At 36.1% G+C, this 72,089-nt stretch overlaps 1 protein-coding gene and 2 long non-coding RNA genes across 8 annotated transcripts; 2 read left to right on the top strand and 1 right to left on the bottom strand.

The window, feature by feature from the left end:
* Positions 1-35,545: 35,545 nt before the first annotated feature.
* On the bottom strand, positions 35,546-51,793 carry LOC145100910 (agamous-like MADS-box protein AGL27). Of its 2 annotated transcripts, none has more exons than XM_079038054.1 (7): positions 51,452-51,793; positions 37,301-37,370; positions 37,124-37,170; positions 36,957-37,056; positions 36,747-36,788; positions 36,291-36,332; positions 35,546-35,892 (listed from the first exon to the last, which is right to left on the bottom strand). In XM_079038054.1, the coding sequence occupies exons 1-7, from the start codon at positions 51,646-51,648 to the stop codon at positions 35,767-35,769; spliced, it is 624 nt and encodes a 207-aa protein (XP_078894180.1). In that variant the 5' UTR covers positions 51,649-51,793; the 3' UTR covers positions 35,546-35,766. The 2 variants fall into 2 exon arrangements, with proteins under 2 accessions (XP_078894180.1, XP_078894179.1); XM_079038053.1 differs by having other exon boundaries at positions 37,124-37,185; positions 51,452-51,791.
* On the top strand, positions 35,758-40,291 carry LOC145100911 (uncharacterized). Of its 3 annotated transcripts, none has more exons than XR_013705358.1 (4): positions 35,758-35,894; positions 37,351-37,457; positions 37,658-37,791; positions 40,163-40,291. It is a non-coding gene; the product is annotated as an uncharacterized LOC145100911 (long non-coding RNA). The 3 variants fall into 3 exon arrangements; XR_013705359.1 differs by lacking the exon at positions 40,163-40,291 and adding an exon at positions 36,944-37,072 and having other exon boundaries at positions 35,761-35,894; positions 37,658-38,017; XR_013705357.1 differs by lacking the exon at positions 40,163-40,291 and having other exon boundaries at positions 37,658-38,017.
* Positions 51,794-52,141: 348 nt separating the features above from the next.
* Positions 52,142-53,299, top strand: LOC145099910 (uncharacterized). 3 transcript variants are annotated; one of them, XR_013704687.1, is made up of 3 exons: positions 52,217-52,594; positions 52,690-52,837; positions 53,077-53,299. It is a non-coding gene; the product is annotated as an uncharacterized LOC145099910 (long non-coding RNA). The 3 variants fall into 3 exon arrangements; XR_013704686.1 differs by having other exon boundaries at positions 52,142-52,837; XR_013704688.1 differs by having other exon boundaries at positions 52,142-52,837; positions 53,036-53,299.
* The last annotated feature ends 18,790 nt before the right edge of the window (positions 53,300-72,089 follow it).

The following is a 72,089-nucleotide window of genomic DNA, read 5'->3' as shown; positions in this document are numbered from 1 at the left end:
ATATATGTATCTTATCATATATTTTGTTGTTTATTTCAGGACATAACTATGAAACGAAAAACGACGGGTGCTTTGAAGAATTATCGTAAAAATTATTTTTATTACATTTTTTATGTATTTTTTACAATTTCCGCATACTTTTGATAATATTTGTTGTATGATTTTGTGTTTTCCTTTAATAATGTTTCTACGTTTGTAAAGCTTTTGTTGACGAATAGATAAGAATATAAGTTCAACAAATAATCCTAGAAAACATTCTACAAGGTTTGAAACTGGAGAGATACAAAGCTACAAAAAATGATCAAGATATTCGAGAACTAAAAGAAGCATATATCTTGGACGACTCTTTAAATGGGCTACAGATTGATGATCAAAGTGAAACGATTTATGTGGAAAAAAACACCAATCATCAAGTAAAAGAATTTTTTGATGTAAAGTTTAACAAGAATTGAGAAACTTGAAGAGGAGCTAAAAGAAGTTGCTGCTCTTGAAGTTTCTCTTTACTCTATAGTACAAGAAAATTGCAGCTTGCTCTATAAGGTGCACACTCCTGCTCATAGTCTTTCTCTTTCTAGACTATATATATATATATATATATATATATATATATATATATATATATATATATATATATACACACAAGCAAAGATTGATGTGGGTGTTGAAGACTGAAATGTAATAGTTGGAGCTTAAAACATGTTTATTTTCCGGTTGACAATAATACCCTTGAAAATTCATATAGGTAACCCATATAATTTGTGTATGTATATCCTAAAAGGAAGATGTCCAGAACATAGTTGAATGAAGGGTATGTATTTTGTAACCGTAATGTGGTTTTTTTATTTAATCGATTTTGACCAACATCTCCTTAAGACCTTTGATTTTGTAGAATGATTTGAAGATTTTGGGTAGTTTTAAATGTCATGTCACCAGGGGCTCCATTCATACGGTGAAGCATCCTCTTTTGCGTAACTTACTGCATATCGATCTCTCTAATCTTTTGTTTATGTTTTCGTTCTATCAGTAAAACCGACGACCTTGATCCATGCACTGTGTAATGAACATTAATAATAAATAAGTTATTGTCTTCTGTTTTGTACGTGTTTGAAGTCCTATGTGCCTTTGATATCTTACATGCACCACTTCCATTAACAACTAAGTTTCTGATTGTTACTAAGTTTTTGATTGTTTCTTAGAACAAAGGAACTGGTCAACAACTCCATATTTATATTCATAAAACGACTTTATATACATATCAAACAATGACATTCACAAAATTTTATAACCTTTGATGAAGAACAAATCAATGTGTGCCCGATAACATCTAACCCCCGTAATGTAATGTGGGGACCTTTCCTAGTTTTTATTAAAAATACATTTTTTAGAATGCAACATAATTTCCGACCATGAGACAGTTTCTTAACCACCAATTTTATAGTTCTTTTAATTGTAAAATGTCTGACTTACCGCTTGATCATTTTCCTCTGAAGCTTTATGTTTTTATAGTTACACACATTGTTATATTCTTTATAGACTCACATCCTCTTGTTTTGACATCAATCTACCTAATGGGTTTACTTACACAATCGATATATCATGCACGCATATCAAACATTTAAGATGCTTATGATTTCTATAAATACTCAAAAAGGAAATTTTGTACATAAATATACAGGGTCGACCCTAAGCACGTGTTGGGTGTGCGACTGCACCGGGCCATATCGTTTAGGAGCCCAGATTTTTAAAAACTTATACTGTATTATATATTTATATTTATATAATAAACGTTCTGAATAAATTAAAAGATAATGAGTTGGCCTAATGGGAAAACATTGGACCGTGAAGGTAGAAGTCCGGAGTTACAAACATGGTTGGGTGTTGTTTTGTTTATTTATTTATTTATTTTTTTTTGTAGCTGTCTTCTCCCTTCTAAGTCAAAGGTGGTGTGAGTGTGAATATAGGCCAATTCCTAATTTAAACAGCCCCTTTCATTTTTCATTGTTATAACAATTATTATAGTTTTATTGAATTTTGGTTATAAATAAAAAAAAGTGGGCCCATTTTTTAGTTTTTGCACAAGGCCTCTAAAATTAACGGATCGAGACCCATTAAATATTTCAAGTAAATGTGTTGATTTAGGTGACCCTTGTAATAAAAACGATTTTTTTTGCATGGTCTTAAACCATGATGATTCTTGATAGATATATGTAAATTCCTTAAAATATGAACTTCCACTACACCGGTCTCCTCGTTCTACCATCATATAGTGATTATAGTCTTCTGGTTCTACCCTCATATATCCAACTAAGTTTTGTATTGTGGAATCCTTCTCGATATAATTGTCATTCAAACCAGAAAATCATATTTGTGATATCTCTCGATTTTTTCAGAATTATCTAGAAATTGCCACATACTTTTTGTTACTATTTGACCAACTTTATGTTGTCATTCATGTCTCTCTCCCTCCTCAACGTAAATATTCTGAGAATATTACGTTTTTTTTTTTTTTGCCATGTTTGTTATTATTTTTTTAAGGAAATAATACCTGAGAATTTTAACCTGGAAATTGATTTCATTCGTAAAGAACTTTTACCTGATAATTAGGAAACCTATAAAAAAAATTATATGGGTCTGCCTCTGTCCGTTCTTACTTGAACTCCATAACTACATTTTAAGGGTTACCAAATCTTGTGATTGAATCTGATAAAGACATCATGATAGGAAAGAGGTCAATCGATAAGTAAAAAACAAAAGGGAAACTTAACTAATACACCATTTTTCTTACATGAACATATATTTACTACATAGATGTCACAACAATAAATTTTGTTTATGTAAACTTGTAAAAAAAGCTCTTTAATAAATCAAAAAAGAATTTTAAAAACTATTATAAATACAAATGATTTTTTCTAGAAAACTTTTATAAATATGAATTACTGTTTTGAAAAAGAACAAGTACGACGTGTCAATAATAAATAGCGAAAAAATGTAAAGGCTATCCTGGAAATTTCCAAAATATTTAATGGAAAAGAACAAGGCCTTAGTTTTTTAAAGGTCTGTTAATATTCCTTTTCCATAATCTAAGAACATCTCACCATTATGTTACAACTGCTTAAAATCGAAAAAGGTTGAAAGAATATAGGAAAAAGATCAATGATTCCAAATTGGCAAAATGTATGGAATATCACTTTCAGGATCCCCTAAAGTAAAGAGCATAGAATAATGTGAGTCATATATGATCCAATACAACAAGGTATTATATCAATAATTGGACGATACGCATTGTTACTTTCGTATCATATTTCATTTTATAATTGAAAGTTGCTTTTGTGGTTGGATACAAAATGCCCCTCCCTAGGTTCCACGGAGATCATTTTTTAGAAAAAAAGGTTGAATTGCTTCGGTAAACAATGTTCTTGATGATCCATATAAAGTAAAGACTTAAAAGTGAATAATTTGGTATTTAAGTAAAAACGAATATGCCCTTCTTTCATTTATTGGGCATCGATCTTTTTTCTTATAGGCCCCAATTACGGGCTAACCGCCCATCCACTCATTATTAGGTTCCATTGATTCGTTTCTAGCATTAATTATGAAACAAAGCTCGATTTTGTTCGATTAATTGTTTAGCGTTTGTTTAGATAAGATCGCTTATTCTAATCTCAGCATATATGTTATGTAATAAATAGTTTTATATGCTTAAATATGATATCAAAGATTGTCCAGCTATAATGTATAATTAAGTGTAGTTTATTTTTAAAGGGGTAAATTATACAAATGGTCTATATGTGTTTGATCCCAGATCCCTAATAGTGTTTTTTTTTTAACTTGTTCATTTCCTATATTTTGGTTTTATTGTGTCTATGGTCTCTACCACATTTAAAAAGACTATTTATCATTTATGTTATTTTTCTAAAGTTTTTATTATTTTGATTTATGTTATTAACGACTATTATTAAAAAATGATAACTAGATGTGGGTCCCTCCTCTCCACCCATCCTCCAACCATCTTCCCTCTCACCTTTTTTTTCAATCATCCTTCGGTTAACAAACACTCCATCTTCTCCGCCAACAACGTCGACAAACAACAACCACATCATTCATCTGAAGCAAATCGGACTGAAAACTATAATAAACCATATTTGAAGCAAATATGAAGGAAAATCAAATCATGACCAAATCAAGTCGAAAAATTAAACCGCCACCAGATCTGAAGGAAATCTTTGATGAAACCAAAGAGTCTGATGGGGTGCTCTTCTACTTCAGCTTCACTAGTAAACCAGATCTTTAAAATTTTATTGCTTTTCACCAAAGATGGCAACAGTGGCTAGAGCTTTATGTTGGAGAACACATTGTTTCTAATGGACGGGCATAATGCAAGCGGTCTAGGGAGGCATGAATGGTGAGATAGAAGAAGACTGATAGAAGTTGTGGTGAACTCCGACAAAAATAGATGTGTGGTGGCACATGTCGGCGACATCACCGGCTTCGGCGGTGGAGAATAAGGACGAAGCAAGTAGACCGGTTCCAATGAAATGAATTAGTGATGTATACATTTGACTTAATGAGACAAAAGAATTAGGATGGGATCATAACTGCTTATTATATAAAAATAATTATTTAAATTGATTTAAAATATAAAAAAATTTAATAAGGATAAATGTAACATCTCAAAAATACCAAGTAAAACTTTAATTTTTAAACAACCCAAAACATTAATTCATTTGTTCAAAAGACAATCAAAGTGTAATGTATTCTCAAACATCATAGCAAATCATAAAAAATTAGTGTGGAATAAAACTCTAAGGGATGTTGCGCGATCAGATCGGGTCCTTCCCTTTGGAACCAGAGGTAGCTAAGGATGTAAACGAACTGAACGTTCAACGAACTTTTCATGAACCGGTAGGCGGGAAGTTCATTTATGTTTGTTTATTTAATAAACGAACGAAGATGAACACAAATTATGGTTCATTTAGTTAAACGAACGAACATGAACAATGGTCCCGTTCGTTCAATTATGTTCGTGAACGTTCGTTTATGTTGCTCGTTTACGTTCGTTTATGTTCGTTCATATAAGCTCATTTTATGTTCACATATGCTTAATTGTGTTTGATTACAATAGTATATTATATGTTCATATATCTTCAATTATGCCTTTTTTTTATCTTTGCTCATTTATGTTCGTTTAGCATGTTCAGGAACACGAACAATGTAATTTGTTAAACGAACAAACATGAACAAGAAAACTTATTCGTTTATCCGTTGGTGTTCGTTTATTTGTTCGGCTAACTTAAACGAACGAACATGAACAAACCCCATTCGTGTTCATTTGGTTCGTTTACATCCCTAGAGGTAGCTGGAACATTTAAACATAAAACCATAAGTCCAAAGCTTAGTGAGTTTCCAAAAATACCACATAACTATACGGCCCCTGCCAACAAACATAACGGGCCCCGTCCAATTAGCATAATGGTCCCCACCTGATTCACATAACGGGCATGGCCCAACATATGAAATGGTCTCATCCAACATACACACAAGATTTACAAAGATAGCTAGCATCCTACAAAGTATTACAGTCGGTCTGACAATCACCTCAGCTACAGTAACAAGAAGGCTAGTACTACTAACATCCTAAACCATATCACAAAGTCTAATTTTAGTCAATGACTCAACCCAAATGTTAACCCAAAGTCAAACCAAGCTAAGAGTCAACAAAGTCAACAATAGGTCAAAAAGCGTGTCGTGTGCTTAAAAAGTGTGCATCTCTTTGCCAGAGGACAAAATAGTCGGGCTTAAGGATTAAAACAGGCGCATCCGAGAAAAGTCATAAAGCGCCTCACACTTTGGCTTAATCCAAAGGGTAACATGACTTAATCAGTTAAGTCGATTCCCCATCTTCTAGATCTTAACTCTCATGAGGTCTAAATGAACAATGCTTCCAGCTTTAACCATTAAGATCAACCAAAACTTACTAAATCTAGATTACTAAGTCCAAAATAACATAAATACTTCATAAAACATGCATGGCTACAAGGAAATGATCAAGATAGCAACTTTACAACTAGAAATTGTCCAAATGACAATCCTTAGTGCTTAGATGGATCTAGAGTCATCTCGACTCTAACCTCACCACCAAAATGGGACCAAAAACATAAAATGGACCATAAGCTAGATTTATCAAACTTAAAGTCGTGATTGAAACTTTGTACTCACAATGTTCCAGAAATAAGGTAGCTTTGCTAGATCTACACTTGAGTTCTTCCCTCCAAATACTTTGCAAATAACTTGATCTTTAAGCTTCACACCAAAACATGAAGAGTAAGCTTCTAAAAGAGATTTCAAGCTCCAAAAGGAGAAAGAATGCACGCGCAAGAGAGAGAGAGAGAGAGAGACAGTTAGGGTTTCTCTATCGTTTGTTTCAGAGTGATAGAGGCTCTAAATGATCCAAACCTAGACCATAAGTGTGCTTAGGTTCTCAACAAACCCTAAAATCTCGTAATTAGATTGGGCCGGAAGCACCTAACACCAAATAAGAAGCACCCTACGCTTTTGGATTAAAGTCACAATTTTTAGTTTCTCACTAATTTGAACAAATTAAAGCTAAAGTACTTACGTACCATGAAATTGATGTTACAATCAAATAATCTTTTTAAGAGTTGTAAGGACCAAATATGCAATAAAACCAAACTATAGGGATCAACCGAGTTTAAAAGACTAATAGGGGCCAAACACATAAATTACCCAAACCACAAGGACCATTCGTGAAATTTACCCTTTTAATAACTTTTATCTAAGATAAGATGTTTGTATGAAGATTTTTATTAGAAAATTAGGGTGTACCGATTTCTTGGATACACTAAGAGTCATGATGCACTTTTAGAATGAAATAATTCCATGATACAATTGAAATTCCGACCAGATAAAACTTAATATTCTTGAACATAGAGAATATGAATGTTATGATTCTTGTACTAGATTCAAGTTGGTAGGATGTCAAGTCTACCAATCAAATTGCACCCTTTCCTTTCAAATAAAATTTAATATAATGGTAAAAAGGGGTATCGATTCTCGAAGAAATGGTTGTATTCAATCACCAATGTAGTCCAATAGAACTAGTGTAATAAAACTAACTAACTTCAATTGAACTAAAAAGGGGGTTTTTGTGATTGTTTGAAAACTAAAATACTTGCAATTAAGCAAGATAGTGAGATTCTCAAATATTGGAGAAAATTGGTCAACCGAGGCAAATCAACACAATGAAAATTTGTGTGTTTATTGTTAGGATTCAATATACAACATATCATTCATCCCAAATAGGTTATAGCAATCATGAAGCTTTTGGATTAGGTGACTAAGCCCAAAACTATAATCGGTATAAACTTTAATTGATAGTAGCACAGTCCTTATGGGTTGCCCTCAAACCTAGCAATTAGACATGATGATTTTTGGAGAGAGAGGTTGATTTATTATTTGATTAATAAATTGAAATAAATAATTTATTAATATATTATGAGAATGATATATTAATTAGAAATAATAATATTAATTAATAATTAATCATAAATTAATTGGAATTAACTTTGGGATTAATATAATTAATTATAAGTGCAGGGGTTAAAGTGTTATTGTTTAATAGTTAAACAAGAGGCACTCTAGAATCTTCCTAGAGGTTTGGAAGGTTTTTAGGAGGCCTTTAGGGTGGGAATTATCCTTAGAGGATAATTAAGAAGGTAGATAATTACCAATTCAAGATAATATTATTATATTGGTTTTGGGCTTATCTAGGGTTTCCAAGTTACGCTATATAAGGAACCTAACCCCTAGCAATTTCACTCACTCATACCTTTAGAGAACTAGGCCAAAATTATTCCATCCTCTCTCCATAATCTCCTTCTTGCTTGTGTTGGTTTGAACCATTAGAGGCACGATGCTTGTGGTGTTTGCTTCCAAAAGATCAACAAGAGGATTTCTAGTTGTTTGCTATAACAACTAAAAGGCATGTAACCCTAAACCTTCTTCTTTAGTAATTTTGAAAATTACCTAGGGTTCCTGGGGTTCTTATTTTGATGTTCATAGTTATAGGTTCAATAGTGAAAACATACATCTTGTTTTAGGTTGCATGCACACTTAAGAGTTTTAATCCAGTCTCAAACTAGGATGCAAGAATTTTTGAAAAATGTTTTTGAAAGAAATAATTTGTAATAAAAATGGATGGGCTAAGGACATGGGCTCGGTCTCTTGTCATGTTATTGTTTGATTAATGTCTTGGGATTGGGAACGTGGGTCTAGGCTTAATTTTGCCTTTTTCAGGAGGATATGGTGTGTACAGTCAGTCAGAGCCCGAACAGAAGACTTAATTTTGCCTTTTTCAGGAGGATATGGTGTGTACAGTCAGTCAGAGCCCGAACAGGAGAGTGGCTCCAAAATACACATATTGGTTATGTTTGCTAAGTTTTGATTTTGTTAATATGTGAATTGTTAGAAAAGCATGCTAGTGGATAAGGTTCTTTTAGAAACTGTCGGATAGAAATGTGTGAATTATATGACGCCTTATGATATAAGTAGTTGCTTGTTTGATGTATAATATTAGTTGTATATGGTCGAATTGGATTGTTGGGTTTTGGGCATTCTAACACTCCTAAGGTGTACATGCAACCCTGAATACCTTGGATATATGTTTTCTCTATTATACATGCAAACTTGAAGTTTCCAAGGTATTACCCTAACTAGCATACAAAAGCTTAATACTTGGGTAATAAAACAAGTTTGGATGACATACCTTTTCTTGTAGTTGGAAGCCTTGGAGCTTTAATAGCTTAGTGCCCCAACTATTTCGCCTCAAATGGTTCACACAACATCACCAACAATTGGAATAACTTGAGAGAAGAACATATTTCTTCACAAATCGGCTTGCTCTCATGCATATGCCTTAAGTGCCGATTTTAGGAACCATGGGGTTTCTTATATAGTGTGGACATTAGGGTTACACCATGTAACTCATGACTTTCCACATTCCTCATGATCCATGGGTTTTATCCTCCATGGAGTATCCATGGGTCACCACATGGGTTTAGCCCAACATGAAGAATTATGGATCATAAGCCCACTATATAAGAATGAATGATTTACCAAATCAATCCCCATTTATTTAATTTGTCTCTTTTGATCACACAATTAATTCCAAATTAATTCTTGATCAATACTAATTAAATAATATGATTTCATATTAATATATTAGAACTTATAATATATTAATAAATCATAAACTATCCTCTTCTCACAAAAGTCTATCCAAATTGTTCTGATGTCATGCAACCCAAATGGACCATGCTACTCTCGATTCAAGTACATACCAATAATATTTATGGGCTTAGACACCTAATCCAACAGTCTCCCACTTGGATAACTCTAATAACTATTATTGCAAGAATGACTTCAACCCGACTAGCAATCGTAGCTCTTAAAAGTCGCTGTCGAACTTTGATCTAGTCAATGACGTATCCGATAGATAAGGGATCATATATTCCTCCATTCTAGATATCATATGGACTGAGACATGGATTATAATCATTCTCTCTGTCCATCTGTTGTTACCCGATTTCCAATTTATGACGACCGACTAATTGAACAAATCAAATCAGTCCAGGCCTGTTGTCATCACTAAATCATCGAGGGGCCCACAGATATCGCGTTTATCCACATGGGGTAAAAGGAACGGATAAAATTCGACCTAAATTCTCGCTTGTACTTACTCATCAATTACACACAACGATATGTTTTATTACAACCAAGTTACTCGTGTGTTTACATATGTCAATGTGCAACCGACTCGCAACTACAACTCACACGTCTCCATTTAAAGGAGTTACAAAATTTAACTTTTATGGGAGACACCCGAACCACAAACATCCGGATACCCCTGTCTCCCATTGTCACCCCTTCCTGAGAATTCGGACCGATTCTCCTCCCTGATTCCTGAGTTTCAACCAATAGTTGTCAAATGTCCTGATTCCATTCCTCTTCCGCCGCGGATACCCCTGGACCTGGATCAGACCTCTAAATTTTCCTTTAGCATTCCTAATATTGTAGTTCAAATTCCGATCCATAATCCTCCTCATAATTGTGTTGCTGCAGAAATTATTCCTGAGACAATTGGACGTGACTCGGATAAATCAGTTTTTGTCTGGGCATCTTTAGATAGTGACGTTGAAGAAGAGATCATAGTAGAATATTGTAACGTCCCAAAATTCAAGACTAAAAATTTCTTTTAATAAAGTACCACTTAAAGTAAAATCATCATTTCAAAACATAAACAGAGTATTAGTTTTCAAAACACATGTTCATTATCAGAGTAAAACATTCCCAGGCTAACTAATCTATGGTGTGTGCCATGCGATCATCCCGAGCTCCATCATCCGCTACCGGAAGTACCTGAAAACAAAACTGAAAACCGTAAGCACGAAGCTTAGTGAGTTTCCCCACCTTACCACATACCATGCAAACATATAACAACCAATGTTCAGCTAGGAGTTATGGGCCTTGCCCACACTCGGGAAGATACGGGCCCTGCCCACACTTTGCTATCTGGGAGATACGGGCCTTGCCCACACTCGTGAAGATACGGGCCCTGCCCACACTTCGCTATCTGGGAGATACGGGCCTAGCCCACACTCCAACCTCGGAGAGATACGGGCCCTGCCCACACTCAACCACTAACCCATAACATACAAGTATCACGCAGACAACAAGTATACGCAACTCTATCATATTAACACATATATCATACTTGACTAAACCCAGAGATACGGGCTCGGCCCACACTCTAGTACTAGCATCTCGTCTACACGGGTCGGCCTTGGTGCCTTAGACCCGTTCCTACTGGAAAGGAAACTCACCTGATACTGCCGAACTACTGCTGCTAACCCCTTTGACCGCTACCTGACCACTGACTCTGAACTGCTGCTCCGCTAGCTCCCCGAGCTACCAATATCAACATAACACTTAGTCTAACTGACCTTCAAAGGTCAACCAAGCCAACTCTGGTCAAAGTCAACGTCCTGGTCAAAGTCAACCTTCCAGGTCAACCCTACTCGTCGAGTCACCCTACTGACTCGCCGAGTTCATAAGTCCAGAGTCCTTCCACTCGCGACTCTACTCGCCGAGTCAGCCCCTGACTCGCCGAGTCTGCTGATTCCCGATTCCTGTCCTGCCCAACTCGCTGAGTCCTGGCTTGACTCGCTGACTCGAGACTTAACTCGAAGGGTTTTGGGACCACGCGACCTGACTCACCGAGTCTAAGAACAGACTCGTCGAGCACACGGCAAACTTCATCCAACTCGCCGAGTTGTTCATCCAACTCGCCGAGTTCATGCTCATCTTCATCCGACTCGACGAGCTGTTCATCCCACTCGTCGAGTTCCTCCTCATCTTCAAGCTACTCACCGAGTCCACTCGAAGGACTCGCCGAGTCCATTAAGATCCACTTACATGCAGAGGACTTCCGAGTCATGCATGAACTCCAAACTGTAGATCTACCCTTCCCAAGCCTATTCCCCACGTAAAGTTGCAAACTTTACGTGTAGAGAGGGAGATCTAGGCAAAAAGCACTAATAACTAGGGTTTAAGACCAAGAGGCTCCAAAATCCACCCGATGGCTGATACTTTACGGAATTCTAAACCAACTCAAGCATGGATCTGAGGTAGTAACCTCAGATCCGGACCTCAAGCTTGAAATTGATCTTAGGCATGGCTTAAAAGCCCCAAAACTCATAACCAAAGAAGATCTAAAGGAGGGAAACGAATTGATACCTTCCAATGCTCTAAAATGTTCCCCAAACTTCAGATCCAAAGCCACTCCTTGATGCTTCAAAGATTCCCACTTCTTCTTCTTCTAAATCACTCAAAAATGGCCAAAAGCATGAATCATCATAATGGAGGCTTAGGGTGCGGCGTTCTGGGTGTGAGGGGCAGTAAAGGAGCCCTAGGAAGAAGATTGAGACGTTTAAATAGGCTCCAAGCCCCGGATTTAGGGTTTTCGTCGCACAGACCAGACTCGTCGAGTCCACTTGGCCGACTCGCCGAGTTGGTCACTTACTCCTCGACCCGGATCCCGCTCCAACTCGCCGAGTCCTTCCTTTGACTCGCCGAGTCCCTCCTAAATTTAGGGTTTCCTTTACTTTCTTGGCTTTCAAAATCTTGGGTGTTACAAATATTCACCTGATTCTCAAGTGATTTCAAAAACCACCTTAGTTCCAATTAAACCCAAGTTTAACAACCCATATGCTGGTCAAACTTCCAAGTCGTCATCTGACTCCAGGAAGTAACCTTCGTTGAATAGGAGAGATGTCGTCGATCCTAAGATAGAAGCCAAAAATGCTCTCAAAAAGGAAATTAGGTCAAGACAAGACTCCAGGTTCATTGAGAATTCCAAAAAGAAAGTATCTCAGACTGTAAGCTCGACCACTAGGAACCTTAATACATTTGCACCTATTAAGATTCTTAAAAGGCCATCCATTCCTCCTAGCTCGGTAGTTCAAAACAAAGTTGTCAGTTCCATTCCGAAAAAATATGTTGATACTTGTCCCACAAGAAATAACTCTCCTTAGACTGTTTCCTCTGTTTTATTGCTAAATCTGAATTGAAGCTACAATTTTTAAATCACAATAACTTTCAAAACCAAATGTACCATCAACAACAACAACAAACAAAGAACGATTTCTTAAAGACACTGTCGCTCAAAATTTTTCAAAGAATTCAAAACAAATGTTTGACTGGAGAGCTAAAAGCGTTGAAAAATATATTGCAAACTCAAGTAACATTGTGTTTCCTACAGCTCCAAAAACAGTTTGTCCGAGAAAAGTTGTTCCAAAACAACCAGTTGTTGAATATGATTTTTGGATCAATGAAAAGACAATAACATTCTTCTTCTTTCCCAAATGATCTCGGAACAAACCTTCTGAGCCACCTATTGCTCAAAAGTCACAATCCAAGTCCAAATCTCGTGCCCAAGTCCTAAAATCTAACTCGGAGCCTAAAACCTCCAAAATTCACTAATCCTTTCAGGCAGTTTGTACTTCGGAACAAGATACAATATGGTATATTGATAGTTCTTGTTCCATGCACATAACGGGGTAGAAAGATTTTATGCGTCATCTCAAACTCTCACCAAATGCTGGCTATGTGACGTATGACAACAACTCCACCTCTCGAATCCGAGTTTATGGCGTCCTCATCAATGGAAACGTTTATATATATATATATATATATATATATATATATATATATATATATATATATATATATATATATATATATCAGATGTGGCATACGCAGCTGATCCGAAGCATAATCTAATTAGTGTAGCTCAACTTACTGATGCAAATCGTCGAGTTGAGTTATGCAAGAAACATAATTATGTCATGACTGAAAACTGGAAAGAATATATGATCAAGTCATATCGCAATAAGTACATGTATCCTATTGACATCAACATGATCATTGGCAAACCTTAACTCAGTCTACTCTCAAAGGCAGTTCCTAATGTCATTTGGTCATGGCATCGAAGGCTTGCCCATCTAAAATTTTGATATATGAATTATATTGTTTCCAGTGAAATGATCAGTGGTCTGCATCTCCTCAAGTTTGAAAACGATCATCTGTGTACTGCCTGTGAATGTGGGAAGCAATCAAAGACAGGTCATCCTATCATCATTGAAAATTAATCTCGGTACCGTTAGAGCTACTTCATATAGATCTGTGTGGATCCTCCACTGTAGAAAGTTTGCATCACAAGAAATACATTCTTGTGATTGTGGATGATTTTATAAGGTTCACCTGGGTCTTCTTCCTTAGGCTCAAGTCAGAAACAACCTCTGAACTCATCACTTTTATCAAAGGAATTGAAGTTCTTGTCAAACTGCCTGTTCGACGAATCCGAAGTGATAATGGTTCGGAGTTTACCAATGTCACCATTGAGAAATTCCTATCCGAGAAAGGTATTGACCATAATTTCTTAGCTCCCTACACCCCCTAAATAAATAAGTATGGTAGAAAGACGTAACAGTACCGTCGTTGAAGCTGCTCGATCGATGCTCAATTTTGCAAATCTTCCACTTTATGTTTGGGCCGAAGCTATGTTCACTGCTTGCTTCATTCAGAATCGCAGCATCATCAATCGATGCCTCAATATGACACCGTATAAAGCCATGAACGGTCGTAAGTCGAGTATCTCCTTTTTAGGAGTGGTCTAGTGCTATAACTTAGGACCTTGGGAGGAATTCTGAATCGACTAAAGATAGGTGTGGAAGCTAGTATGGGCCTGTACTACTGAAAGCACCTATTTTGTATGAGATTCAGGAGGAATTTTGAAGCTTCTAAGTGACTAATATGAATGGGGCTTGTCGTGCTGAACTCTATATTGTGATGTCTGATCTTTTCTTGGGATATTTTAGTATGAAAACTATTGGAGGTTTAGGATCAGGAGCCGGAGCAGGCGGCCAAGATGGGCCAGGATTGACTGAGGACCGAGTCAGGGAGATCATTCGTGAGGAGGTTGTTTCTTTTGTCCGGGAGCATATACCGGAGCTGGTTGGGCTTGTCAAGGCTGTTATAATGGAGTACTTCGATGACCGATATGCTACCTTTTGAGGTTGTTATTGTCGCAACTACCACGATTGTTGCTTCCGTTGGGGTTCGAGGAGAAAGAGATTTCCAGTACCAGGACTTCGACGATACGAAGAGCCTGGTGTTTGAAGGAGTTTAGGATCTAATTGTTGCCATGAGGTGGATGCTAGATGTGTAGGGATGTTTCTTTACTTGCTCTTTCCCAGCTGACCAGAAGGTCAAGTGCGCCCTGACCCTTCTTCGGTTTGGAGCAAAGGATTGTTGGAGGTTGGTTACTAGTTCATAGACCCCAGAGCAGTGAGCTAGGATGTTCTACTCGAGATATGTTCCATTGGTAGAGAGGGAAAGGTTGGAGCAGGAGTTTTTTGATCTAAGATAGGGGTATGATTCGGTGATGGAGATCACCAAGAAGTTCACAGAGAGAGTTATGTTTTTCCCCGAGTTTGCTGCTTTTGAGCAAGCTCAAATGAGTCGGTATTTAGGCATGCTCAAGTCAGATATTCGACAGCTTATATCTACTTAGTGCTATGGTTCACTGGTGGATTTGCAGGAGGCCGCTAGGCGGTGGGAGATTAAGATGGAGCTTTAAGCGAGGGAGAAGAGGCAGGCCCCGTTCCAGTCGCACCCGACGGCGAAGCGGTTCAAGCTTGTCGACCAGATTTTGGGATCGTTTGGAAGGAGGCGCAAATCTCTTGTGTGTCGTAGGTGTGGTAGGGAGGGCTATTTGGGCAGAGATAGCAGGCAGGGTGCGCGAGTTTGTTTTCATTACAGCCAGGAGGGCCACTTCAGAGCTAGTTGTCCTTTTCTTGTGTTCGGTAAGGTGCTAGATCCTACACCCTTAGCTTGGCAGTTGCCCTACGGTCGTCATGGAACGGCCAGAGTACCAGGGACCGATTGGTCGTTTTTCTTTTTAGTATTTGGGGTAATATCAGTATTCATCTGTAATTCCCGTTTATGTTTTAAAGTTTAGTTGTAATCTCGGATTATCAGTTAAATGGAAGTATCTTAGTTGGCCTTGGTTAATTAAATTGTTTGTGTGAATGAGTTAATTATCTTTGTCATCAGATTGCGTGTGTATTGGGGTTTATGAATATCGCACAGATTCAAAATCTATGTGTATTTGAATACCAGTGCTTGGGATCAAGTTGTTAGGTTCTAACATATTTCAAGTGAGGGAGAGTGGGACCTAGTAGTAGGAAAGACCCTGTGGAAAGGTTTGGTTCCCAGTTGGATTTCTCCAAGTTCAAGGCTTCTGCGCAGTTGCTGAATTTTTGGTTTCGCATCGAGATTATTGTCAGTTATTGTAATTTCGGAAAATATTTGAGTTGAAGACAACTGCATGGTGGTTGATTGGCAGTTCGGATATGACCACGATTGAATATTTCTTCTGCCAGGGGTTTATGCGGGGTTGGTACATGGTTGGAAGTCGGGAGACTCGTGAACCAGCTGGTGGGGATAAAGTAAGCGGTTAAGGGTTGATAGAGGTATTAGTCTTGGGAATTGGATTCTGAAGTCTAGATCTGATGGGTTTCTGGCCTTGGGAAAAACATATCGATGGAAATTGACTCGGTGTTTGTGGTTTCGAGCGTCCCCAGCTCTGTGGTTCTCACTAGAAGTTCGATTCATTAATTAGAAAGTTGTGGAATATGTTGGCATGATACACAATTATTTCATTGATTTTCTATCTGAGGCTCGTATTGTGGAGTTGCCTTGTTCTTGCATGAAGGTGTTGCCAACAGTGATTGGTCAGGAGCCCCGATCCTCAGTGGCTATCAAGTGTTTTTGTTCGGGAAATACGCGAGTTGTTTCATAGCTGGAAGTAGATGGTCAGGGAGCTCATTGTAGCCAACGATTCTTTTTGTCTGGGATGCTGATGGAAAGATGAGGGAGCTTTATCTCGAGTATTCGCTATAGCAAACTTCAAGAACGAAGTCTAAGTCAAGTGGGGGAGAATTATAACATCCCGATGATGAGATGCTTTTAATTTTGGCGCTATGATTTATTTATATTGCAATGTAGACCCCAAGTATAAGAAGGAGTGCAATAAGGGCCCTAGTGGCATTTTCGTATTTTTGGGTTTGAGGGAGTACGTCATGCATACGTGTGTACGCTGAGCGTACTAGGGCGCGCCCTAGTATGTTGGGTGTACATCTGTACACAGGTCGTACGTGCCATTCATGCAAACCATAATTTTTAGGATTTGGGTCATATTTAAGCTCCATTATAGCCTGATTTCCCCTCAGCTCATCAGCCTCCATCCTCTTAGAGTGTTCTTGAAACCCTAATCCATCTTGCGAAGCATTTCTAAGCTTGGGTGTGGGTGTTTTGTGCATTTGAAGAAGAAGGAAAGGAATGGAGACCATCTTATAGGAGTGAAGCTCTTTAGATCCAAAATCTCACCACCTTTTGGCATCATTTGGAGGTATAAAGTTCTAAACATGGTGATGTTTCATTTAGATCTTGTCTTGGATTGATTTTTGGTTCCTTTTGTACCAAATTGGGTTATTCATGAACATATCATGTTCTTCACCCATTAAGTCATCCTTTCAGACCTTAGGAGGGGTCTTAAGTCATAAAAATGGGATCTAAGTGGTTGGTTTTGCTCCATGCACCAATTAGAGGTTCTTAATGGATTAAGATGTTGAGTTAAGGTCTTAATGGAAATGTAAAGTCATAAAGTTGGAAACTTTATCACTCTAGAGGGTATTTTAGCCTTGGATCTGAAATTTGGATGTAAGGACTTATGACATTAAACACTTAATGGAGGTTGGAAGATCTGGGCGCACGTCCTGTGTAAATTGAGTACACAGTGTGTACGTGGTTAAAGACCCTGATGGTGGTCAACGATGGAGTACACCCAACGTACGTCTTCTGTGTCAACTCGATTGTGTTGACTCGGCTGGGTTGACCCGGTTAACTTATGGATTGTTGACCAGTTTGAACTTGTACTTTGACTTTTATTGACTCTATTGACTTTTGACCATGTTTGACTTTAGGTCAAACTTGAGGGTTTGCATTGGTGATTAAGATTATATATGGCTCTGATGTTAGTGGGCCTGCGGGCGCAAGCAGTGTAGCAGTGATCGGATCGTGGTATTCTCGGGTTTCTTCATTTCAGGTGAGTTTCGCCTCATTGTACCGTAGGTCGAAGGCACCAATGTCGAACCACTAATTTTTGGTTATCTGTTAGTAGAGGGATGCCATAGGGACTGTATATATAGTCACGTAGGATAGACTGAGGACTCTTGATCTAGGCTCTCTTACCTGTTCCTTGTTTGGTTGTGGTTTTACGGTAGGGTCATATGTCCGAGTGGCTATCTCACATCTGATTATATATGGTCAGGCATTTCTTAGATTGTTGCTACTTAGTATGATACGGTGCTGTAGTGATATGTTAGATATGTATCCTGGTGTCGAGTATGTTGCTATGTTGTAATGATATGTTAGATCTGTATTCTGATATCGAGTATGATAATAGGTTATGGTGATCTGTTAGATTTGTATTCTAGTATCGAGTATGTTGATATGTTATAGTGATATATTAGATCTGTATTCTGGTGTCGAGTATGATGCTATGTTGTAGTGATCGGTTAGATCTGTATTCTGGTAATGAGTACATTATTGTGTTGTAGTGATTTGTTAGATCTGTATCCTAGTATATAGGATGTTGCTATGATATAGTGTATTGTTGGATCTGTATGTTATTTGTACTTACTGGTTATCATCCGGTGGAGTGCCTTAGGGAATGTCTATGGTTATGTAGGATAGCCTGAGAACTTTTGGTCTAGGCTCGTTTTCTTGTTCCTTGTTCGGTTGTGACTCTAGAGTAGGATCATCTGTTAAGGTGGCTACCTCACCTCTGGCTACTTATGGTTACGCATTTCATTGAGGTTAGATGGTAGTAGGATTGTGTTCTGTGGGAGGACTAGTAGGCGGGAATGAGCTGTATGATTGTTGTTTGCCTGTTTTTTGTGCCTACTTGATCCGTGTTTGTTTATATGTCAACATATGGTGGTGGTGGGTTGAGGTGGTCCTGCTTTGTGTTGTAGGGTAGGATACCCTTGTTGGATAAGGTGTCTAAGTCCATAACTATATTTGAGATGTACTTGACCCGACCCGGCATGGTCCATTTGGGTTGCACTTTACCCAAACAATTTATATGGATAATCTTTTGAGAATAGTATAAGTTATGATTTATTAATATATTATAATTTGTAATATATTAATATGAAATCATATTATTTAATTAGTATTGATCTAAAATTAATTTAGAATTAATTTGGTGATCAAAAGTGTGACTAATTAAACATGGACTCTTGTATTTATATAGTGTGGGCTAATGCTAATTTAGAATGGGCTAAGCTTGCATGGTAAATCCATGGATAGTCCATGGAGCTTTAACCAATGGATCTCATGGAAATGAAAGTTCATGGGTATTAGGGTTTACATGGATGTAACCCTAATCCACCACACTATATAAATGGGTCCTTGGCACTTGAAATGGCACTAGTGTGTGTGTGTGTGAGCAAAGGTGGTTGATTTCTACAAGTGTTCATACTCTCTCTAAAGGTTTCCAAAGTTTGTGGTGATTTGTGACTTCCATTTGAGGCATCCACATTATTGGTGCTAGGCTCTCAAACCCTGATATGTGCATAATTAGTTCATATTAAGTATTCATTTATTAACTTAATTATCGCATATTATGGACAAAAGGTACTTAAAAGTGTTAAATTATGTTTTTCAGTCCAAAGATGAAGCTCGGAAGCGAAAGGAAGCGGGAGAAACAGTTAGAAGATTGAGAATGGAATAAAGAAGAAAAATACTGAAAAAGGCACCTACTCGGCGAGTCAGATCGTCTACTCGGCGAGTCCAATCGAAGAATCGAGAAGATAATGACTCGGGATCCCAGAGAGTTATCGCAATACGGGGAATGTGAGAGGGACTCGTCGAGTCACCACTTGACTCGACGAGTCGGATGCTGTATTTAAAGATAATTCCACAGATCGATAGGATTCGACTTCTAACCTAATTTAGTCGACAATTAACTTCTGTTAAGCCGTTTTGAGGGTCTAGAAGGCGGCCGGAAGGCCGTTAAGCTAACGGAAGCGGAGATCGGAAGGATTGGAGAGCGGATACATGTTGATTATCATATGGATTGCTGACGTGACCATGTTTAGCATCCCATTGTGGTACTTTTCTGTATTAAGTTTCTGATTTAGGTGTAAAAACCTTTTACTTTGTGTTTATGATTGAATGAAGCTTTGATTATTAGACTAATTGCTATATTAAATAGTTTATTTGTGTTTAATTTATCTTGCCAAGCTTGTTTAAAGATCCTCATGTGTTAATGATGATTATTTTCTGTTAATTGTTAAGTGAATTGAGTTGCTTGAACATCTGCTTGATTTGCTTGTCTCTTATGATTTTTGATGACCATCGAGATTATAAGACTAGAAATAACGAATGTGAAACTAGGATTAATTTGAGAATAAGTAAGTTAATGTGTGAGCCTTGTTTGATGACCATCAACAAGAGGTTAATTAAATGTCTACATTGATTAACTATATTTACAAGTCTTGCCTGATACGAACTGAACACTAGGAAGCATGTTAGTTTAATCAATTGATCACTGTTTAGATTGACTTGTTTGCTAAAGGATTAGTTATAGTGAACGCGAATCTAATCATTTTAGGAATCGGTGAATATGAATAAATGAATTTGTGTATGCAATTGTCTATGTTTTAAGGTGTAATTTGTCTAAACCAAAGTACCTGAAGAGATTTGCTTTCCTGTTAGTTTATCGAGAATTGTTATTTGCTAATTTGAGATTTATTAAACCATTTTATTTATTATTTTCGTTTAACCTGTAACCTATAATCAAATATATTAAATTAATCCACCGTTCCCTGTGATCGACACCCGACTTACCTAAGCTATACTGTAATCTGACTAGGTACACTGCCTATAAGTGCATAGATAGTCTAAGTTTGTTAGGTTATAAATATTAAAATTAGTGGGTACTTTTGTGCACATCAAACCCCAAGCAATCAACCACTACTAAAAGGTATGTAATTCTACTGGTGTTTTATAATTCAAGTATCCCATAACATGCTAGTTAGGAAGTAAACCTTGGAAAGTTATTATTTGCATGTATCTTAGAGAAAACATAGATCCAAGGTTTCTAGGTTACATGTGCACCATAGGAGTGTTAGAATGCTCAAAACCCTTCAACCCTGTGGGCCGACTGTAAGTCGAAGGCACGGAGGCTCGGGAGGAGCAGTCGGGTTGAGGCGGTAGGCCAACAAACCCTGGTATTCCGGCCCGAATAGACGGAAGGCCTGTGGGGCGGTCCATTCAGGCCGAAGGCCGCAGAGCAGCATTTATGCATGTTTGTATGTTTATCATATGGGGTGTTTTGGGAGAAACTCACTAAACTTCATGCTTACCCAGTTGTTTATGGTTTCATGTATCATCGGTGATTGCGGGAAGGTGAAAGCAGGACTGTACACACTCATAAGCAACATTGAAGATTTAGTGTTTTCTATGATACTCTAATTTTTAATAAATATAACTAGGAATAAATGGTTTTCTTAAATAATAGATTAATAAATTTGAAAGTTTTACCTTAATCAGAATGAAAATTTTGGTTGTGATAATGGGATGTTACAACTACCCAAAAAAAAAAACAGGAATATAATCCTTGTGTAACGACCCAAATTTCACGTCCAAAAAATTCGCTTTAAAAACATTACTTTAGAAAAACATTAATTGTTAAAAACATTGTTTGATCAAACCATAACAAAACGTAACCCATGTCAAAAAAAATCAAATCATACAATCATCATAATATCAGAGTATAAATCCCAGAGAATCTCGTAAGTGCGGAAATCCGTGTGTGTGCATGATGTGCCGTTACCGCGCCGGCTCCTTCCCCTTCGACGAAGAGGTACCTGAAACCAAAACTATAAATTGTAAGCACAAAGCTTAGTGAGTTCCCCCATCGTACCACATACCATACAAACTCATAACATACATACTGCCAGGCTATTCTGGGGTGCCTGACTACCCGGTACGGCCGTTCTGGGGTGCCGTCCTACCCGTGTCAAGCCATTCTATGGTGCTGACTACCCATGTCAAGCCATTCTGGGGTGCTGACTACCCGTCGGTCCTAACAACCGACCCTCGGGGACTATTCCACCCCCTACTGCTACTATCACATATATCATAGCATAAACATACTATCAGACATATCTGGGGTGCCTGAACTACCCTTCGGTCCTAACAACCGAACACAGGGACTGGTCCCCTCATACTACCTCTATCGCATATAACATAACAAGCCAGCATGCAAACATATCATCACATACTGTCAGACGTATCTGGGGTGTCTGACTACCCTTCGGTCCTAACAACCGAACTCGACTACTATCACATACAACATATCATGCTAGCATATAACGTATCAGGTAGTAGCAAACCTAGATGATATCACAAAGACAATCATCTATCATACGTCTCCTACTGGTGGGTCGGCATTGTGGCCTTAGACCCACCGCTACTGGAAGGTAACTCACCTCGAATAGGCTGCTGGTCTGTGTGGGAATTGGTTGTCTATTGTTGTTGCTGCTAACGTCCCTCGACTGCAATTCCCACAAAACGATCAGTCAAACACGCTAGATGTTCTTAGGGTAAAATGACCCTTTTACCCCTCACCAAGTCAAAGACCAGGTCAAAGTCGACTTCTAGTTGACTGGACTCATCGAGTCCAGAGAGCAACTCGTTGAGTCCATCTCTCACTGATCCGGTCCCACTCACCAGGTCCCTCTTTCACTCACTGAGTCACCCCAGACTCGCTATCCGGGACTTTGCGGCCGACTCAAGTACCAACTCGCCGAGTCCTGCGAGCAACTCGCCGAGTTCCTTGAGCAGGTCCTCTGCTTGCTTCCAATCCACACCAAAACACCCCATTCGAGGGTTTGGGGGTTTCGGGACTACGTTATACGGTTAATTCCGTGCACAGGTACGAAGGGTTGAGCCTTCGACGCTTAAACCCCTCGTGTTCTGTGGATGTTCATATTACTCGCCGAGTTTGAAGAACTACTCGGCGAGTTCCAGGCAATCTTCATAGGACTCGCCGAGTTTGTTCATCCAACTCGCTGAGTCGACGACCATCTTCATAGTACTCGCCGAGTTCCACCTTGGGACTCACCGAGTCCTTCGACCCACTTCCTGAGTAGGCCAGATCTAGGACATGCAACACTTCCAGACCACAGATCCATGGTCCTAGGGCTCATTTACCACGTAAAGTTGCAAACTTTACGTGCATGCATGGCCCTATGAGCTCAAACATGCACTTCCAAGCTATACAAGAGGTCCTATGCTCATTGGGGACTTCCACTACCTCAACCACAGAGACTTTATGCTACTATGAAGTCCAAAAGGTCCACATCCGAAGTTCTTGTAGAACATTAGCCATAAACACATAGAGATTTAGGTTCTTAGGGCTTAAAACCTCTTTTCTTAGGGACAAAAAGGGACTAACGAGCTAAAGATCAAGTTAGGGTCTTTTCTACCTGAATAGAGGCCTTTCACAGAGTAGATTCCGGATCTCCTTCCCTTATTGCACTCTTCAATCTTCTCCTTCTTCTCCCAAGCCCCAAATCACCTTCAAAATGTTAACAATCACCCACAAGGACACAAAGGAGGCTAGGGTTTCGTTCTACAGGTCTCTGGGAGTGCTAAGGGAAGTGGAGGCTAGGTTAGATCGATTAAATAGGGTGCAAACACCCGGGTTAGGGTTTAAGTCCAAACAGGGTCTACTCGCCGAGTCCATCGGACCTAATTGCCGAGTAGACCGAGTAGATCCCGCGTCTAGTCCCGCTTCTACTCGGCAAGTCAGTCCCTCAACTCGCCGAGTCCAAGGCTAATTATGCAAAATAAAGAGATTTAATAATCACGAATACATACCGGGAATCAGGTGCTACAAATCTCCCACACTTATTTTAGACTTCGTCCTCGAAGTCTGCTGCTCGATCCTGAAACAGCTTGGGATAGTGCTCCATCATCTTGTCCACTGGCTCCCAAGTCCATTCCGAACCCTTGCGGTGCTGCCATTGCACCTTCACTAGCTCCACCCTCTTGTTCCTTAAATCCTTCGACTTCCTGTCGAGGATTGTGACTGGGCGCTCGATATAATTCAGGCTGTCATCAACCTGAATATCCTCCAACGGCACTACCGCTGAATCGTCCACTAAGCACTTTCGCAGCTGAGAGACATGGAAAGTGCTGTGGATCTGGCTGAGCTCGGCTGGCAGATCCAACCTATACGCCACCTTGCCCACCCGGGCTACAACCCTGAACGGTCCGATGAACCTCGGGCCCAACTTGCCCCGCTTCCTGAATCGGATGACGCCTTTCCAAGGCGACACCTTCAGGAGAACCATATCCCCGACTCGAAACTCCAAGTCGGATCGACGCTTGTCGGCGTAACTTTTCTGCCGACTCTGAGCAGTCTGAAGCCTGCTCCGGACCTGCTGGATCCTCTCGGTCGTCTTGAGCACCACTTCGGTGCTCCCCATGACCCTCTGGCCAATTTCACCCCAGCATATCGGGGTCCTGCACCTCCGTCCGTACAACATCTCGAAGGGAGGGCGGTCGATACTCGCGTGATAGATGTTGTTGTAGGAGAACTCGGCCAGGGGAAGATAGGTATCCCAGCTACCACCGAAGTCTAGCACGCACGCCCGCAGCGTATCCTCCAGAGACTGGATGGTCCGCTCGCTCTGACCATCCGTCTGCGGGTGAAAGGCAGTGCTAAAATGCAGACGAGTGCCCAACTCGTCATGGAATCTCTTCCAAAATCTGGAAGTAAAACGCACATCCCTGTCCGAGATCACCGATACTGGCACCCCATGCCGTGCCACAATCTCCCTAATATAGATGCCGGCCAATTTCTCGGTCGATATGCTCTCCTGAATCGGAATAAAGTGAGCACTCTTGGTCAATCTATCCACGATGAGCCAAATCGAATCCACTCCACGTGCGATCCTGGGAAGCTTCGTGATAAAATCCATCGTGATATCTTCCCATTTCCACAGTGGAATATCCAACGACTGCATCTTGCCATGCGGTCTCTGATGTTCGGCCTTGACCTTCCTGCAGGTCAAACACCGTTCGACGTACCATGCCACATCCCGCTTCATGCAGGGCCACCAGTAATCCAGACGAAGATCCCTATACATCTTCGTCGCCCCGGGATGAATAGAGAATCGGGACTTGTTCACCTCCTCCATCAAAGTCTGGCGCACACCCCCATGATACGGCACCCATACCCTACGGTGCAAAGTCAATAATCCTCGGCTATCATAGTCAAAGGAGGAAACCTGACCCACCACACGCTCGCTCTTCCGATGTTCCTCCTTGATAGCCTCCTGCTGAGCCTCCCGAATTTGCTCCAACAGGGGAGTCACCACGGTCATCCTCAAGCAGACGTCCCTGATCGGCGCCGCCTTGCGGCTGAGCGCATCGGCCACCACGTTGGCCTTCCCCGGGTGGTAAAGGATCCCGCAATCATAATCTTTCACCACATCTAACCACCGACGCTGCCTCATGTTCAGATTTGGCTGATCCATGAGGTACCTCAAACTCTTGTGGTCCGTGTAGATGGTACATCGAACCCCGTAGAGGTAATGTCGCCAAATCTTGAGGGCAAAAACCACCGCCCCCAACTCCAAATCATGCGTCGGGTAGTTCGCCTCGTGAGGCTTGAGCTGCCTCGAAGCGTAGGCAATAACATGCCCCCTCTGCATCAGTACCGCGCCCAACCCAGAAATGGATGCATCACAATAAACCACAAAATCCTCCACGCCCTCTGGCAGGGCTAAGATTGGCGCCTCGCACAATCTCTGTCTCAACGTCTCAAATGCAGCCTGCTGCTCGGGCCCCCATCGAAAGACCACGGCTTTCTTCGTCAGCCGCGTCAGGGGCATGGCTATCTTGGAGAAATCCTGAATAAATCTCCGATAGTAGCCTGCCAGTCCCAGGAAACTCCGAATCTCAGATGGAGACTTCGGAACCTCCCATCTCATCACGGCCTCGACCTTGGCCGGATCGACCAGAATCCCGTTCTGGTTGACGAGGTGTCCAAGAAATTGCACCTCGCGCAACCAAAACTCACACTTGGAGAACTTGGCATACAAGCTCTCCCTCCTCAGGGTCTCTAACACCTCTCTCAGATGCTCCTCATGTTCCTCCCGAGTCTTGGAATAAATCAAGATGTCATCGATAAAGACTATCACAGACCGATCCAACATCGGTCTGCATACGTGGTTCATGAGGTCCATGAACGCAGCAGGAGCATTGGTGAGCCCAAACGGCATCACCACGAACTCATAATGGCCATAGCGCGTCCGAAAACGCGGTCTTCCGCATATCCTCCTCCCTGACCCTCATCTGATGATAACCCGAACGCAAATCAATCTTGGAGAACCAAGATGCTCCCTGAAGCTGGTCAAAGAGGTCATCAATCCTCGGAAGCGGGTAACGGTTCTTCACCGTTACCTTGTTCAGCTCCCAATAATCTATACACATCCGATGTGACCCGTCCTTCTTCTTCACAAACAGAATCGGGGCTCCCCAGGTCGAACTGCTCGGACGAATAAATCCCTTGTCTAGCAGCTCCTGCAGCTGCGTACACAACTCCTGCATTTCGGGAGGAGCCAACCGATACGGTGCCTTGGCTATCGGAGCCGCACCAGGAACGAGGTCAATCCTGAACTCCACCTGTCGCTCCGGAGGTATCCCAGGAAGCTCCTCTGGGAAAACATCTGCAAAGTCTCGGACCACCGGAACCTCGCTCACTGTCACCTTACCTGCCTCCCAGGTATCCATCACATACGCGACATATCCTGCGTACCCCTGCTGAAGGTAGCGCCTAGCCCTCGCTGCTGAACATACAGCGGGTCCATACTGGGGCCTCTCACCATGAATCACTAACTCTCCCCCGCTTGGGGTCCTGACCCGCACTAGCTGTTGCGCGCAATCTATCACAGCCCCATTAGGGCTCAGCCAATCCATGCCTATAATCACCTTGTTCCCACGCAACGGTATGGGAACCAAATCTACCAAGTAGCGCTCCTCGAACAAACGCAGCACGTAATCTCGAAATACCATCGATGCTCGCACCGATCAATCATCAGCAATCTCCACCTCCAAAGGGAAATCTAACTCGCCTGATGGCTCATGAAACTTCTTGCTAAGCGCAAGGGAAACGAATGATCGGGATGCACCCGAATCAAATAACACCTGAACTGGGAGGCCGTTCACATGGAACGATCCTAATGCATACATATACATACAGAGCACATATCAATAACATAACATCATAAAAATAAGATAGAGGGAAAGAATCATACCCGTCACCACATCGGGTGCGGCGCGTGCCTCCTCGGTAGTTAGCTGGAATGCTCGGCTCCTCACCACTGGAGCCTCTGCCTTGCCCTGTCGGCCATCCGTGATCCGCAGGGTCGCTGGAGCTGGCGCCTTCACTGGCGCTGAGACTGTCAACTGGGGGCAATTGGCCTTCTTGTGGCCCCTCTGGTTGCAGTGGAAACACAGCAACTCTGATGTCTGAATGACTACTGCTGGAGCAGTGCAATCCCTGCTAATGTGCCCAGTCTTGCCGCACTTGTAGCAGCCTGATGATCCCATCCTGCACACCCCCTCGTGCGGCCTGCCGCATTTCCTGCAGCGGCTCGGTCCTGACTGGCCTTTCGGCCTACCATCTGATCCCTTGGGCTTCTTCCCCGAAGCCCCTCCTGCCTGTCCCTCCTCCAATTTCCGTTTCCGGATGTGCTCCAAATCTATCTCCCTCTCCCTCGCCCTGGGAATCATAGAGTCCAAGATAGGGCAAGCTGAAAAGCTAACATGCTCCCGGATGTCAGCTCGTAGCATATCATGGTAACGAGTCCTCCTCATGTCCTCGTCACCGGCATACTGGGGCACCAACAAAGCCCTCTCCCGGAACTTGGCGGTGATCTCCGCCACAGTCTCCGTCGTCTGTCTCATGTCAAGAAACTCCCTGGCCAGCTGCTGAAGCTCGACAGCCGACGCAAACTCTGCCCTGAACCTGGTCACAAAGTCCGACCAGGTCATCGCCTCGATAGCTGAGGCTCCCAACGAGTCACCCACTGACTCCCACCAATCCCGGGCTCGGTCCCGTAAACATCCTGCTGCATACCTCACCTTCGACCCCTCGGGGCAGAAGCTAGTCAACTGGGCAGACTCGATGTCTGCAATCCATCGCCTGGCAGCAATGGGGTCTTTCACCCCATGGAAATCCGGCGCACCACTGCTCCTGAAGTCCTTGAAGGACAACGTGCGAGATCCTGACTGGCTAGATGCCATATCACTCCTGAATGCCCGAAGGCGATCCTCCATCAACTCCATGATCCCTTCCTTGATCGACCCAAAGAGAATGGGGGTCGACTCAAGGATGCCTCTGGTAATCTCTGACGCGATGAACTCGCGTAGTCCCTCATCAACCGGCTCGGAACCTGATCCCGAACCTGACCCCTCTCCTGAACCGCCATCTACCGGCCTCGATCGAAGTACCACCATTCTGCAATACATCACAACAATCATTAGTGATACTGATACTCCCTGAGGGATCACAACTACTTACAAGTCCCCTGGTCTTATCTTGGCCTTCCTTGGTTCGGGTACGGATCCTCTGCTTTCAGTAGTACGGGCCCATACTACCTTCCACATCTATCCGTACCTTCTTCAAGGAATGCCTCGACTCCACCAGGTCCCTTTCACTACTGCTGATCACTGCTATACTCATCCTAGGCTTGCCCTAGGGAAATCTCTGATTCCACTCTAACCAGTCCTCAATTGCTGCAGGCCTCCTTGTAATGCCAATTAGCCATTACCCGAATACCATCACATGTGACGAGGCTCAGATAATCCTTCGAGTACCCGACTCGTCCCTACAACGGTTGGACTCAAACAAGAGCTGCGCAGTATAAGATTATTCAACCCTGATCACATGTGACGTGACGCATTCGCCTAATGGCTAACTCCCATTATTCAGAGTCCCACGTAGCACGAAGCAAGCAGCATTCAGATAAGGGTAACAATCTCAATTAACTCTATCTACTTTCAGGAACTGAGCTAGCATAAAGTGCTAAGCTCATACTACCAGGAATAACCTAAGCAAGCTATCCTACTTACTGTTTACTCAATAACTAGCATGCAAGTTCTCATACAACTGGAACACATAAAGCAGGCACATAAGGCATCACTCCTAGATCCTTAGTCCTATTCTAGCATGCTGTTCTACTAAAGCTGATAAACATAACATAAACTTGTATGGATACTTTGGGGAATACTTACTTGAGCTCGGCCGGTCGCGCACATCACACACTTCGTTCTTTCTCAAAACTCTTTTCTCAATTTTAGAAAACATTTTTCCTTTAGAAAATCTTTTAATCCCTCGATTTGAGTTCAAACACTCCCGAGGGTGTGTCCGAATCCCTCAAACCAGGGCTCTGATACCAACTTGTAACGACCCAAATTTCACGTCCAAAAAATTCGCTTTAAAAACATTACTTTAGAAAAACATTAATTGTTAAAAACATTGTTTGATCAAACCATAACAAAACGTAACCCATGTCAAAAAAAATCAAATCATACAATCATCATAATATCAGAGTATAAATCCCAGAGAATCTCGTAAGTGCGGAAATCCGTGTGTGTGCATGATGTGCCGTTACCGCGCCGGCTCCTTCCCCTTCGACGAAGAGGTACCTGAAACCAAAACTATAAATTGTAAGCACAAAGCTTAGTGAGTTCCCCCATCGTACCACATACCATACAAACTCATAACATACATACTGCCAGGCTATTCTGGGGTGCCTGACTACCCGATACGGCCGTTCTGGGGTGCCGTCCTACCCGTGTCAAGCCATTCTATGGTGCTGACTACCCATGTCAAGCCATTCTGGGGTGCTGACTACCCGTCGGTCCTAACAACCGACCCTCGGGGACTATTCCACCCCCTACTGCTACTATCACATATATCATAGCATAAACATACTATCAGACATATCTGGGGTGCCTGAACTACCCTTCGGTCCTAACAACCGAACACAGGGACTGGTCCCCTCATACTACCTCTATCGCATATAACATAACAAGCCAGCATGCAAACATATCATCACATACTGTCAGACGTATCTGGGGTGTCTGACTACCCTTCGGTCCTAACAACCGAACTCGACTACTATCACATACAACATATCATGCTAGCATATAACGTATCAGGTAGTAGCAAACCTAGATGATATCACAAAGACAATCATCTATCATACGTCTCCTACTGGTGGGTCGGCATTGTGGCCTTAGACCCACCGCTACTGGAAGGTAACTCACCTCGAATAGGCTGCTGGTCTGTGTGGGAATTGGTTGTCTATTGTTGTTGCTGCTAACGTCCCTCGACTGCAATTCCCACAAAACGATCAGTCAAACACGCTAGATGTTCTTAGGGTAAAATGACCCTTTTACCCCTCACCAAGTCAAAGACCAGGTCAAAGTCAACTTCCAGTTGACTGGACTCGTCGAGTCCAGAGAGCAACTCGCTGAGTCCATCTCTCACTGATCCGGTCCCACTCACCAGGTCCCTCTTTCACTCACTGAGTCACCCCAGACTCGCTATCCGGGACTTTGCGGCCGACTCGAGTACCAACTCGCCGAGTCCTGCGAGCAACTCGCCGAGTTCCTTGAGCAGCTCCTCTGCTTGCTTCCAATCCACACCAAAACACCCCATTCGAGGGTTTGGGGGTTTCGGGACTACGTTATACGGTTAATTCCGTGCACAGGTACGAAGGGTTGAGCCTTCGACGCTTAAACCCCTCGTGTTCTGTGGATGTTCATATTACTCGTCGAGTTTGAAGAACTACTCGGCGAGTTCTAGGCAATCTTCATAGGACTCACCGAGTTTGTTCATCCAACTCGCCGAGTCGACGACCATCTTCATAGTACTCGCTGAGTTCCACCTTGGGACTCGCCGAGTCCTTCGACCCACTTCCTGAGTAGGCCAGATCTAGGACATGCAACACTTCCAGACCACAGATCCATGGTCCTAGGGCTCATTTACCACGTAAAGTTGCAAACTTTACGTGCATGCATGGCCCTATGAGCTCAAACATGCACTTCCAAGCTATACAAGAGGTCCTATGCTCATTGGGGACTTCCACTACCTCAACCACAGAGACTTTATGCTACTATGAAGTCCAAAAGGTCCACATCCGAAGTTCTTGTAGAACATTAGCCATAAACACATAGAGATTTAGGTTCTTAGGGCTTAAAACCTCTTTTCTTAGGGACAAAAGGGGACTAACGAGCTAAAGATCAAGTTAGGGTTTTTTCTACCTGAATAGAGGCCTTTCACAGAGTAGATTCAGGATCTCCTTCCCTTCTTGCACTCTTCAATCTTCTCCTTCTTCTCCCAAGCCCCAAATCACCTTCAAAATGTTAACAATCACCCACAAGGACACAAAGGAGGCTAGGGTTTCGTTCTACAGGTCTCTGGGAGTGCTAAGGGAAGTGGAGGTTGGGTTAGATCGATTAAATAGGGTGCAAACACCCGGGTTAGGGTTTAAGTCCAAACAGGGTCTACTCGCCGAGTCCATCGGACCTACTCGCCGAGTAGACCGAGTAGATCCCGCGTCTAGTCCCGCTTCTACTCGGCGAGTCAGTCCCTCAACTCGCCGAGTCCAAGGCTAATTATGCAAAATAAAGAGATTTAATAATCACGAATACATACCAGGAATCAGGTGCTACACCTTGTCTAAAAACCAACGGAACTATCACAAAACATTTTCATAACCATCACAAAATTATCATAAAAGCTGCCACTAAACTGGGTTCAAAATAAGGGTAAAAAAATTGGGTCTAAAATCTCAAATTCAGATTTCTAAGCATTTTCTATAAAGCAATATTAACTTAAATAAATTAGTTCGACCCCAACTAGGGCTTTGCCCCTTGGACCCTGCTACTAGGGGCACTGCCCTGGACCTCCATGGTTCAGGGGTTTCGCCAATGGCATAGCCAAATAGAGGCAAAGGTGGGCCTTGGCCCACCCCACAAAAATTCAAGTTTATATATATATATATATATATATATATATATATATATATATATATATATATATATATATATATATATATATATATTTCTGTTAAATAAAATGAATTAATTCATCCCATTCAAAACTTCAGATCCCATATCTCGCTCATACTTTGTAATTATTTGGTCTACCCAAATTCAAAACTTTAGAGCTGATATATCGTTCATACTTTGTAAATTATCCTAAAAAAAAAATTTAGCTATGCCACTGGGTTTCGCCTCTATATAACATTGTACTACTTTAAATTAAGACAAACTTAAACATGTGTACCTTTACTTGTTTAATATTTGTCAAAATCACATTTATCAATAAGTTAATCTCATTACACTCAAATGTAATTAGTGACACAGATCACTAAGAGATATATTTTAAGATAAAATTTAAGTTACATTTTATTTTTTTGTTAAGTTTGTTAAATAAGAGATTTTTCTAGAGGATACGATCTTAGGTATTTGACTAACTCGAAATATAATAATTTATATTACTGAAAAGTAAAAGATGATGTTAAGTCTCTAAAATTAACCGGTGAAAAACAAATAGCCTAATGACTAATAAGTTTAGACCTAACGGGCAAGTTCTTAATAATAGAAGAGAATCGTCACGAGAAGTAAAATCACGTTTGCGATGCAAAATAAAAAATAATTCCAAGAATTTTGTAATCAAAATGGAAAATAAATTTCTAGTAATGTTTTTCTTTTTAAATGGGGTCATAATTGACCCATTCCCTTTCACAAAAAAGTCGGGACAACAATATTCTTGTTCATGTATATTGTGTGTAGATAATTAATCCATGGGATTGATTTGATATTTCTTTTAAAGAAATTAAATATCATCTTACATTATTTTTCTAATTATCCTTTTATCCATATTAAAATAGATTCAAAAAATTTTTAATTTTATTATATATGACACATGTTAGCATTCAAAATGGCACGTTCACTAGAAAAAAAAATTCTAGGAGGATATATAATTTTTCATTTTTAAGAGTAAATTATACAAATCGTCAATCGTATTGGTGATAAAAGGCACGTTCACTTTCTATTTTCAAAAATTAACCCAGACCATCCCTTATATCGTAAAAAGTTGCATGTTTTATGTTTCATTAGTTTAAATTTACATGTTTTATCCCTTGTGAGACATGAAATGACTATATTGTCTTTTTCTATTTCTTTTTCGTATTTTATAATTTATCTATTATTTTTTTTATTATATATATATTTTAAAAGAAATGGCCAACACCATCCCTCCCCATTGTCCTCCTCTCTTTATCTTTTGTTTATCTCCTTCACAACCGAGATCAAGAACAAAAATTCAAGAACTTTCATATTCTATTTTCTCTTATCTCACCATTTCTTTCTTTAGAACCAAAACGCAAGATGAACCCATAAACCATTCTTTTTTTGAACGAAGTAAACAAAAATGAAAAGTTTTTTCTTAAGTCAAGAAAGGAACACATGCATACATTTCTGGAAATCGTTTTCTTTTTTTCTTTTTCTTTTCTGGATCGTCATTTATATAGATCCTTTTTCTTGTTATTTCTTTCAAAGAAAAACCAGACACCCAATGAACCCATAATTCATTTATTGTCTTGGTATTGTCTTTGATTGTCGTCATTATTGTCAACCTCGTTATTTTCATAACTATTGCGACCACCTGCGATCACGACGGGTAGTTATGTGAGTTAGAATGTGAGAGCATCAATTGTTTGCCAAAGATCCTCAACCATGCGACCCCCACCATTAGGATTTGGTTGTGGACCACCTTCAACGCCATTCGTTATCAGGATACAAACGTGCTCTGATACCAACCAACTGATGCAGAACGAAAATAAAAAATAGAGAGAAACTCAAAGTATTTTATTACTGAAGTTCAAGATACATATAAAGGCTTATAAGAACCCTTTATATGCTAAATTTGGCGGGCACGACCAAGGAAAACTGAAATTGACAATTAATTCTAATTATTAACCTTCTAAATAAGAAAGAAGATTTTAGAAATCAAAGAAAACGAATATTTTGTCATTAAAACAAAATAAAATAAAAATGAGAATTATTCAAACTTACATAGCGCTCAATCCTAGTATGATGTTAAATTTAATTAATGTTGCAATTTCAAAAATTAAGGAAAACAGAGATTTAAGGGCCTAAAGACTAGAATTTGAGGTGAGGCCTCTTTTGGTCCCATTGATACATTTCCGTCGATATATCTTACGCCTCAAAATTCTTTATGGATCAAAAGTTATGTTTGTTTTAAGTTGGGCCTCTTGTGGTCGTGTTTGTCTTTCTCCCACTTGTTTTTAAACGTTTCTGCCAGATCATCTAAGTGCTATGCAAAACCTAACTACAGGTTTTTAGTTATAAACTTTCTTTATGTAGCTTTTTAATGGTTTGTTGTCCTTAGTTTATTTGAATCTACGTTTCATTCAATATTGTAATATTTGATCGATAAAAAAAATATATTATCCAATTAGCATCTAATAAAAGCATTGGGAGACCAAGGAACAAAGCTAAAAGGTCCACAGTCAACATAACTTATACTCCTATAAATCATTGCCTAAGCTTGATATTACAACATTCACAACAAAAACACAACAATTAATTAAATGGAGACAAACTCTAAGCAAAGAGCTGCAGGGTTCGTGAAGAATAAGCTAGTTAGTACCTTCTACAAAACCAGCAAGCCACCAGCTCCGCTGCCAATCACCGCTCCATATGGTGGTGGTGGTGCCATCATCAACAAGACAAGTTACCCAGCTTCCTCCATGAAAAAGGTTCCATCATTAACGAAGCTCACAAACTTATTCGGTGGATCTGACGACTATGTTCATGGACCTAGTGGCGGCGGTGGCGATGCTAAGGTTGATATAAGGGCTTCCAATTATATCTCATCTTTCAAAGAGCGGCTTATTCTCGAAGAACGTAACGCCACTAACGAAAGAGTCGAGATGTTTAGAAGAAATTAAACGATAAGTACTGCTGCCTAATTATAAATAAAGTGTTTTTCTATTGGCTTTTTTTGTATGTGTGTGTGTTGGTGTGTAACTATTCGCTGCATTCCGAGCTAAGTAAACGAATTACAGCTTGGAGTTAAGTACGATTAACCGACCTTATCACGAAACGATATACTTGTTTGTATTTCACCCTATGAATGAAAAGATACATTGTGATTTGTATGTAATATTATGGGAGTTTATGATGATTGTAACAAGCTAAATTATGTGCTTAAAAAAGTATCCGCAAGTAGTGTAACTTTTTTTTTAATTTTAAAATAGATAAGGCGGTAACCCAAATTCTATATTTCATTTTGCATTACTTTTAAAAGAACTAATGCATACTTTAAAATTTCTATGTTTCAATTCAATGGCATAATAGTTTTAAAAGAACTAATGCGTACTTTACTTATTATAATCGTGTGAAGGATATCATATATGCTTAATTGCTTATTCATTTTAAATAAAATTTTCAAATCTAAGTATACAATTAAAGAATTGTGTTCATGTTGTTGTTTTGTTATAACTTCAAAAATCTCAGAGCTCAAAGTTAATGAAAATATTTTTTGCCGCAGATGGGATATTTTAATCCTTTGTTATTGAAAATGCAGGTGTGTGCAGAGTACTTTAGGTTACTCAATAGGAAAAGGGTGATGAAGTGTCAAACGTTAAAAAAAAAAAAAAAAAAAAAAAATTCGGCCTTAGTCAAAGTATAAACTATTGTCCCATTTTGCCCAAGATAATAAACTCACACAAACAAACACAGAGGACATTATATAAACTCACACAAATACAATCCGGGTTTGTAAGTCTTATTAGCAATTAGCAAACATTTTGGAATCTTGATTGGATTATTATTATTATTATTATTATTATTATTATTATTATTATTATTATTATTATTGGATTTATATTTCCTATATGAGGAAATTGAAATTGAGATTGTTGGTGGAAGAGGATCGGATTAGGTAACAAAAAGAGGGAGAGTCACATGTTGATGTTGGGGCAAATCCATCTGGTTAACTAAAAGATCGTTCAGACCTTCACCCCCATCATCCCCTGCTCCAAACACATGCTCCGCTGATGCAATCTGTAAGTCAAGTCAGTGTGTTAATGTTATGCTACTTTAATTATATTTCTCCAACTTCATTATACTTTCACCTTTCAATTCATATCATATTTAATTACAATGATAGAATACTTGTAAAAGAAGCTTGAAAACGACTATTAATTTATGCTAATTTTTCTTTAGTTAAAAGAATCAAAATGATATTTTACTTATTAGTACTCATCAATGGTAACCAAATAATTGACAAATTTCTCCCCTTTAATTTTACAAGGTAAAACAAGGGAATTTGGTGGCCAAAGCATTGAGTTCTTTTAAATTCTAGCAACTTAGATCATTTCACCTTCAAACCTTAAAAGAAAAAAAAAATCCTCAAATGAAAGTTGAGTCGATTTCCAAAGAAAATCGGGCAATAGATTTACCTTTTCTATGACTTCTTCCTTTTCTTTGATTAAATTCATTTCCTGCTCACAATCACAATGATAAATTTTGGTTAGATTGATATTGTGTGTATCCAGGTTCTTAGTTCTTATGATTAATTAGGAAGTATGGTCTAATTAACAATTAAACATACACAAACAGGATAATTATAAGGGGTGTATATATGTTTATGATCTTACTTTGTAGCACAAAAAATGTAAGCAGTGATAACCCATTTAGTTAATGCAACTTCCCCAAAAATGGTCTTTATGAATAGACACTCAAATTTTCTTCATGTAGAACAACAGATCACAATAAAAATAGATTTTAGTTGTGTATGTCAAATTGTTGCATCTTAGTGTGGTGTTGTAAATTATACATGAACCTATGTGATGGACCTCTATATATGTTTATGTATAAAAAAAAAAAAAAAATCAAAGTAGTATATATTTACATACCGCTTGTTGGAGGGTGGATAGGTACTCCATCATCAACTGTGTCTGCATTAACCAAAATCACCATCAATATGGAATTTAAAAGGCGACCTCTTATCATAATAAGATTCTACTAATCAGTGACTAATGCAAAACATGTAGAGTACCATGTGAAAGTAATTCAACAACTCAAATACAATAGTAACTTTCTATATATGTAGGTAAATAAATCACCTTTCTTGACCTTGTTTGCATAAGAGCAGCAGCAAGTTCTTCTTCTAGTTGTGTCATCTCAATCACAGAGAGCTCATCCCTATTATTCTCTTCAACAAGCCTGTGCTAAGAGTTAGGTATCATTAATCATTATGTTCTTACTTACCATTATTTTGGTTGATGTTTACCTGTCCACTGTCTGTAGAAGCTCTTTACATGTTCTGAATTTTGTGCACTGCAATGGAAGTTCCTGTCATGCATCTCATTAAGTGATCATTAGATAAATAATTAATCATTTAAACTAACTCTGTATATCTTGTGAACACAAAGAAAGTCAAGTAGCTCATTAAAAAGTTGAAGCTTACTAAATCTTGGTTATCTCCTTTCATGGTCCTGCCTTCTGCTTCGTACCTAGCAAGAATATACTCCACAGTACTGGAACATGCATTCATCAGTTATCGAGTATACTCAAACATTAAAGGGAATATTATATGGTTTTCTTGATGATCATGGGGATAAAATGTAAGTTGTATCGCTTTTTTGGAATTATTTCTTTTCATTTCATGAATATATATTATCATTGTTGTTACCATTTGTAATATATATATATATATATATATATATATATATATATATATATATATATATATATATATATATATATATATTTATATTTCTTGTGTTACTATACAATACTTGAAAATGTTCATTCTCATCTGCAGGACAAAGATATAAAGGAGAGATATCTACGGATTAGTCTTCGACTCAGTTCAGTTAAATCTTGGAAGGAAATTATACAGGAACAAGTTCCAAGTTTTGTATATTAAGAAGCAAATTAATCACTACCTCTTGCCAGGTAATAAATATATGTACATCTTGCAGAAGCTTTTTTTCCTTTTTTTTTTTTTTATCACATATGTGATTGTTGATATAATATATGTTGTGTGTGAGAAGGCTCTCATATTAAAGTGCAATATACATTCTTTTGTGTTATTACTTATATACTTTAAACATTGCTCATTGAACTTTGTTTCCTAGAGAACTTTTATCCAGTTAAATAGAATTAAAAGTTGTTTCATAAACTTGTATATTCAATTGACATTAAAATACATGATGACACCATTGTTTCAAGTTTATGTAAATGTGGCGATCCACGAATGAAAGCATTCATTAAAAATGAACTACTTGCTCAAAGAAATATTCACCAAGAAGATATGAAGGGAAGTGTAAAATAAGGTGAAAAGGATAGATGACACGATGTTGTCACATTTGAGTAGTTCTTTTTTTTTTTTTTGTTTCCTACAGCCTTGCCACTCTCTGCCTTCTAGTTAATTATAAAAAGGAATCAACTTTCTTTTAAGTTAATTTAATGATTTTGATTTGAATTATTTTAAATTAAGGAATATGGATTTACATGATAATGTAATTTGAATGCTTATAACTAAAAATCCAAGATTTTTAATGAATTTTGAATTTAGTTTGATTGATTTTCAAAGATTTTAATTTAATGATAATATTTTGAATTATTTTAAATTAAAAATATGAATTTATATAATGATAATATAATATGATTGATTATAACTAAAAGTTCGAGATTTTTAATGATTTTAGAATTAATATGATTGGTTTTCAATGATTTTGAAATAAAATATTAGATAATTATAATATCTAATCCTATTTTATTTTTTGTTTTATAGAATTTGATTTGATGTTTTTTTGGATAAACAAAAGAATCAAAATTCGGCTTAACAAATCACCTATGTAAAATTGGAATTGATAAGTTTTTATTAGAGATGACAAAAAAACCCGTACCCGATGGGTACCCGAAACCCTGACCCGAGTTGACCGGGGACGGGGACGGGGATGGGTATTACCCGAATATAAAAAGCGGGGATGGGGATGAGGATGGTTCTACCTGTCGGGTACCCATACCCGTACCCGAAACCGGCCCCGATGGGTACCCTATATATATATATTGCAAAAAAAAAGACATAAAAATTCTTCCGAAAACTATAGTATTGCTTATGTTTTTATTTTTAATAACGCATAAGCAAATTTTTAGTAGACAAAGTAAGGTAATTTAACAATCAAACGTATAGTTTTCGGAAGAATTTTTATGTCTTTTTTTTTGCAAAAAATGATTTTATTTGTAACTTTGAATGTTATTGTTCGTGTTTGAAGACATTCAGTGATTATAGTGTTTTATATTATTTATGTTAGTTTTTGTTTGTTGGTTAATATATAAATATGGGTTATTTTTCATAAAAGTTCAAAACTTTGTAACTGGGAAAAATCCCCGATTACCCATTGGGGATGGGGATGGGAATAGATTTTTAATCCCCGATGGGGATGGAGTCGGGTATGGGGATGGAGAACACGAAAGCCGGTATACCCGTACCCATTGCCATCCCTAGTTTTGATATATGTTATCCAAGAAATCGGGGATCTAATCACCTGAATTTTATCACTTCACTTTGAATATATATTATCCAAGAAAATATATATTAATACTTGTAAAATTTTATGAACTAATTTGATTATTCAATGTTTGTATTTATACGATTTCAAGTACATTGTTTTTTACTGTGTTTCTCTCTCTCTATGTTTTTACACTTTTTATACTTTTAAAAATATATTTATACTTTTAATAATGTAAAATATATATTAATACATGTAAAAATATTTATACCTTTACAAATGTATTTATATATCTAAAAACATATTTATCTATTTACAAACATATTTATACATATAAAAACATGTTTAAAAATATACAATTAGGATTTTAATTTAGAAACATAAATACATATTTTTCCTTCCAAAATTTATTTTTTTGTACGAAAAAATTATAGTTTTGACTTTTTTTTATTAATAAGTCATTGTGTTTAAAACACATAGAACATTGGCAACACTCGGGGTTAAGTTTAGTACACTGTCAGCTGGTTTGGAACCTATTTAAGCTGTGGTTATATTACCTAATATTGTATGAAGCTATAATTAGTTAATATTACCTGGTTTACTAATTCTGAATTTTATTATATTTGTTTATGTATATAGTTGTGTTACTGTGTTTGTTTTTAGTTTTCTTATTTCACTCAATTAATATGATAAGAGAAACCAACACACACTATCACATTATAACATTGTATCTTATAACTAAAATGCTTAAATGATAACATTTTCCAATTTTTTTGAAATAATGACCATTTGTGTAATACTTTTGTCAGGACTATTTTTATATTCAACAATGACCATTTATGTAATAGTTTTGTCAAAGACCATTCATGTAATATATTTTTGCTAGTGACCATTTGTGTAATATGTTAAGAGGGATTCATGTAATATATTTAAACAGGGACTATTCATGTATTAATATTTTTAGAAATCGACAAACTCATATGACTACGCTAAATTAATATGAAATAACACATGCAATCAATTTTCGTATTACAGACATTTTTCTTATTACTATATATTACATTATAAAATTGTACGTAGTGCTTAAAAATATACCAATTTTGGAAAACTGTCTTACAATTTATTTTCTTAATATAGACAATTTTCTTATTATTATTTCATTAACACGGATTGCTTTTGTAAATTTACTTAACATGACCCTTTTAAGCTACTTTTTTAATCTCAAACCATTTATGCATTGTTTTAATATAAATCCTACTTTTTATATGTAGTTTATCAGGGACCGTTTATATAAATTTATTTTAAAATGGAACATTTCTATAAATGTAGATAATTCGGTATCACATATGTTGTCATGTTAAACCTATATAATATACCAGTTTCTAACTTAGTGTGTATATATATATATATATATATATATATATATATATATATATATATATATATATATATATATATATATATATATATATATATATATATATATATATATATATAGGCTTAGGTTTTTCTATTCTAACTAATTGTTGTGCGGATATCGTATGCTATGAGAATGATAAAAAAAATATGTTGTTTGATAATATAAATACGTTCAATCTTACATAACTATTGTCAGTAACACACATTTTTACTAATTAAATCGTCTATAAGGTTATTATACACTTATTATTATTATTCTTATTTCTATCAGAATGTTTATTGGGCCGTATTCTATCAGAATGAAAATAAGTGAAAAACAATGTATGAGAAAAACAAAAATAAATAATAATTAGCGAGAATGCATGAAAATGACGATATTTTTGTAAGGTTTAACATATTCGCATTGCTAAACAACTTATTCTCTTAGTAATTCTCATAGCATACGATATCCGCACAATAATTAGCTAGAATACTTGAACCTAGCTATATATAACAAGAACCAAAAAACTCAATCATAATTGTTGGGTGCAAAATAACAACTATCAATAAAGATGATGTATATTTATTAGTTAGACGTGTATGTACTATGTTATAGCAAATAACCCATTTGTTTTTTTTAAATCTTTAAAGCGGTTTTTTTTACTAAAACAAAGGCCCAATGAATCATTTATTATTATTTGTGTGTGTCGTTTAGATTTGGATTAATGAACTAGAAAGATAATGAACTTTGGTCTTTGTTCACATTAAAGTAATCATGTTTTTTTCGTACATATTTGACTATTGAACTTATTTGACTTGTTCGAAATAAGGTAATATGACTGGTAATTAGCGGTAACATTACCCTATTATGAACAGGTCAAACATATTTCCTAGTCAAATGTGTACGAAAAAAACATGGTTACCTAAATATAGACAAAAACCAAAGTTTCTTACCCATTTTGGTAATATTGGGTTTTTTATGCTAAGTGCAACTAATCAGGTTGTCCGGTCTTTATGTATGAGGAGATGGTCAAGTCGTGAGCCAACCCAGTTTAGGCTCACCTAGTTAGGGATGAGGTTGTATACGCTTAACGGGTTAGGTTGTATGTGCTTTAAAGACCTAGCAACATATCCTAACCCATGATTAGCTGGGACTGAACTGGGTTAGACCAAACCTAACCTAATTGTTCATTGACTGTCGGAGCCTAATCCCAGGGCACAATCCCTGAGACGGTTCTTGTCCAATATTATCAAAACGAGTAAGATACTTTGGTTTTTGTCTATATTTAGGTAACCATGTTTTTTTTTCGTACACATTTGACCAATAAACTTGTTTGACATGTTTATAATAGGGTAATATTACCGTAATTACCAATCATATTACCCTATTTTGAACATATCAAATAAGTTCAATGGTCAAATGTGAACGAAAAAAAAAACATAATTACCTAAATGTGGATAAAGACCAAAGTTCATTACCTTTCTAGGTCATTAACCCTTTAGATTTAGAATGTGAATTTAAACTTCATGTAGCTTTTACTGTTTTACACATAAGGTGAAGTCAGACTTACATAATGAATCTAAAGTGTAGCTAGTTTTTACACATACTAATTCAGATGATACTAACATTATGATTTGTTTTTTCAACAATGTTTAATTATTTAAATATGAATTTAAATAAATTAACTTGTAAATCTCTATAAAATTAATTTATATATATATAATCAAATTGTTGAAATAGTAAAAACAACTAGTATTATTTAAGTTAAAATGTGAAAATAACTAGATTTACATATAAATATAAATGTTTATTCAAATCCACTTCTAAGTACAATATGTCTAGATTAACGATCATCTATATTGATATTTATCATTTATACTTATCCATTCAAATGTGAATGACAACCATGTAGACAAAAAAAACTTAATAGATACAGCATGGTTTTTGTACACAATACAATTCCGATTTAAAATGTAAATCTAAACTAAAATTTTGAAGGAAAAAATTATTTTTTATACATTAATGACTGGCTATTTCCAGATAACTAAAAATTATGAATTTTGATATTTTTATTTTTCGATATAAAACGCCCTAAGCATTAATACAAAACAAAAAAAAAATTGTTTTTTATAATAAGTGTATTGGCATCAGCTGAAATAAGATAAATATACAAAATTATTGATTCCTTGTTTTTTTCCTTATTTTAACTTTATTTTTCTCTCTTACTTTATCACACACATTCTCTCTCTCACTTTATATATATATATATATATATATATATATATATATATATATATATATATATATCCCTATTCTAATAAAAGAATAGTTTTATTCTCATTTAAACATGTGTCATTCTATTAGGTTTCTTAATTAATGCATATGTTATTCTCTTTTTGCCATGTGTCACCCTATTATGTCATCTAATTAATGCATGTCATTTATCAACCTATTGATTATTCATTTCAAATTTCAAAATTTAAATTTACCACTCTAAGTACATTAAATTAATAACATTAGAATAAAAATTAAAATAAAATTAATACAAATTATAAAGTGATATAATTTCACATATTTATTTAAATCAATGATTATAATTTCATATAACTAAAAAATCTCTTAATTAATAATTTATTTAAAATAATTGATTAATAATTTTGAGTTTTTATAATAAAAGTTCAATTATTTTTGTAACCGTGATTTCCACGGGTTATAAACTAGTATATATATATATATATATATATATATATATATATATATATATATATATATAGAGAGAGAGAGAGAGAGAGAGAGAGAGAGTTTAATTAAGTAGGAAACAAAAAAACAAGGAAGCAATAATTTCCTACATTTATCTTATTTACAATAGATGTGAATACAACTCAACATATGTTATTACGGAATTAGTGAGAGCACATGGATGGTAGGAGAAGGGTATGGCTTTACCTAGATTGACAACTTACTTGAATAGTAAAGATTATAAGGTTATTATTGTTATAAAGATAACTATAGATGGATGATGATGATGATGTTTATAAAAAGGCTATCAATTAATAAGGATAGTGTTTAAATGAAGAATTATGTAGAAGTAGGAAATGAAATGCTCATTAGTTCAGTATTTCGTTAGTTGGTAATGAGAGAAAGTATATTCATGTTAATTACATATTCTTTTAACACACCAATCTAATGGGCACACTTGTCTATTAGACTATCATCATTCATAACCAAATCCAACCCAACTATATTATAAAAAAATTATTATTTTTCTTATTAAAATATACAACCTAATCATACCAAAATTTTATCACGCATTACCAATCCAACCCAACCCAAATTTCATCTAAAATATCATATATAAAAATTATATCAATATTAATCTCATTTTGTAGAGAAAAATAAATTATGTATTTTGGTATATTTTATTTTATTTTTTTAATAAAGACGAAATATATTTATTTTACAAATTTACTTTTAGTTTATAAAAGTTAATATAATCCCCTTGAGTAGTAGTTGACACCTAGACAATTAAAAAGATAAAAAGAGAGTGAGTTGAGTTCGTGGGCATGAGCAAATCGTTTAGGGTTGTCTATTTTTTATTTTATTTTAAATTTTTTATTGGTGAGGTATAGTTTTGGCTCACCAATAAAGGTAGTCTTATATGATATTATAAGGTTTTACTATTTATTGGAATCTGTGCAGTTTTTTCCTTGTGTGCACACCTATTAGGCCATTTTTAGTGACATATCTCTCTCTAACTTTTGTTAATTATTGTATTATACTATATATTTAATATATTTAACTATACGTATTCATACTTTTTTGAAGTAATATTTTTTTATCTAACGACATAGAAAAAAAATTGTGGCTTTATACTTGTTTTATATAGTAATCTATTTTTTTTATAATTAATGGTATTAGGTTTATAGAAATAAAAATTCGAAAAAAAAAGACATTTGAAACTTACGTATAACAAAAAATAAAGTTGGGCAAAAGTTTTATGCTATAAAAAATGGGTTTGCGGAAATAGAAAAAAAAATGTATTAAGTTTGTGGGTTTACGACAATGATAAAAAATTTGATGAGGATTTTTTTTGGAATTTTATTTTAAATTTTTTTTATATTATTATATTATAAAAACAACATCATTGTTTTTTTATCGTAATACAAAATAAGTTTAAAATTATTCCTATTAAAAACAAATATATGTTCACACATTGTTTAATGAAATTATTTTAACTAATGGATTTTTTTTTCGAAAAAATAGAACACCTGCAAATCTACATTAATTGGTATGCTAAATTATTTTTAAACAAAGTATATATGCAAGTTATTTGGATTGTCCTCTTTTAAATATAAAATTAGATTATAGCTCGCGTTAAACGCGGGAAGCGCATAAAAAAAACATATAATCGTTTATAGATATTGTATAATGAGTATAAAAAATATATGGTTATTGTTATTATTGAAATGTGTAGAAAATACATTAAAAACGATAAATATATATATAATCATTGAAATATCTCTTTGTAGACATCATTTTTTATTTTATTAGTTGAACGACTTTCCTCGTTTCATATAGTCATGATATTTATATATTTATAAGTATTTTAATTAGACGTTCCTTGCATAATAATGTTACCTAATGTAAACATATATTGACAACCAATATACCGTTTTTTCTATTGCATTAAATATTGACAACTATTTCATTTATTCAAATAAAGTTATGTAATATAATTTATAAAATGTTAAATGTTATATAAATTTAATTTTAGTATATCATCAATGGAGATTCTTTTATAAATCATGATTGGTTTATTTTAAATTAATTATAAATATAAATGCTAGCTTTTATGTTTGTTCTTATTTATTTAGTGTTCGCAAGAACTTTGCATTAGTTTTGGCGCAACTTTGAATAATTTTAGTATATCATCAATGTAATTTGATACATCTGTCAATTATATAAAATATCAAATAATGACATTTCATTACTATTGTGATAATTTAGTTTATATATTGTATTTTCACTAATCTTAACGGTCTTATTTTTTCTAATAACCGTAACGCTTTTACTAAATGTACTTATTACAAATCTCCTAATATCTTATAATTTTTATATTACTTTATAATTTTTCATAACTATGTTATTTTCAAGATTGATTGCTTTAATAATGTTTTTTTCGGTATATTCAATTTTATATTTCATTGTACAACATCATCGTTTGTATGTATTCTAAAATTTCACTTTAAAAATGTTTAATGTTTACACCTTGATATTAATTTTTTTAATAAACTCATGTAATAATTATGGAATATATATCTTATTTTAATTAACATTCACTTCCTTTATTATATCAAATTCCTCATTAAACGGATATATTTTTGGAAAATAATAATTATAATAGGGCAGCATTATCTAAGACGTAAACGTTTGATATACTTTTGGAGAAAAAAAAATCAGGATCATTAAAAACAATTATATAAAGAAAATACAAATTTAAACTGGCGAAAATTTATTTTGGAGGAAGTTGTATTTTGTAAGGTATAATAATATTACAAAATTTGAAATATCTATATTTGTTATGTAAATTAATAAATTCTATTGTTACTATACAAAGATAAAAAAAAGTAGGTTGATATGATATATACAAAAACATAATAATTTCAATGATATTTTAAAATCATGCCAAAATTAACCGGATTCTTATGACATAAAAATTAAAAAAAAATCATAATCATCTCTAATATATAAAAGTAATATTTTCGTAATTAATGTCAGTTCCAAAGATAGTTAATTTTTGTTTTGTTAAAGGTACCTAATATCTTTTCATGTTTATTTGAAAAGTTTCAGAAAAGTAGTTAATTGATTTCATGTAATTTGTGATAAAGAAAATCGAAATATATGAATACATACATTTGATATAGGAACAAAAAATAATCGAAAAAAATATAAAAAGCGAAAGAAGGTACTGACCTTCTAGCGCACAAGAGTGAATGTTTATAGTAGAGAATGATGATGGAAGTTATAAGCAATATTAACGATGTTGTAGGAGAAAGTTTGAAGAAAAGAAACGATTGAAAGTAAATGTGAGTCTCGGATTCAATGATGAATCGTATATGTATGTGATAATTTGAATATAATTTTTCGGTATTAATGATTTCCTAATAAAAAAAAGATTTTATATTAATGGTTACTAATATAAACGGATTTATATTAATGGTTGATATTAAGACCTTGATTGAAATGATTTGTTAGTAATATGTTTTTAAAATTAACCATATTAAAATCTTCATAACTGAAAATTCAAGATGTAAAATATGGAAAGCTTTCATTGGAATTAAATACATTTCATTTCAACGAATGTAAGTTATTAATTGATGATTGGAAAGCATTTATTGGAATTAAATACATTCCATATGGGGAAGATGATGTCAGCACTTTGATCTAAGGGTGAAAAAAATAATATTGAAATACAATCAATGGTCCAGATTATTTAAGATGATGTCATAAGGTTTCTCTTTTAGTAATATTTAAGATGAAAATAAAATATAAGTAAAAAAATGTGTCGTTAAGAAACGTTGCAAAAGAAATAGAAAGAAGTCAAAAAATTTATTGCTGAACGATTCAAAAAATCTATATATACTAATTTTTAAATATAAAATGAAAATAAAAAAATAAGCAAAGAAAAGAAATAAAAAGAAATCATTTTTTATTGTTGAACTATCCAAATATTTATTTATTTATATTATAATTATTAAAAAAAAAAAGCAAAGTAATAATCATTACTTAATTATTATAGTAATAATAATATTCAATGTCTTTTAATCATTATTGGAAATATTGATGAAAAAAGTAACCCTAAAAATAAGGATAATAAAATATAAAATAAGAATACATTGGTGTGTATGAAGTAGGACCCTAATTACATATGTATGGTGGCACTGATTAATAAGGTATATTAGTGAGTGTAAGACTCATGTAAGTACTAGATGTGCTAAGTAATCTAATATGTAATGTTGGGACTTGAGATAACATAGTAGATTGAAACTTAGATGTATCGTGCTGACTTTTGGGCTACCCGGAAATGAGGGTACGATATATACCTGCGATGATGAACTTTTTGGGCTACTGAAATTAGGGTAGAGTCTTTTCGTGTAGCACATACTTTTGAATGGTAGATTTGGATCTAAACGATTTTACACAACTCTTCATAGGGTGTTGCTAATAAGACATCCCTTAGACACCCATTGACCACTTTTTAAAAAGTCAACCAATAATTAACTGTTTATAATCAGCTTTTTCGGAAAACAATGCAATTTCAGCCAATAAAAATATTTAAAAAATTAATTAGGGTGTCCATATTGCAATATGAGGTGTCTTTTTAGCCAATATTTTTGGACCTCAAATATAATAATTAATCCATCACACATGAATAGACAACAACAGTTGTGAGCCCCCTCGTCCCTCGATCATGGTGCAATGAGTTGGCCTTAAAAACTTAACGTTAATTTGTTGGTTATCAATTAACTTCTTATAAACCTTATTTGGTAGACTAGTGATAACTTCTACTGCTTATATTGGTCCGAGAAAGAGACAATTGTAACAATATATATATATATATATATATATATATATATATATATATATATATATATATATATATATATATATATATATATATATATATATATATATGACAGGACCTGATATTCTTTGTTGAATTTAAATGATGATAAAAAAACATAATTTTCTTTGCTTATATTGGTTCAAGAAAGAGATGCTGTAATACCAACTTGATAGAACATATGTCCCTCTTTTTTGAATTAAAATGATGTTAAAAAAAAAACACAACCGTTGGCCATTTTTTGGGATATCTCCCCAAAAACCTAAAAAACTAATTGATAGCAGATTTGATTTTTTTTCCCTTTTTTTGCATCTCCATATTAATTTCATTATTTCCTATATATATAGGAAATAATCCGTTATTATTTAAGATCCGAACATTATATTGGAGAGAGACCCACGCAAGTCTAAGTGGTGCATGGTCCATATAGGATCTAAAGGCAATTACATGAGTTGTTACAAAACAAAACTGCAAATTTGTATGACAGGACCTGATATTCTTTGTTGAATTTAAATGATGATAAAAAAAAACATAATTTTCTTTGCTTATATTGATTCAAGAAAGAGATGTTGTAATACCAACTTGATAGAACATATGTCATTCTTTTTTGAATTAAAATGATGTTAAAAAAAACACAATCGTTGGCCATTTTTTGGGATATCTCCCCCAAACCCTAAAAAACTAATTGATAGCAGATTTGATTTTTTTTTTCCCTTTCTTTTGCATCTGCATATTAATTTCATTATTTCATATATATATATATATATATATATATATATATATATATATATATATATATATATATATATATATAGGAAATAATCCGTTATTATTTAAGATCTGAACATATTGGAGAGAGACCCACGCAAGTCTAAGTGGTGCATGGTCCATATATATGACAGGGCCTGATATTCTTTGTTGAATTTAAATGATGATACAAAAAACATAATTTTCTTTGCTTATATTGGCTCAAGAAAGAGATTCTGTAATACCAACTTGATAGAACACATGTCACTCTTTTTTGAATTAAAATGTTGTTAAAAAAAACACAACCGTTGGCCATTTTGTGGGATATCTCCCCCAAAACACTAAAAAGCTAATTGATAGCAGATTTGATTTTTTCCCTTTTTTTGCATCTCCATATTAATTTCATTATTTCCTATATATATATATATATATATATATATATATATATATATATATATATATATATATATATATATATATATATATATATATATATATGGTTAGGTTATTTTGTTTTCACTATCTATTGTGTGCATGTATGATTGATTCTGGACCAATCATTTTAGTTATTTTAAGAAAGTAATTAATGCATATTACATGTTGAAAATATAATGGATATTAATTATATCTTCAGCATTTAATATGCATTAATTACTTTCTTAAAATAACTAAAATGATTGGTCCAGAATCAATCATACATACACACAATAGACAGTGGAAACATTTGAACATATATATATATATATATATATATATATATATATATATATATATATATATATATAGGAAATAATCTGTTATTATTTAAGATCTGAACATTATATTGGAGAGAGACCCACGCAAGTCTAAGTGGTGCATGGTCCATATAGGATCTAAAGGCAATTACATGAGTTGTTACAAGACAAAACTATAATTTTTGGTCCTTGTGGTTTTCAAAAATCTTTGGATGGGGTCTAAAAAGTTTCCAACTTACATGGAAGTAGGAATGGCAATGGGGTGGGTTCGGGGCGGGGCATGGTTTCCCAAACCCGCCCCGATATCTTTCGGGTATCTTATCGGGGCGCCCCATTGGGTTCGGGTTTTCCCGTCGGGTTTCGGGTATCTTATCGGGTTTACAACAATTCATAATGAAATCTTTATTTCGTTTTAGTGTACCCCGATGTCTTATAAAAAATACGTGTTCTAGCCTCCCTTTTAAATTAAAAATATGATGAATCACTTTAATAAAATTAACTCGACGTTATATTAAAAATTATTTGATTTAATTTTAGTGTATTACGTCAAAACATAAAAAATAATCATTCACACTGGATTGTTAATAATTAAAAAGATTGTCCACAGTAAGTATTTTATCTTTGAATGCGTACAACTTATATATATATATATATATATATATATATATATATATATATATATATATATATATATATATATATATGTAATCGGGGCGGGTCGGGTCGGGGCGATGATAACTCACTCCCTGCCCCGAACCCGATAAAAAACCCGATAACGACCCGTTACCCGACCCAAAATAATCGGGTTTCGGGTTTCCCCGTCGGGTTCGGGTTTTTTTGCCATCCCTACATGGAAGATCTAAAATCAAGGTTTTTCCTTGTGGTATTCAAGATTTTGTGATTTGAGATATAAGGTTATATCCAATAGTATGATGAGGGTTTTGCTAAAATTAAACCCAAAGTAAGAACAATCTTCACGGTTTTTCTACTTTCAAATTCATAGACAAAAAAAAAATTATAACAATGAACCAAAATAGTAAGTATACAATTATAAACATTCAAAAATGTGTTGTTAGTCACTATATATATCATGACAGAAATGGAAACAAAGCAAGTACTGCTTAAAAAGAAGAAGACACGAATCATCATGTAGACGTCCACCAGCTAATTACTTTCACGCACCACATGATCAAACTACTTCGAAAATAAAAACAAACCATACCATCAAAAATGGATTGGCTAAAAAGACACCTCATTTTAACTTTAACATATAGACACATTAATAATATAGACACCCTAATTTAAATGCCTATAGTTTTAAAAGTAAGTAAGACAGAAAACATAGCCCTTTGACCATATTGGTTGCGTGTTATGCATGAGCGTTAGACATAAAATCACTATATATGCCCTCAAAATCTCATACACTATATATGGCAAACTAAAGATAACGTGCAGTTTATAACTAAAGCCTAAAGGTGAAGCTCCTACAGAACAACATGTATAGAGGATAACAAGTACACTACACATATATACGAACGGGTTTTTAAAGAGAATATTGTGGTGAGTAATACACAAAAAGATGAAAGGCATGCACCTGTTACTGTTAGTACCGCTGCTGCAGAATTCATACAGCTTGCCGGCGGCGGAGAATACGATGACAGCGACATCGACGTCGCAGAGCACGGAAAGGTGTTGTGCTTTCTTAATTAAACCCGTTCTCCGCTTCGAAAACGTCACTAGCCTGCTACTCTTATCTTCGATCCGCTTTATTTCGAGCTTCCTCCGCCCCATTGTCTCTCTCCCGAGCGAATTTTTTAACCTAATTCACTTTTCAACTTCCGACGATTTCTCTCTGAATAGTGACACTTATCTGTATTTTGTATCGTCTATAATATATCATACGTGTTAACGGATCGATCGCGTGTGTTTATAACTGAGGAAGCATATGACCTGTAAATTGTTGACGATGACCGCTACTGCCTTCTGATTCAAATATAAATTTTAATAATTCTATTTTGTCGTTTAATGTCGGCAAAGAAATAACATTAATTGTTTGATCATTTTTAAGGCACATATGGTTTATTCAACGGTATTATTAGGTTGGGATAATTACTTGAGTTATTTTTGGTAGCTATAAGAGTTATTTTTTGGTAGGGATAATTTTGTCTAATATTTGTAATAATTAAAGTTATATTTTCATTTGATTTATTATTAAACGCTTGTTAGTTGAGAAATTACTCGAGTTATGTAGTAATTACCGTATCTACAACTTTTTTATAATTTCTTAAAAAAAAATTTGTAGGAGGTGATATTGTCACTTAAAGTTTTTATGCTTCCAATGAAAAATATACAAATTGACAATTATGCCCTTCTTATTTCAAGAAAGAGAAATACTGATCATTATTTCATAATTTCCTTTGGAAGTCCATATGACTATAGTAGCCGTTACCACCACTAGTGACTACCAATTCTATCATCATCGTTATCAAGAAGCCTCATTACCATCCTTTATATACTCTTCATCAAAAAACACTGTCATCACTCTCAGAAACTAATGACCATAATGGTGGCTTCTTCAATGCCTACATCGGAGAAAAAAAACTACACTGTAGAGTTCATAGTCCTTTCCAATCACCTCAAGCGTTGTGTCAGGAGCCTCCAAGGGCCTCGGAGGCACATCCGTCAACTCTCACGGTCAATATTGTAGCCTGAATCATGGTCTGCCTACAGAATAAGAGTAATTGTATATTTCTATGAGTTAATTAATCATTGACTTTCTTTTCCGAAGACCTAACTGTTGTATTGTTCATTCTTTCAAACAATTGGTTATAGTTAAAAGGGGAAATGACAAAAATGAAGAAGCCATTGATGTAACACTGCAATGAGTTCTCAATGAGTACTCAAGAATATGGTGGTGGTGCTTTCTCAATTTCAGGAGACACTGTAGTTTCTCCATTTACAAGGATGATAGATTCAAAAGGTAACCTTATAATATTAATAATCACATCAGATGGATTAACATACATTCTTTTCAAAATTACCTTATTTTGTTGAAGTAAATTATTTCTTTAATTCCTCAAAGATTTCTTTTTCTAAGTGGAGCGACAGTCATTATCAGAATCTATTGGATGCTTTTTGATTGCAACCCAAAATCCTTTTTGATGTTTGTTGTATTTAGCATGGTTGTGTCTCTTTTACTTATAACTCCGTTGATAAAAGCTTCTGACGAGGGTATCGATGGTGTTGACTGAAGAAGAATCGGCTGAAGCAGCGCCTGCTGAAGAGCAACACCAAAGGAGGAAAAAGCAAAGTCGTTTAGAATTTCCAGTCGAGATCTTGCATTTTTTGAAATGGCTATTTCTTTCTCTTAAATAAATATGGGCATAATTGTCAATGTATATTTTTTCAGTGGAAGAATAAAAGAATACAGTGGCAATATCAATTCCTTTTTTTCAGTAGAAGAATAAAAGAATAGAATCAATTCCCTTCTTTGAACGCCAAACTAACTTATTCATAAATTACTATTTATATCTCCAGCAAAACTTGGACACATGACCTCTCAGTTAAGAGATTCATTTCTTAGGATTATGTCAAAAAAAATTTGTAGTATTTACAAACTCTTCAATATATGTTATAAAGAACTTCGATATAAATTAATTTTTGCTTTTGATCTTTGAACACTCTTATAGGGGTATCATCAGCAAAGTAGGTCCACGATTTTAGAAACTAGATCATGTTTGAAAATGTTATCACTGGTATGTTCTAATTGGAAAGGATGACAAAAAAAAAATGAAAAACATATGAATATGTTTAAAAAAAGTTGAAATGTTTTTGTAAAAAAATTGTAAATAAGTTATATTATTTTTTTTAAATAAAATGTTATAAAAGAAACCATAGAAAACGCTTTTAAAAAACTGAATATTTCTATAGTTAAAAATAGTTTAATGGTCAATAGTATACAATAAAAGTTTTGTGATGGACAAGGAATATAATATCTTACCCTATCAAGTTATTCATAAGGCAACATTATTCATATTTTTCAAAAACAAAATTATCCAAATAATCATAAATTTTAATCAAACTTGCAAGATAGGTTTGATATCAATTGTTGGTTTTTTATTTAAAAGTTTGTTTCAAAAACACAAGATTAGCAACGAGAGACTTTAATATTTGAACAACATAAACAAGTTTTATATCCACCATAGGATCTACTTGCAAAGATTGGAAATAAAACAACAACCATAGAGGAGGAAAAAGATAAACAATCTTTGTAGTCCTTTGACTTCTCAAGGGGAAGCTTGAAAGTTGATGAAGATGACAAAGATCCAAAAAAGCATCTCTCTATGTGTATGAAACAACAAGTCACCAAGCCACTAATAAATGATTTTCTATCACTTGTATATAGTTGTTCTTAAGCCTCGAAGACTTATACCAAATAAGTCTTCAAAGGAGAATCAACTATAACACTTAATACTATACAACAAGTTTGCTAGAGAAAGATAGAAGATGGGAGCATAAAAGCTACGACTTTGGGAGAAAATATGAGAGAAAAACTAGTTTTTTTCTCTAACACATGACCTCTTATATACTTGCGTGCATGAGGTGAAGTTCATAATTTCATTTAATGCACAAGCCATACTTTGTAAGAGAGCATAGGAGAAAGATCAAGTCAAACAAGCAACACCCTACTCCCTCATAAAGTTCATGACAATGAGGAGAGAGGAGGTGATGTTTGTGTGATTTTTACTCAATCTCTTAAATCTCTTAACTAGCAAAAATCTAGTTACATTTGATTTAAACTAGAAGGTCCAAGATAAAGGAACATTACTTATAAATTCATACCGTATGAATGTGACTAGTTTTATTCTATTTAATAATTATTTCCTAGAAATAATAATTTCCAATTAAATACAAATGCTAGCTATATTTATTAATAATCATAATACTTAATTAATACTACCCCTGTCCCATATTTATTGTTCATTTTTAACTTTTGAAGTCTTTATTTTTCAACTTTGACCTTAAATATTTTTGTTTTTGATATATAATACTTGATGCAAAATGTATAAATGAATTATGTTTTAAATGTCTTTTCATTGTTATAGGTTTCATCAAGTAATATATAACACAAATAAAAATATTTAAGATCAAATTAATTTTAAGAATAAAGACTTCAAAAGTCAAAAGTTGACAATAAATATGAGACAGAAGGAGTAATCCATTAGTATTTACTTGTTATAAGGTGTCACCTTATAGGATCATATATTATTAGCAAATATTAATACATAATGATTCTTAAGCATAAAGATCTTTCAATCTCCCACTTGATGCAAAATGTATAAATGAATTATGTTTTAAATGTCTTTTCATTGTTATAGGTTTCATCAAGTAATATATAACACAAATAAAAATATTTAAGATCAAATTAATTTTAAGAATAAAGACTTCAAAAGTCAAAAGTTGACAATAAATATGAGACAGAAGGAGTAATCCATTAGTATTTACTTGTTATAAGGTGTCACCTTATAGGATCATATATTATTAGCAAATATTAATACATAATGATTCTTAAGCATAAAGATCTTTCAATCTCCCACTTGAACAAGTGTCATTATGAATTGATATAGAGAGTGGTGACGTCTAGCAACATTTCACTACCCCCTATAACACACTACGAAGTGTCATTCATCAACATCTAATTCCCAAAAGATCAAAGCTACAGTTAATAATCAAATATCCATTTTTCATAGACATCATGTTGAACATGAGATATGGATCACAATTAATCTCATGAAGTGTTCAAATTTTTTGTAAGGTGCCTTAGATGTCTAACTCTCAACACAGAAGAGGAACAAATATCATGTAGACTACATATGCTTTTTTGTATGGTTCGTATTATACATAATAACAGCCTTTATAGTTGTTTGTTTGAAGAACATCATTTGACTACATTAAATCACAACATTCCCCACACTTAAGTCCCAAATATGTATCTCACGTATTAAGGATACAAAGATGTTACCTTTTTCAAATATCATTCATGATATCGATCTATGAAGTGATCTTGAGTGGGTCATATCAAATACTTGTTCTCTAGCAAGCACCCATGAACTTGGTTACAATGCTTTATGAATTAGTTCAATGCATATTAGTCTTAGTTCATTATTGCTCCGAAAATAATGACCGACTATGGATTTTAGAGTGACTAAATTACTCAAGAATTAAACATGCATGTTAATAAATAACGCATCAAGTATTTAATGAAAATATCATATTCCATATATATATATATATATATATATATATATATATATATATATATATATCACAATCATTACAATAATTGATGTTTTACGATCTTCCAATATTCAATACTGAAACAAAGAGAAAATACAATCACTAGAATTGTGAAGTCCAATTCCTCGAGCATGACCTTTAAACTTAGTTTGAGGAAGGGGCGTCATGAATGGGTCTGCCAAATTTTGATCACTATGTAGTTTGTGAATACTTATTTCGCATCTTCTAACTTCATCTTAAATGTAGTTGAACCTTCCGTTATTGTGTCTAGTCTTTTGATGATATTTGGGTCCTTTTGCCAAAGCAATAGCACCCTCATTGTCATAAAAGTTTTATAGGGGGTCCTGAATAGGAGGAATAACCCCTATATCTTCAATGAAATTCTTCATCTAAGCAGCTTCCTTTGCAACTTCTGAAGCAATAATATATTTTGACTTTGTAGTGGACTACACTACAACACTTTACTAAGAGATCTTCTAACATATTGTACCCTCATTGGTAATAAAAACATATCCCGATTATAAATTGCAATCATCTCGATATGTTTGGAAAGAAGCATCGATGTAACACTTTACACTTAGATCTTCTTCCATATATCCATAAATGAGGGACATATAATTGGTTATTCGCAAGTACTCCAAAATATTCTTCATAGTCATCAAGTGAATGTCTCTTAGAATTTGTTGATATCTGGTGATCATGCTCAAAGCATGCGATACATCAGGTCCATTATAATGCATGACATACATGATGGATCTAACAGCCAAAACATATGGAACACCTTTAATCTTTTCTAGCTCAACCCTTGAGGTAGGACATTGAGATAAACTTAATATTGTGCCATATGCCATTGGTACACTGGCTCAAACCTATTAATCATTTTGATCTATCTATGTAGATCTTTATTCCAATAATGTATGTTGCCTCGCCTAAATCCTTCATTGAAAAACACTTTCCAAGCCAAGACTTTACACCCTGCAAAGTTAGAATGTGATTTCCCATGCTAAGTATGCCATCTACATATAGAACTAGGAAGATTACCAAGCTACCACTAGTTTTCTTTTAAACACAAGATTCATCTTTGTTTCTGATAAAACCATAATTTGTGATTTCATAATCGAAACGATGATTCCAGTTTCGAGATGCTTGTTTTAACCCATAAATGCATATCTTGAGTTTACACACCTTATTATGATGATTTTGATCAACAAATCCTTTAGGATGAACCATATAGACATATTCTTCCAAGTGTCCATTTAGAAAAGCGATGTTAACATCCATTTTCCATATCTAATAGCTATAATATGTGACTATGGAAATTTAGTATCCAAATATATTTAATCATAGTGACGGGAGAAAATGTTTCATCATAATCAACTCCATAAATTTGAATGAATCCTTTTGCAACAAGTCTTACCTTAAATGTGTTTAAATTCCCATCAATGTCAGTCTTCTTCTTAAATACCTACTTACTCCTAACAACATTATCATGGGGAGGAAGTTCAACCAAATCCCATATTTGGTTTTCACGCATGGATTACATCTCAGCATTCATGGCTTTAAGCCATTTTTCAGATTCAGGATCTACCATAGCATTCTGATATCTGATGGGCTCATCAAGATTTATAATCATGAAGCTTTCCTTAATGAGAAATCCATATCTCTTAGGTTCCAAACAAATCCAATCAGATTTGCGAACACCTTATGTTTGATTAGGTTGAAGAAGAATAATTTCTTCATCTTCAACAATTACTTTTTGAGAACTAGTGCCAACTTGAGTTGCATCGTGTTATGTGTAACGATGCAAAATTATTAAGTAATTTTTTTTATTTTTAAATCAATAAAAACCATCAATTATTCATTTTAAAACCATCAAAGTTTGACAATGTAGAAAATAGTCATCAAGGTACAAATCTAAATCATAAAATACAAAACATTGGTGGATGTTGTGCGATCATGTCATGCTTCCCCTTTGAACCAGAAGTACCTAAAAAACATTTTGAACATAAACAGTAAGCACAAAGATTAGCGAGTTCCCCAAAATACACATACATATCAACACAATCCTATAACGGCTCCATTTCTCCGCCAGGTCGATTTCACCCCTGATTCCGTTCCGACTCAATCGATATTTCTCAACTGAACAGGCCTATTTCATCCCCAGGCCTATTCACCCTAAAGTCCCTTCTGACTTAATCAGTGTTTTTTCCAACCGAATGGGTCTATTTCACCCCATCATAGATACTAGTTGTATGTGTGACATCCCCAATTTCACGGCCATAAAAGACCGATTTGTTTATGCTTTATTTGAAAATCAGAGTATCATTTGTGAAGAAATGGGTTTTCATTATATTAAAAACGTTGGGATGTCATTATCAATACAGTACATAAGCATAAATAGAAATTGTACATGTCTTACAACATCTATTATTCTAATGGCCTATAGTCCATAGATCTCTCATCAGATCAGCACCCATGTGCTCTTTTGCCACTACCTGTAATACAAGAAACTGACTAGGTCAGGCTGGGGAGCCTGGTGAGCACATAGGGTTTTCAACCCACAATAATTAAGTTTATTAACTTCATCAAACCATTCAACCCGATTACCCGTTCCCGGTATCCTCACTTTTTGTCCCTAAAGCGTCTAATTCAAGGGACCTAGCCTAAGGATCATCATCGGGAAGACAATACTGCTAAGGGGATTCCTCAGTAATATATGTCAGTAAGGAAACCATGAGGAGGATGGAGTACACCGGTGAACACATCGTTCACAAACACCTACAAGTTGCGAGCCTGCAAGCGTTCCACTAGATTGTGCCACGTGTCACCTCGCATCTTAACCCATAATTTATTTATCTTTTAAATTCCATAACTTTCGCATATGAGCTCCGTTTTTACGTTCTTTATATCCAGGCGTAGGTAGCAACGTGATCTACAACTTTCGTTTAGACTCCTTCGGCTAATTTTGACTTTATTTTTTTATTTATATTTTAACAGGCTTAGACAGATAAAATCCGTTAAAAATTCATAACTTTGTCATCCGATGTCTATTTTCGTTTGTCTTTATATCGTTGAGCTCCTATTAACGAGATCTTTGATTCTCATTTAGATTATGTCGGCTAAAAATCGATCGATCTAAAATTCGATTTTCGGGTTGCATATTGTTATGCCAAATCTTAGAAAAATCATAACTTCCTATAACGAAGTCTAATTTGGACATTCTCTATATACACGCTCTCGGTTTAACATATACTATGAATCTCGTTTAGATCGCTAAGGCTAAAAAGTATGTTATCGCAAACTCACCTTTTACGATACACAACGTCGTGCCAGTTTTGTTGCAAAACTTCGACGGGTCATAACTTCTTTGTTATAAGTAGGATTTCAGCGGTCCTTATATCCCCGAAATCCTTGTTACGACTAATTCAACTTTCTTTAAGGATATTAGGTCAAATCTTCATTCTATTTTTGACGCACATTTTTATTATTATTATTTTATATCGTTATAAGCACGTATATTGCACATAAATCAATACCCAAATAATTCCTCTTCGTTACTTCAAAATAGGTTACAGTTATTGACCGTAACTATTACATCATTATAATAATGCTTAGCCTAGAAACACAGGCGTTACAATTCTCTCCTCCTTAGGATGATTCTGTCGCAGAATCATGCATCAACAAACAGAAGTGGATAGCGACTCATCATGTCACTCTCTATTTCTCATGTGAGGTTCGGCCCATTCGAATGTTTCTATCGCACAAGCACTAATTCGACCATCTTGCGTCATAATTTCTTCGTCTTACAGTCAACAATTGCGTCAAGCTCTTTGATTAACCTCTTATTTTCATCCATCCTTAACTCCGAAAGTGGAATTATATCGAGAACTTTTCCCGTGAATTTCCTGGAATAACACATATGGAAAGTGCTATGAATACCATCTACTTCTTCCGGTAATTCCAGCTTGTAAGCTTAGTTCCAATCCTCTGAAGAACCTTGAATGGTCTAATAAATCTTGGACTCGGCTTTCCACTCTTTCCAAATCTTATAAGTCCCTTCCATGGTGAGACTTTAAGCAATACCGAATCTCCAACTTCAAATGTCATTGGTCTTCATTTCTTGTCAACATAGCTCTTTTGGCAATCCTGAGCTGCTAACATCCTTTCTCTAATCACTTTTAACTTTTAAGCAGTCTGATGGACTATTTTGGGGCCCATAAACTGTTTTTCTCTGGCCTCAAGCCAACAAGACAGTGTACCACACTTCTTTCCATACAAGGCTTGATAAGGTGTCATCTTAATGCTTGAATGGTAACTATTGTTGTAGGAAAACTGTACCAGGGGTAAATGCTCATCCCATTTACCTTGAAACTCTATGGTCCATGCTCTTAACATATCTTCCAATGTTTGAATTGTTCTTTCGCTCTGACCATCTATCTACGAATGGTAGGTTGTACTTAAACACAACTTTATACCTTTTTCCTCTTGTAGACTTTTCCAAAATCTTGATATGAAATGACTGTCACGATCCGGTACAATCGTTAACTGAACACCATGAAGTCTTACTATCTCATTCACGTAAGCATTTACAATGTTATCCATATACCATCTCTCATTGGCTACTATGAAGTGTGCGCTCTTTGTGAACCGATCCACAACTACCCAAATCGTGTCGTGACTGCTCTTCGTCCTAGTCAGTTTAGTCACAAAATCCATGGTGATGTCTTCCCATTTACCCATGGGTATAGGTAAAGGTTCTAAACTCCTATATGGTCTTTGATGTTGCGCTTTAACTCTTGCACATGATACACAATCTGCCACATACTTTGCAACATCAAGCTTCATCCTCAACCACCAGTAGTAAGGTTTCAGATCCCTATACATTTTAGTGCTTCCAAGATGAATGGAGTACATAGTCTTGTGAGCTTTTTCCATTAGAAGATCTTTTGTTCCTCCCATCTTAGGCACTCAAATCCTATCTAGGAATACCTTCAATTCTTGACTATTTGTACCAAATACCAATGTTTTGCCTAAACGTTCTTCCTTTCGGTCATTTCTCTCTAAAGCTTCTTCCTAAGCTTTCTTATGCTTTCCATAATTTTCGAGACAACTTCTATTCTTAACGCTCTTAGCCTTTTTCTTTCCATGTTTACTTTTCGACTTAGAGCATCAGCTACGACATTTGCTTTACCAAGGTGGTAAAGTATCTCACTGTCATAATCCTTGAGTAATTCTAACTAGCGTCGTTACCACATATTCAATTCCTTTTGATCAAAGAGATACTGGAGACTTTTATGATCAGTGAAGAGTTTTCACTTTGTAACATAAAGATAATCCCTCCATATATTTAATGTGAATACTACCGTTGTCAACTCCAGATCATGAGTGGGGTAGTTTTTCTCGTTTTCTTTCAATTGTCGAGATGCATATGTTATCACTTTATCTCTCTCGGTCAGAACACAACGTAACCCAACTCCAGATGCATCGCTATAGACTGTGAAGTCTTCAACTCTGTCAGGTAAAGAAAGAATCAGTGATTCACATAACTTCTTCTTTAATTTCTCGAATGCTTCTTCATGTTTCTCACTCCATGTATATGCAGATCCCTTATGGGTCAAAGCTATTAATAGAGCAATTATCGAAGAAAAGCCTTGGATAAATCTTCGGTAATATCCAGCTAATTCCAAAAAGATTCAAACCTCAATGGGACTTTTTGGTCGTTCCCATTTCATCACAGCTTCAATCTTTGTTGGATCAACCATTATCCCTTCTTAATTAACAACGTGACCTAAGTATTGGACTTCTCGAATCCAAAAGTAACATTTGGAGAACTTTGCGTACAACTTCCCCTTCTTTAAAACTTCTAATACTTCTCGCAAGTGCTTGTCATGACCCTGCTAGCTCTTTGAGTAAATCAGAATGTCATCTATGAACACTATTATGGATTTATCGAGGAATGGTTTACAAACCTTGTTCATCAAATCCATAAATGTTGTTGGAGAACTGGTTAGTCCAAATGACATAACCAAGAACTCACGGTGTATGTATCTTGTTCTGAATGCGGTCTTCTCAATATCTTGCTCTCTCACCTTCAACTGATGATATCCTGACCTAAGATTGATCTTTGAGAGATATTTTGAACCTTGCAGTTGATCAAATATGTCGTCAATCATTGGCAATGGATACTTGTTCTTTACCGTTGCCTTGTTTAGCTCTTTATAGTCTATACACATCCTTATGTTTCCATCCTTATTCTTCACGAATAACACCGGAGCTCCCTAGGGTGATGAACTAGGTCTAATGAAACCATTTTCCAACAAATCCTGAAGTTGCATCATAAGATCCTTCATCTCTGTCGGTGCTAATTGGTATGGTGCTTTCGTTATTGGTGTTGATCCTGGCAACAAGTCTATTCGAAACTCCACTTGTCTATCAGGGGGCAATCTAGGAAGATCTTCGGGAAAGACTTTCAGATAGTCACACACCACTGGTATTCTTTGTATCTCTTTCTTCTCCTTCTTTGCATCAATCACAAATTCCAAGTATGATGTGCATCCTTTGGACAAACATTTTTAGGACACATGGTTAGTGAGGAAGGAATCCACGTGGACCCATCCAAGATTAAAGCTATCGAGAACTGGTCAGCACCGAAGACGCCTACAGAAATTCAACAATTTCTAGGCCTCGCTAGCTACTACCACAGATTCATTCAGAACTTCTCTTGGATTGCAAAACCTCTCACCATGTTGACACAGAAAAGCGTAACATTTGACTGGGAAGAGAAACAGGAGAAGGCATTCCGGACCCTGAAGCGAGCTCTATGCACCGCACCGGTATTATCCCTTCCCGAAGGGACAGAAGATTTTGTGGTATATTGAGATGCATCAAACCAAGGGCTCGGTTGTGTCTTGATGCAACGAGGTAAGGTCATCGCCTATGCCTCAAGGCAGCTGAAGACACATGAGGTTAACTACACTACGCACGACCTCAAGTTAGGGGCGGTTGTATTCACTCTAAAGATCTGGAGACATTACCTGTATGGAACGAAGAGCATAATATACACTGACCATAAAAGCCTCCAACACATACTGAACCAGAAGGAGCTCAATATGAGGCAACGACAGTGGGTCGAACTACTCAATGATTACGACTGCGAGATTCGTTATCACCCGGGGAAAGCCAATGTAGTAGCAGACTCCCTAAGTAGAAAAGAGTATTCTGGTCGAAGGGTCAAGTCATTAACAATGACTATCCATTCGCATCTATCCGCACAGATTAAGGAGGCTCAGCTCGAAGTCTGAAAGCCTGAGAATGTGGTGGGAGAATCCCTGCGTGGAATGGATAAGAACTTGGAGGTCAAGGGGGACGAAGCCTATTATCTCATGGACCGAATCTGGACTCCGCGCCACGGTGGTTTCAGAGACTTGGTCATGAAGAAAGCACACAACACTTGATACTCCGTTCAACCCAGTTTAGATAAGATGTATCTGGATCTCAAAAAGCTATACTGGTGGCCTAACATGAAAGCAGAGATTACTACCTTCGTGAGTAAGTGCCTTACTTGCGCAAAGGTCAAGGTCGAATACTAGAAGCCATCAGGTCTTCTCCAACAACCGGAGATACCGGAGTGGAAGTGGGAGCGGATCACTATGGATTTCATAACTAAACTACCCAAGACAACGGGTGGGCTGGATACCATATGGGTCATCGTCGACAGACTGACTAAGTCCGCACACTTCCTACCCATCAAAGAAACAGACAAGATGGAGAAACTCACAAGAACATACATTAAGGAAATAGTTCGGCTGCATGGTGTCCCTATATCTATTATCTCTGATAGAGATAGTAGGTTCACCTCGAGATTTTGGCAATCACTGCAAAAAGCATTAGGGACGAGGCTGGACATGAGTACAGCCTACCATCCGCAGACTGACGGACAAAGTGAGAGGACGATCCAAACCTTAGAGGATATGTTGCGAGCCTGTGTGATTGACTTTGGTAAAGCATGGGATACACACTTACCCCTTGTGGAGTTTTCCTACAACAATAGTTATCATATGAGTATCAAGGCAGCTCCATTCGAATCCCTCTACGGCCGGAAGTGCAGATCCCTTCTGTGTTGGGTTGAGGTGGGTGACACTCAGTTAGCTAAAGGACGAGTTCCTGACAGCACTCTCACGGGTCCGGAGATCATACGAGAAACGACCGAAAAGATTGTACAGATTCGCGAACGATTAAAAGCCGCTAGGGATCGACAGAAAAGCTACGCAGACAAACGAAGGAAACCTTTGGAATTCCAGGTGGGAGATCGATTCCTTTTGAAAGTCTCACCCTGGAAGGGCACGATACGCTTCGGAAAGCGTGGAAAGCTGAACCCAAGGTACATAGGGCCTTTCGAGATTCTCGCTAGAATCGACCCCGTAGCTTACAAACTCAAGCTACCCCATGAGCTAAGTAACATACATCCTACCTTCCATGTCTCAAACTTGAAGAAATGCCTGTCCGAAGAGACTCTCGTAATCCCGCTCGACGAGATCAAAGTCAATGAGAGCCTCAACTTTGTGGAAGAGCCTGCGGAGATTATGGACCGGGAAGTAAAACGAACGAAAAAAAGCCGCATCCCAATTGTGAAGATTCGATGGAACGCCAAACGAGGTCCGGAGTTCACTAGGGAGCGCGAGGATCAAATGAAACTAAAATATCCCCATCTCTTTGATTAGTAGTACTGTAATAACTTAACTGCTTGAATTGTAAATTTCGGGACGAAATTTTCTTAACGGGGGGATGATGTGACAACCCAAAATTTATTCCATCATTATAACCCGTTTCCATTAATAGAATATTCTATTTTATAAAAGTTCCGTTAATTTGGGGTCGACAAATAAATAAATGTTTTATTTTATTTTCATTTTATCTTAATATCATCATAATAAAATAAATAAAAACACGTAAATTATCTTTCCATTTTATTGGAAAAAGTTTATTTTTAATTACGACCATTTAACCGGGTAAAAAGTTTAAACCTCGTTAAACATAAGTATCGGGTAGTCGTATACCGGGTACAACACCCAAGCCCTATATAAGGGTGGGTGGACACTCTTTAGAACTTTTTACACACTAGACACACTTTCTCTCTCTACTCTCTCTCCTCAAGTCCGATTTCACCTCAAAACCGCAAGTTTCTGCCTCCAAAACGTAAGTTCCCTTACCCTAACTTGTTCTAGACATCATTGATTATTCTTTTAACTCAAAAATCATGCAAGAAGGCTGAAAATAAGGAGTTTACGGCCTAAGAACCTCCTTAGGCCGTGAACCCCTAAAATGGTGCCAAAATGCCCAAAACTCTCTCCTTTAGGCTTAGAAACTAGTTTTGGGTTAAACCTAGAAGTGTTTGAGCCTTGAATCAACAAGTTTTAGGGATTGAAAGAGGGTTTACATCCCAAGCATATGCTTAGACCGTAAACTCCCTCTAAACATGCAAATCAAGCCCAAAATCTTTCCAAACCACATTTAGGCTTAAGATATGACTTAGGGACTTACCATTTCGGACTTGGAACACCCAAACATCATCATTTGAAGGGAAAACAAGAGTTTACGGCCCAAGCATATGCTTAGACCATAAACTCCCTTAAACCATGCCAAATGACCCTTTAAACCCCTAAAAAGCCTTATAACCGCACTAGAACTTGTTAGGAATGAGCCAAGGACCTCAAAATCGAAGATTGGAGGGTGAACAAGAGTTCACGGCCTAAGCCATGGGTCTTACGACCGTAAACTCCCAAGGAGTGGTCCTAGGACCGTAAACTCCAAGGGAGTACTCTTTTGGAACCTTAAACACCCCTATAGCCTTGTATATTACCTTAGAATCACTTCTAGAACCACAAGAGGCTTGAAAACACTCACTTACACTCCTCCCATGTGTTTACAGCCGTAAACTCATGGGGGATGTGGTCTCCCAGCCGTAAACTCATCAAGGATGGGTTTGTGAGGAGTAAACTCCATAGTGAGGTCTAAAACTCCTTCCTAGCAACCCATTAGCCTTCTAGCACTCAACCACAGAACTTTTATTCACATTAGGATGCCGAAATGTGTTTAATTAGAGTTTAAATCACTAATTACTTGTAAACATATGTCTTCATATGTTACTAGGGTCTTAAAGGGTGTACAAGTCTTCACTTGACACCAAACGCTCATGCGACACTTCCACCCGATCTACTCATTTCAGGTGAGTTCGTACCCCTTAATGAACCTTTTTAAATGTTTTTACATGTTTTATGGGGGGTGCAAGTATAATGCTACAAAATTTACTATCAAATCATATGTGATTCACAATTTATAATCAAAAAAGGATTTTTCTACACTTTTTCTACTTACCAATGAAACTGTTTTAATTAATTATCAAATGCATTTTTAAGATTTAATTGTTGGTAAACTATTTTCAAAACTGTGTTTAAACTATTTTTCTTTTAAAATATATCTACACTAATATATTTATATAAGTAAGACTTGAAGGACTTAGGACCGATAGGACGCCTAACTTCTTGTTCTTGTTTGATATGGTCTTAGGGTATCTATTGTCCGTCCAACTGTCGTTGATTTCTTAGTTATATATCATATATATTTGTGTTAGATGTGAAAGTATTCATCATATACAATACCTTTGTTATTCAAAGGCATGAAATCATACACTCTAGTTAACTATAATAGGTATAGTTAAGACTACTGCTCGTTACCTCTACTAATACTATACTCACTATAACTGCTATTATTACAAGTTAATACACGTATAAGAGAACACTCTATGAACTATACTAAAAGTCTATTATACTATAACACAAGAGAATACACTAATTTAGAGTATAACACACTATTCCTCTATAAGGCACTCTACCGCGCTCACACCATGTGACCAGGGCTTCCCGGAAGGAAAGCAACACTACATGTATAGATCTATACAGGACGGACGCTATTATATCCCGACTGTTAACTACAGTCCGAGCCGACCAGGCCCAGGGGTAGCACTACTTCACTACACTACGTATGACCGAGAAGGTCATCGGGCTCTCTAGTATCATACAGTTGGTTACAGGAAGGGTTGCACCTATATACAAATTAATACACTAAGACTTAAAGTCTAAGCTAATATCCCGAAGTAATTAAATATCTATTACTAACTAAAGTTGCACCACTATTACTGTTAGTAGGCATAACATTTCTTCAGCTATGTTACTCAAATGAGATTTATTACTGTACTTTTATAACTGAAGGCTTCAATGATAATACTTTTACACACTCAAAGGATTTAACTTAAAAATGTACATTTCTAGAAAATATAGGATTTTCTAAGGATTTCTACTACTCACAAACATAAGTTTCAATTTTCATATTACATGATCGTAAAACTCTTTTACACAAATAACGACACTAAACTCTTATGAACTCACCACCTTTATGCTGATACTCGTTTTCAAAATAACTTGTATCCTCAGGTCAAAGATAGATAGGTACTGGTGCAGCTTTTGGAGAAGATGGAGCACATACAAGACCCATCTTTTATTTTGTTATACTTTTGGTGTCTATTAAACTTTACAGAACACGTTTGTAATTAAATTCACTATATAAATGCAATGGTTGTTGTCGCTTGTTTTTACTATTATGCAATTGTTATGATACTGTACATGACGTCCTCCACCCCAGAACGTATTCTGCCGTTCTCGGTTTTGGGGTGTGACAAGCTGCTACCTCTGGTGCACGCTCAATCACATGCCGCTGATTAGCATTAGCATTTCCATTAGCGTTTTCGAATCCGCTTCAGGTTCTCTCTGTGTTGATCTATACACCAAAGTAGGCTAATTTATATCTTTATTTACGATAGACGTTTAAATCCTCCTTGTCTCTTCGAAAAGTTACATGACGGTTCTAATATCGTAATTGAATGTTTAGAAATCTGAACACATAAAGATTCCAGATCCGGTCGACAATAGACCAAAGATCTGATCAAATAGTAACATATAAAGTATCATAAATCTTTTAGCACAAAAAAGCTATTTAGGCATATTTCCTAAAATAAGCTAGTGCACATGTTTATATATTTCCTAAATATAGCAGACACTCATCTCACAATCATCGCTTAGCATTCTAATTTTAAGTCTAGAAATCCTACAAATTCCTAATTTTCTTAAACTAATGCTTTGATACCAACTATGACATCCCCAATTTCACAGCCAGCAAAGACCGACTTGTTTATGCTTTATTTGAAAATCAGAGTATCCTTTTAAAGAAATGTGTTGCAGAATTTGTTCCCAAAACTATGATAACTAAATTATCAAAGCATTTCCGAAGAAATAGGTTATCATTATATTAAAAACATTGGAATGTCATTGTCAATACAGTACATAAGCATAAACAAAAATGGTACAATCATTACAACATCTATTATTCTAATGACCTATAATCCATAGATCTCTCAACAGATCAACACTCTTGTGCTCTTTTGCCACTACTTATAATACAAGAAATTGATTAGGTCAAGCTTGGGAGCCTGGTGAGCACATAGGGTTTTCAACCCATAATAATTAAGCTTATTAACTTCATCAAATCATTCAAATTGATTACTCGTTCCCGTTATCCTCATTTTATGTCCCTAAAGAGTCTAATTCAAGGGACCTAGCCTAAGGATCATCATTGGGAAGACAATACTGCTTAGGGGATTCCTCAACAATATATGTCGGTAAGGCAACCATGATGAGGATGGAGTACACCGGTGAACACATCGTCCACAAACACCTACAGGTTGTGAGCCTGCTAGCGTTCCGCTCGATTGTCTAGAATAATCTGTGGCAGTCATATATACTCTGCTAGATGACTAAATCAACTTAAACATCGATGCCTCTCATCATTTATTTCATCATCTATATCATCTACCCATCTTTATCCATCATAATTATAGGTATAAAATACATATACAATTTAAATTTAATAAAGCATGTATATTTTGTTCATCCAGCATAAATATCTAGAACATAGATAATATGCACACATAGCACATAATTTATATTAAATACTTCATATCTATGTGTAAGATGAAAGTAACTATGCACTAACATGTTAAAGTGATGATTCATAATTCGGACAACACTTCGCTTCTAACAATTTTATTTTCGTTCAACGAAAACCTAGTATCATTATTACTAGATTTTAGTCTAATATTTATTGCGACTAATTATTAGTATTGATTTATCATTAACTCAAGGTCTACATCATGATCTATCAAGTAAGGAACAACCATGTAGGATCATATCGGAGGCATGGTCCATTTGGTAGACGTAGTATACTGTTTGGAAAGCCCACTTTAAACACCTCACTAAATCACAACCTAGACATCATCCCCATAAGTAGATCAACAGTATAACGACTTTGAATCACTGATAAATATTTTTTGTAGGTTCATAATAAAGATAATGAACTTAAACATAAGTTATACTTAAAGTAGGGTAAGCATAACTCACTTACAAAGGGGTTTAGCTAGGAGTCGGGCTCTGTAGGGGCAGAACTTCTGAGTCGAAAGCTCTTCTTCTGTGAGCCTTTTGGCGCTCCGGGCTTCACCTATAACACTTGGGAAGTGTTAGGAAGGGGAGGGGCTAAGGGGGGTATTTCAAAGAGAAATAATGGTTTTGGTGTGAGGAAATGAGGTGATTTACGTCTCTATTTATAGGCTGAGGAATTGCATTATGTGGGGCGTACATGAGTTAGTACGCTGGGTGTATTGCTTGTTACGTTACGCGTACTGCGTACATGGATAGGTGTCACCATCCGGTGGCAAGGTGCAGGGAGGAAGCAACGGCCAAGATTGTGCCACATGTCACCTTACATCTTAACCCATAATTTAATTATCTACTAAATTCCATAACTTCGCATATTAGCTCCGTTTTTTACGTTCTTTATATCTACGCGTAGGTAGCAACGTGATCTACAACTTTTGTTTAGACTCCATTGGCTAATTTTTACTTTATTCTTAAAGTTATATTTTAACAGACTTAGACAAATAAAGTCCATTAAAAATTCATAACTTTGTCATCCGACGTCCATTTTCGTTTGCATTTATATCGTTGAGCTCCTATTAATGAGATCTTCGATTCTCGTTTAGATTGTGTCGGCTAAAAATTGATTGACCTAAAATTCGATTTCTAGGTTGCATATTGCTATGTCAAATCTTAGAAAAATCATAACTTCTTATAACGAAGTTAAATTTGGACGTGAATCTCATTTAGATCGCTAAGGCTAAAAAGTATGTTATCGCAAACTCACTTTTTACGCTACACAACGTCGTGTCGGTTTTATCGCAAAATTTCGACGGGTCATAACTTCTTTGTTATAAGTCGGATTTCAGCATTCCTTATATCTCCGAAATCTTTGTTACAACCACTTCAACTTTCTTTAAAGATATTGGGTCAAATCTTCATTCTATTTTTGACGCATATTTTTGTTATTAGTTTATTATATCGTTATAAGCACGTATATTGCACATAAATAACATAATACACAAACTATTACATCATTATAATAATGCTTAGCCTAGAAACACGGGCGTTAAAGTTTGTGGCTAAGAGCATCGACCACCACGTTGGCTTTTTCAGGGTCATAAAGGATCTCACAAGTGTATTCATTCACAACGTCGAGCCACCTGTGATGCCTCATATTAAGATTTAGTTGATCCGTCAATTACCTCAAACTCTTGTGATCCATGTAAATGATACAACAAACTCCTTACAAGTAATGACGCTAAATCTTAAGGGAAAAAGCCATAGCCCCCAACTACAAATCATGAGTAGGATAATTCGCCTCATGAGGCTTTAGCTGTCTCGGAGCATAAGCAATCACATGAAACCTCTACATACACACCGCACCTAATCTCATAATCAACGCATCATAATGTACCATAAAATCATCCACACCCTCTGGTAAAGTCAAAGTCGGAGACAGGCAGAACTTTTGCCTCAAAGTCTCAAACGTCGCATGTTGTTCAGGCCGCGAAACGACTTCTTCGTCAACCTGGTCAACGGAACTATGATCCTGGAGAAGTTTCCAATGAACCTCCAATAGTATCCTGCTAAGCCAAGGAAACTTTGAACCTCAAATGGAGACCACAACATCTCCCACTGCATCACAACCTCAATCTTGGCCGGATCAACCAATATACCCTTCTGATTGATGAGGTGTCCCAAAAACTACACCTCGCTCAACCAAAAATCGCACTTAGGGAATTTGGCATAAAGCCTCTCCCTCCTCAAAGTCTCTAGAACCGCTTGCAAGTGATCCTCGTGATGCTCCTTGGTCTTAGAATAGACCAAGATATCATTAATGAAAACGATCATTAGCTGATCTAGCATCAGCCTGCAAACCTTGTTTATGAGATCCATGATTATTGCTAGTGCTTTGGTGAGCCCAAAAGGCATCACCACAAACTCGTAATGACCATAACGAGTCCTGAAGGTCATCTTCTAATATCCTCGTCTCGAACCCTCATCTAGTGATAACCTGAATGCAAATCAACCTTTGAGAGCCAAGACACACCCTACAACTGGTTGAACAAATCGTTAATCCTCGGAAGCAAATGACGGTTTTTCAATGTTAACTTGTTCAGCTTCAGGAAGTCGATGCACATCCTTTGAGAGCCGTCTTTCTTCTTCAAAAATAGTATCAAAGCTCCCCAAGGAATACTCAGCCTAATAAACCCCATGTCTAGCAGCTGTTGTAGTTGAGTAGACAACTCCCGCATCTCCGGTGGTGCTAACTGATAAGGTGCATTGGCTATCGGAACCGCACTTGGAACCAGGTCAATACGGAACTAAACCTGCCTCTCTGGAGGCACTCTAGGTAATTCCTACGGGAACACATCAGAATACTCTCGAATGACCAGCACATCATCAATCATC

The sequence above is a fragment of the Lactuca serriola genome, chromosome 4, assembly GCF_051521515.1.
Source record: "Lactuca serriola cultivar US96UC23 chromosome 4, Lser_US96UC23_V15, whole genome shotgun sequence".
NCBI lineage: Eukaryota > Viridiplantae > Streptophyta > Magnoliopsida > Asterales > Asteraceae > Lactuca > Lactuca serriola.
Note: the sequence above shows the minus strand (reverse complement) of the source record. Positions and strands in the feature narration are given on the sequence as shown.

Coding starts and splice junctions, on each gene's coding strand:
- LOC145100910 (XM_079038053.1), bottom strand. CDS start 51,648: ATGGGGCGGAGGAAGCTCGAAATAAAGCGGATCGAAGATAAGAGTAGC. Junction 37,371..51,451: donor AGCGGTACTAACAGTAACAG/GTGCATGCCTTT, acceptor TGCATGTTCCAG/TACTGTGGAGTATATTCTTG. Junction 36,333..36,746: donor TATCCACCCTCCAACAAGCG/GTATGTAAATAT, acceptor GATTGTGAGCAG/GAAATGAATTTAATCAAAGA.